Raw genomic sequence first — 72,089 nt, 5'->3', positions numbered from 1 at the left:
TGCACGCGAGGGCGGGGTGGCGTGGTTCGGGGCCAAGCAGGAAGGGCGGCGCGGCTGAGCAGTGCTCGGGAGCAGGGGAGAGGAGGAGGGAAAACAGAAAAGAAGGAGAAAAGGAAAGGGAGGGAAGGAAGAAAAAGGGAAAAGAAAGAAAAAGGGAAGGGAAGGAAAAAGAAAAGGAAAAAGGGAAAGGAAGAGAAATAGGGAGAAAGAGAGAAAAGAAAAAGAGGGAGGGAGAAGTGCCGGCGCCGGTCGCGGCGGTGACCGCGGCCGGTCGGCCACGCGCGGGGGAGCGCGCAGTGCGAGGAGGAAAAAGGGGTTGCGTCGGCGTAGATTGTGGAAAGTGGTCGCGCGCGGTCGTCGGACCGCCGAGCGGCGCGGGATGGGACAGCGGTCACGCTCAGCGTCGGTCGGAAAGGGTTAGGGTCAGGGTTTCGACGGCGAACAGCTTTTAAACGAAACATTCTAGCGCGTGATTTAATTTGGTGAATTTTCAGGGCGTCACAGCAAAACCCCCCTAATGTGGTGACTTACATGGGCCAACGGCCCAACAAACGGTGACACAGCACCTTGATAGATTCTGGACGCCCACTTGTTTCGACGATTCCTAACGACTCAGAAGGAATTTTGAGGTGGAACTGGTGCCATTGGAAGCTCTATAAAATTCTGGTTCAAACCATATATAGAACGTCCAAATCCGACTCTGTATGTGGCTAGGGCATCAATTTTGGTGAAGTCCAGTTCTGGAATCCGAGGTGGAGTCGAAGTCGAGTTGGACCTGGACTCCTTCTTGGTGTGGACGTTCTAGCTCCTCCTCCTTGACTCCTTAGCTTTCTCCAAGTCCTTGCTGGTCCTCTCTATTGTTCCTAATCAATAAAACATGCATGGAACCAAGTGTAAGTTCTAAAAAATAATTGATAAGGTTAGAACGTACTTGGAGATCCAACTGTCACGCACGTGCTCTAGTGATCGGTCCTTGCATTGTATGCAAAGGAGAGATGTCCTCATCATCCTCCCCCTCTTGAATTGGAGTCATCCTCGACTCAAGCTCATCTTCCTCACCCAAGTATGGCTTCAAATCTGAAATGTTAAATGTGGGACTAACCCCAAACTCAGGAGGCAACTCAAGTTTATATGCATTGTCATTTATCTTCTCAAGAACCTTAAAAGGTCCAGCGGCACGTGGCATGAGCTTGGACTTTCTCAAATCCAGAAACCTATCTTTTCTCAAATGAATCCACACCAAATCACCGGGTTCCAATTTTACCTCCTTCCTACCTTTACTAGAAGCAATTCGATAGCTTTCATTCATTTTATCAATTTGCAACTTAGTAGTTTCATGCAACTTAAGAATAAATTCAGAACGTTGTGTAACATCTAAGTTCACAATTTCAGAAGGTGGTAAAGGTAGCAAATCAATTGGAGCAGAAGGATTGAAACAATATACTACCATAAACGGACTTAACTTGGTTGTGGAGTGAATAGATCTGTTATAAGCAAACTCAATATGTGGCAAATACTCCTCCCACAACCTCAAATTATCTTTCAAAACAGCCCGCAACATAGTAGACAAGGTACGATTAACTAGCTCCGCTTGCCCATCAGTTTGTGGATGACAAGTAGTAGAAAACAGTAACTTTGTTCCCAATTTATACCATAAAGTTCTCCAAAAATAGCTCAAAAACTTAGCATCCCAATCAGAAACAATAGTATTTGGTCCACCATGCAAACGCACAATCTCATTAAAGAACAAATTAACAACATGTGAAGCATTGTCGGTCTTGTGGCAGGGTATAAAATGTGCCATTTTAGAGAAATGATCAATAACCACAAAGACACTATCCCTCCCCCTCTTTGTTCTAGGCAATCCTAAAATAAAGTCCATAGAAATATCGTCCCAAGGTGCACGAGGAATACGAAGAGGCATATAAAAACCATGTGGATTAAGTTGAGACTTATTAGCTTTGTTGCACGTGGTGCAACGCGAGACTTACCGCTCCACATCACGCCGCATCCATGGCCAAATGAAGTGAGCGGCCAGCATGTCCTCCATCTTTTCAACACAAAAATATCCCATCAAACCACCGCCATGCGCTTCCTGCAACAGCAAAAGACAAATGGAGCTAGCTGGAACACACAGCTTGTTAACACGGTAGAGAAGGCCTTCACGCAGCAGAAATCAGTAGCATATAATCCCTTTATGGTCTCTAAACCAAAGATTTTATGAGAAAGTTGGGACAGCATGGTATAACATCTAGATAAAGCATCGACAATCACATTGTCTTTCCCTTTCTTATATTTAATGATGTAAGAAAATGACTCTATGAACTCAATCCATTTAGCATGACTTTTGTTCAGAGTAGATTGCCCTTTAAGGTACTTCAAAGATTCATGATCCGAATGTATGACAAATTATTTAGACCATAGGTAATGTTGCCAAGTTTGTAAGACTCACGCTAAAGCATAAAGTTTTTTATCATATGTAGAATAATTCAGCGAAGGACCATGCAATTTTTCACTAAAGAAAGCAACAGGTTTACCTCCTTGTATGAGCCCTCCTCCAGTGCCAATCCCGCTTGCATCACACTCAAGCTTGAAGGTCTTCTCAAAATCAGAAAGTTGCAGCAATGGTGCGTGTGTGAGTTTCAACTTGAGAGCATCAAAAGCTTGTTGTGCTGGTCCCCATTGAAACGGCACTCCGTTCTTTGTCAACCCGTGGAGAGGTGCTGCAATGGTGCTGAAATCCCGCACGAAACGCCGGTAAAAACCTGCAAGACCATGAAAACTTCGAACCTGTGTGACCGTAGTTGGAAGTGGCCAGCTTGTGATGGCAACAATCTTTGCCTCATCCACCTCAATGCCTTGCGATGTACAACATAACCAAGAAAAGACATACAATCCGTGCAAAAGGTGCACTTCTTGTCACACCCGATTTATAAGAACATAAATCGAGCAATCATATATGCGCCAGGATCAAGTCACGCATATATACAACAGATTATCAAGATATCACAACACATGTCAGGAATAACTTTAATATAAAACATAAATGAATCATAAATGAATTATTTTATTACAACCGAAACAAGAATCGGTTCAAGAGTGCGGAAGCGTAAAAGAGATACATAAAGAGCTGGGCGCCACAGGGACATCGACTGGGAGACAAACACCTAGAAGTCGTCGAAGCTGCTGACGTAGTCCTCCACGTTGCCGGGCACTGAGCAGCAGTCGAAGATATCCGAAATAGAACAGAAGAGTAGAGAGGCAAGTGTGAGTACAAACTCGTACTCAACAAGTATAACACAAACTATGAGGCTCTAGACTAGCTGACTCAACTGCATTAGCTTTTAATCTTGGCAAATTTTATTTAAGGCTAATTACTACAAGTGGATGGATTACCATAAACCCAAATTGCATAATAATTAATCAATATTAATTAAGAACTACTGAGAACCATCCAGACCAAAACCACCCGGGGAATCTCCCTCGTCAAAGGTTGATAACCCCACTAATCAGACGGAGGATCTGGGCCGCTCATGACTGTGAGCACAGCTGATATATAAGTTTTACACTCTCGAGAGATTGCACAACTTTACCCACAAGTCATGAGCTACGCAAGTTGTTCATCACACCTCCTTAGGTGAGATGGCTAGCAAGCACACTACGAGACCGTTACAAAGGATCACGTTGGTAAGGCGTAACCGCTAAGGATTCTGGATCAGCAACGATGGGGCCCACCTCCGGGGGTACAAGACACACAGCACAGACCAAGCCGGAGGAGCAGGGACCATTGAAGCTTACCACCCCTCTTGCCCACGCAGGTAAGTTACTCCCGAACCAACACGACCTAATTAGTAAGTCAAGACCGTCCCATTCCAGTCTTGTGGTTGCGCGGTTGTCCCAGGTTGTCGCTCTATGAACCGGTCCTTATGGAGAGTGGCCAACCAAGCACTAAGCACCGTGCTGGCCCCCTAAACCATGTTTCTAACAAAAACATCTTTTAAGGACGCACAAACCACTCAAGCACACAGCACAGAGGGCCGGCTCCAGAATTAAGTTGCATAAGACCATTAATCAAATTTAATTAAAAGGACCAAGATTTGTTATAGCGCAGCAACCTAGCACAACTAACCAAAAATGCAACCCAAAGGGTATATATATAGGATATAAAGGTGGCTAGGAAGTCCTTATAGGTATACAGTATTAAAATGCAGTATAAAATTGTATTTAAAAGTGATAGGAGGTTCATGTTATACTTGCCTTCCTTGTACTCTCCCGGCTACTGCTCGAACTGCTCGGAAAATGGCTGCTCCTGGTACTCGTCCAAAGGCTCCGCGTCTATTCACGATCGTAACAGCAATACATGGGCCACACATGCACACACATGCAAACAATAGCAAAATATAAGAAACAGTACACCAATATAATAGAACAGCACATAAAACCGGCCTAGAACTATTCTACACGTTACAACGATCGCGTGGATATAAAGAACACCTAAAACGGAGCTAAAACGCGAAAACTACGCTTAAACAAGGTCCAGGGACCTCTTTGTAAGAAAACTGAAGCTTCCAGGGGGTTCTGGACAAAAACCAGGGACCTAAATGTAATTAAACCCTAGACACAGGGGCTAGCACGTGAAAACGCAAGGCATGGACTGCGGCCACAAAATCCAGGAAGTTCAGGGGGTCAAACGGAAGGAAAAGGACTTGTCTGCAATTACTTTTGAGCTAGGGTTGGACGGCGGGTTTATTTCCAAGAAGGCCAGGGTCTCTTTAGCAAAAACACCACTGCTGACCGGTACGCTGCTTGTTTGACTCGCGCACGGGATGGATCTGGGCCACCGGATCTGCATCGAACGGCTCAGAAAGGAAGGGAGGGATCCGGGCGGCGGCGTTGACTCGCCGGAGCTCGTCTCCGCGGTGGCGCACGGCTCGGGCTCGCCGGAGCTCGGCGTTCCCGCTGCTCCGGGGGCCAAACTGACCTGGGCTCGGGTACGGCGTGACCTGCGCGACACGTGTGATTCACCTAGGGCCCAAGCGAAGCACGGGGAGGACTCTAGCGACGAGCCCGACGGTGGGGGCGGCTCGGGGCGACGGCGCATCGACGGCGCTCGCGTTCTGGGCGTTACGGGCGGCTAAAGGCTACTGCAGCTGGTGCAAAAGGACCAGAGCGCGGAGGGAAAACTCACCGAGGGGCTACGGTGCCCGGAGCGTGGCGGAGGAGGTACGACGACGACGACCGGCGGCGGAAGGACGACGGCGCTCGCGGGCAAGCTGCAACAGAGGGGCTCGAGGTCCCTTGGACGCGCGGACCGGTCGTGGACGTCCCTGCGGAGGTAACCAGGGGTTAAGAGTAGCCCAAGACCGGCCGGCACCGAGGGAATTGGGGTAGCGGCACAGCTCACCGGCGGCGCCTTCGTTGTGAATTCCCGGCGATGCAGTGGTCCCGGGCTCTAGCGCTGGGTTCGGGAAGTCTCCCGGTGGTGAGGCGGTGCTGATGAGCAGGCTCTCGCGGGCTGTGGCACGGTGGGACGGCGTGCCCACGGTGGCGCAGAAGGGATGGGGCGGCGGAGGAAAAGGGGGGCGGCGGCGCTGGAGATCCTCGGGCGGCGCAGGAGCTAGGGTTAGGGTTCTGAAGGGCGTGGGGCCTCTACTTGTAGGGCGGCGGAGCCACACTGGCGTGCGGGCCCGGGAGGAGAGGGTCGCCGGCGATCTCGCGGGGGCCGTTGCGCACGGGGAAGACGAAGGAGGGGGAGAAGAAGGCGCTGACGCGCGGGCCCGAGCTGGCAGAGAGAAGGGGAGAGAGAGGGGCGCTCGGGCTGAGAGGAAAGGGAATGGGCCGGCTTGGCCCATGCGGGGGAAGTAGAGGGGGCCCGAGAGGGAAAGGAGAGAGGGGGAGGGGAGCTGGGCTGGGCCAAGAAGAGGGTTTGGCTGCCTTTCTTTTATTCTTTCTCCTCTCCTTTTCTTTTTCTATACTCCACTAATTCAAACAAATCTAATTGAATTCAAAATACAATTTGAATTCAAATCTATAAATTCAACACAATTAAAACAATGCTGCGGCATGAATGCACAAACACTTTAATCCTATGATAAATTTTATTTTCTTGCGTTATAAATTACTTTAAATGCCAAAAAAATTAAAGAAAAGCCTGGGAAATTTATTTAAGCCCAAATAAATTTATTAAAATTAGGAAAAAAATTACCTTAGGGTGTTACAAACCTACCCCCCTTACAGGAATCTCGTCCCGAGATTCGGATAGGCTAGCTAGCAAAGAGGTCAGGATATGTCTTCCTTAGCTCATCTTCTCGCTCCCAGGTAGCCTCATCCTCCGTGTGATGACTCCACTGAACTCGGCACATCTTGATCTTCTTATTTCTAGTAACTCTCTCAGACATCTCTAGAATCTTCACCGGATGTTCGATATAGGTCAGGTCTTCCTGCACATCCAACCCCTCTATCGGTGCTTGCTCTTCTGGCACTCTCAAGCACTTCTTCAGCTGAGACACGTGAAACACATCGTGCACCCCCGAAAGATTGAGTGGCAACTCCAACCGATATGCCACCTCACCTTTCCGTTCCAACACCTTGAACGGACCAATGTATCGAGGAGCTAGCTTCCCTCGTACATTAAACCTGCGGATTCCTCTCATCGGCGAGACCTTCAAGTACACATGGTCACCCACTGCGAAGGTCAAATCCCGATGACGAACATCCGCATAGCTCTTCTGACGAGTCTGAGCGACCCTCAGGTTCTCTCGCACCTGCTGTACCAGCTGTTCGGCCTCCTCAACAATATCCGGACCAAATACCTGCCTCTCGCCAATCTGATCCCAATACAGCGGAGTCCTGCATTTCCGACCATACAGAGCCTCAAAAGGAGACTTCTTCAGACTGGCCTGATAACTGTTGTTATACGAAAACTCTGCATACGGCAGGCATTTATCCCAGCTGGTACCATACTGAATAGCACAGGCTCGAAGCATATCCTCCAACACTTGGTTGGTTCTCTCTGTCTGCCCATCTGTCTGAGGATGATAAGCAGTACTGAAGCGCAGCTTCGTATCCAACGAATCATGCAACTGCTCCCAGAACCGCGAAGTGAACTGAGATCCTCGGTCAGATATAATCTTCTTTGGAATCCCATGCAGACAGACAATCCGGGAGATGTACAACTCTGCGAGTCTAGCACCGGAGTAAGTAGTGTTCACCGGAATGAAGTGAGCAACCTTCGTCATCCGATCCACTACTACCCATATGGAGTTGTGCCCTTTCTGAGTACGAGGCAAGCCAACAATGAAGTCCATAGTGATTTCCTCCCATTTCCACTCTGGAATCTTCAACGGCTGCAATAACCCTGCGGGCCTCTGATGCTCTGCCTTGACACACTGACAAGTGTCACAGATAGCCACATACTCCGCAACGGAACGCTTCATTCCATACCACCAGAACCGTTCCTTCAGGTCGTAATACATCTTCGTGCTGCCTGGATGGATAGAATATGCTGTATCATGAGCCTCACTCAGAATCAATTTTCTGAGGTCATTCACATCCGGCACACATATACGACCCTTGTACCACAAGGTACCCTGATCATCCTCTCTGAAATGAGGGGCTTTGCTAATCTTGAGCAACTCACGAATCTCCTGCAGCTTCTGATCTTCCTTCTGATGCTGCCTGATCTCTGCCTCTAGAGTGGGTTCTGCCTCGAATGACGTACCCGAGGTGTGATGCAAGAAACCCAGACTCAACTGCTCAAACTCCTCACATAACTCCTGAGGCATCTGAAAAGCCACGGACATGTTAACATAGCTCTTCCTGCTCAGAGCATCTGCTACAACATTAGCCTTGCCCGGATGATAGTGAATCTCCAGGTCATAATCCTTGACCAATTCTAGCCATCTTCTCTGTCGCATGTTCAGCTCACTCTGAGTGAAAATATACTTAGGCTCTTGTGATCGGTGTAAATATCACACCTCTGCCCAAACAAGTAATGCCTCCATATCTTCAGAGCATGCACAACTGCGGCTAACTCCAGATCATGAGTGGGATAATTCAACTCGTGCCGGCGCAACTGCCGCGAAGCATAAGCTATCACTCTGCCTTCCTGCATCAGGACGCAACCAAGACCATCCCTCGAAGCATCACAATACACTGTGAACCTCTTGCTCTGGTCTGGCAGAGTAAGGACTGGCGCCGTAGTCAACCTCTTCTTCAGCTCCTCGAAGGCCTTCTGACGCTCATCAGTCCAAGAGAAATCCACATCCTTCTCTAGCAAGGAAGTCAAAGGCTTCGCAACCTTGGAGAAATTCTCAATGAACCTCCGATAATAACCTGCTAAGCCCAGAAAAGAGCGGACCTCCTTCACTGTCTGCGGTACAACCCAGTCAAGCACATCCTTTACCTTTCCGGGGTCCACAGCAATACCTCCCTTGGAGATCACATGACCGAGGAACGGAACCTCGTCAATCCAGAACTCGCACTTGCTGAGCTTGGCATACAGCTTGTGCTCTCTGAGCCTCTGCAACACAAGCCTCAGATGTTTCTCATGCTCCGCTTCTGACTTGGAATATATCAGGATATCGTCAATGAATATCACCACAAAGGTGTCTAGATAATCCATGAAAACCTTGTTCATCAGATGCATGAAGAAAGCCGGAGCATTGGTCAAGCCAAAGGACATGACCGTATACTCGTATAGCCCATACTTGCAAGTGAATGCCGTCTTCGGAATATCCTCAGAACGAATCCTCAGCTGATGATAACCCGAACGCAGATCAATCTTCGAGAATACACAAGCACCCTGAAGCTGATCAAAAAGATCCTCAATACGGGGCAATGGATGCTTGTTCTTGATAGTGACTGCATTCAGATCCCGATAATCGACGCACATCCTCTTCGCGCCATCCTTCTTCTCTACGAGCAATACAGGAAAAGCCCAAGGAGAGAAACTGCGACGGATATAACCCTTAGCTAGCAACTCGTCGACAGTCTTCTTAACCTCCTCATGCTCGACAGGAGCCATACGATAGGGCCTCTTAGCAATAGGAGCTGTGCCAGGCAAGAGATCAATAGAAAACTCAATGTCGCGATCAGGCGGCATACCTGGCAAATCATCCGGAAAGACATCCGGGAATTCAGACACCATGCGAATACCATCCGTGGGTCTGGCCTCCATCTGATGAAGAAATCCAGAAGGCTCTGTGGCACCAACAGTAACCTCCTGACCATCCGGTGCTGACAGAAGAACCGTCCTCTGAGCACAATCTATCCGGACTCCCCACTTAGCAAGAGTCTCCATCCTGAGGATCACATCGATGCCCTTGGAGTCTAGCACCATCAGATTTGCACTGAAATCTACCCCCCTTATGGCCACACTGACTCTGGGACAGAAGACATGGGACCTCAACTGCCCTCCCGGTGAAGATACTAACATGCACCTCTTTAATGTGCTAGTAGGAATACCATGATGCTCAACAAAAGACTGGGTGATGAAAGAATGTGTAGCACCAGTATCAAAAGGCACTGTAGCAGGATGGGCATTAACCATGAACGTACCAATGACCACGTTAGGAGCCTCGGCCGCTGACTCGGCCGTCACGTGGTTCACCCTGCCCTGAGCTGGGGCCTTGGGCTGAGCTGCACGCCCTTGCTATCCTACCTGCGCCTTCCGAGGGCAGACGTTGGCGTAGTGCCCCGGCTCACCGCAGTGGAAGCACACTCGCGGAAATGCAGCGGCCTGCTGCCCAGGAGGAGGAGTGGGCGCTCCCTGCCTCTGAGCTGGTGGAGCCGGAGGCGCTGGAAGCCTCTGACCCTGTCCCGCCTGCTGCTGCTGCTGAGGATGAGGCGGAAGCTGCTGCCGCTGCTGGTACTGCTGGGGCGGCCTCTGCTGCTGTTGTGGTGGATGCTGATAGCGGGGACGAGTGTTGCTGCCTGAAGAGGATGGAGCCATCTTACTCTTCTTATCGTCAATCTCCCGGCGCTTGCGCTCGGTGTTGAGAGCTGCATCAACCAGCTGGTTGAAGTTGTCGAAGCGGTGGTTCAGCAGCGCATACTGGATGTGATCATCCAGTCCCTCCTTGAAGTACTCCTGCTTATCACTGTCGCGAGCGACGTCAGTAGGGGCGTAGCGGGCAAGCTGAAGGAAACGGTCACGGTACTCCGTCACCGTCATCGGCCCCTGAAATAACGGACACAGATAACAAGGGCAGAAAACGCTCAATTGGTCAGGTTTACGAAAGAACTCAAGGATAGATCAAGCTCAAAAGAAATGGTCGGGAATTCCATTTATTTTTTTTTACCTGCTTAAGGGCACGGAACTCCTTCTGCTTCATCTTCATAATGCCCTCAGGAATGTGATGGTTCCTGAAGCGCTCACGAAACTGGACCTAGGTGAGAGAGTCGCGGTCCTGAGCTGGGTAGGACTCCCACCAGTCAAGAGCGGAGCCTCGCAGCTGCCCTGCTGCGTACAAAACCCGCTCTCGGTCGTCGCATTGCGCAACAACCAACTGGCGCTCCACCGAACGAAGCCAGTCGTCCGCCTGGAGTGGGTCCGTGGCGTGAGAGAAGGTCGGAGGATGACCTCTCAGGAAATCCGCACGCCGATCACGAGGCTGAGGCGGCGGAGGAGGCGGTGGCTGAGCGTGGATATGCTGCAGAGCCTGAACAGTGTTGTTCAGGGTCGCCATCATCTGCATCTGGAGCTGGAAGAACTGCTCCGGGGTCAGTGGTGGCGGCATCGGTAACGGCTGACCAGTACTCTGGTTGTTCTGCTCCTGCGGGTCAGAACCGGAACCGGTGCGCCTGGTGTTCACCATCTGATTGCAACAAACGAAATTTATGAGAATAAGATATGGTGCCGCTGAGGAGATGAAACTTCGATAGGATATAACAGAGAGAAAGGATTATAGGTTTTACCCCCAACGATCTAAATCAAATTTTATTATTTAGTTCAAGTGGGGTTAGGATCAATTTGCATGAACAAGTTTAACTACTAGACTATGCAATCAACCAAAAATCCAAATCAAACATTTGCACAATAACAAACATTCAATATTCACAACTTAGTCGAGTTTTCCACACTACTCGACTAACACCCTCGTTCTAGCGTATTTTCATCGGAACAGCTTAGACTTATAGCTTATAGGGTTAGACACTCAGGCCAACGTCTACGGAAAACTCAAACTATATCTCAAAAAGATAGGTGAGATAGCAAACCAAGGGCTTAAGACTCAAGGAATAGAAGGAGAAACAATGATGGTTGAAGATTTGCGGAGGCAGGGCAAGAGGAACGAAGTCATAAACTCGACCATTTCTACCTAGGCTTCGTCCTACAGTCGACACGGCTCTGATACCAATCTGTCACACCCGATTTATAAGAACATAAATCGAGCAATCATATATGCGCCAGGATCAAGTCACGCATATATACAACAGATTATCAAGATATCACAACACATGTCAGGAATAACTTTAATATAAAACGTAAATGAATCATAAATGAATTATTTTATTACAACCGAAACAAGAATCGGTTCAAGAGTGCGGAAGCGTAAAAGAGATACATAAAGAGCTGGGTGCCACAGGGACGTCGACTAGGAGACAAACACCTAGAAGTCGTCGAAGCTGCTGACGTAGTCCTCCACGTTGCCGGGCACTGAGCAGCAGTCGAAGATATCTGAAATAGAACAAAAGAGTAGAGAGGCAAGTGTGAGTACAAACTCGTACTCAACAAGTATAACACAAACTATGAGGCTCTAGACTAGCTGACTCAACTGCATTAGCTTTTAATCTTGGCAAATTTTATTTAAGGCTAATTACTACAAGTGGATGGATTACCATAAACCCAAATTGCATAATAATTAATCAATATTAATTAAGAACTACTGAGAACCATCCAGACCAAAACCACCCGGAGAATCTCCCTCGTCAAAGGTTGATAACCCCACTAATCAGACGGAGGATCTGGGCCGCTCATGACTGTGAGCACAGCTGATATATCAGTTTTACACTCTCGAGAGGTTGCACAACTTTACCCACAAGTTGTGAGCTACGCAAGTTGTTCATCACACTTCCTTAGGTGAGATGGCTAGCAAGCACACTACGAGACCGTTACAAAGGATCACGTTGGTAAGGCGTAACCGCTAAGGATTCTGGATCAGCAACGATGGGGCCCACCTCCGGGGGTACAAGACACACAGCACAGACCAAGCTGGAGGAGCAGGGACCATTGAAGCTTACCACCCCTCTTGCCCACGCAGGTAAGTTACTCCCGAACCAACACGATCTAATTAGTAAGTCAAGACCGTCCCATTCCAGTCTTGTGGTTGCGCGGTTGTCCCAGGTTGTCGCTCTATGAACCGATCCTTATGGAGAGTGGCCAACCAAGCACCAAGCACCGTGCTGGCCCCCTAAACCATGTTTCTAACAAAAACATCTTTTAAGGACGCACAAACCACTCAAGCACACAGCACAGAGGGCCGGCTCCAGAATTAAGTTGCATAAGACCATTAATCAATTTAATTAAAAGGACCAAGATTTGTTATGGCGCAGCAACCTAGCACAACTAACCAAAAATGCAACCCAAAGGGTATATATATAGGATATAAAGGTGGCTAGGAAGTCCTTATAGGTATACAGTATTAAAATGCAGTATAAAATTGTATTTAAAAGTGATAGGAGGTTCATGTTATACTTGCCTTCCTTGTACTCTCCCGGCTACTGCTCGAACTGCTCGGAAAATGGCTGCTCCTGGTACTCGTCCAAAGGCTCCGCGTCTATTCACGATCGTAACAGCAATACATGGGCCACACATGCACACACATGCAAACAATAGCAAAATATAAGAAACAGTACACCAATACAATAGAACAGCACATAAAACCGGCCTAGAACTATTCTACACGTTACAACGATCGCGTGGATATAAAGAACACCTAAAACGGAGCTAAAACGCGAAAACTACGCTTAAACAAGGTCCAGGGACCTCTTTGTAAGAAAACTGAAGCTTCCAGGGGGTTCTGGACAAAAACCAGGGACCTAAATGTAATTAAACCCTAGACACAGGGGCTAGCACGTGAAAACGCAAGGCATGGACTGCGGCCACAAAATCCAGGAAGTTCAGGGGGTCAAACGGAAGGAAAAGGACTTGTCTGCAATTACTTTTGAGCTAGGGTTGGACGGCGGGTTTATTTCCAAGAAGGCCAGGGTCTCTTTAGCAAAAACACCACCGCTGACCGGTACGCTGCTTGTTTGACTTGCGCACGGGATGGATCTGGGCCACCGGATTTGCATCGAACGGCTCAGAAAGGAAGGGAGGGATCCGGGCAGCGGCGTTGACTCGCCGGAGCTCGTCTCCGCGGTGGCGCACGGCTCGGGCTCGCCGGAGCTCGGCGTTCCCGCTGCTCCGGGGGCCAAACTGACCTGGGCTTGGGTCCGGCGTGACCTGCGCGACACGTGTGATTCACCTAGGGCCCAAGCGAAGCACGGGGAGGACTCTAGCGACGAGCCCGACGGTGGGGGCGGCTCGGGGCGACGGCGCATCGACGGCGCTCGCGTTCTAGGCGTTACGGGCGGCTAAAGGCTACTGCAGCTGGTGCAAAAGGACCAGAGCGCGAAGGGAAAACTCACCGTGGGGCTACGGTGCCCGGAGCGTGGCGGAGGAGGTACGACGATGACGACCGGCGGCGGAAGGACGACGGCGCTCGCGGGCAAGCTGCAACAGAGGGGCTCGAGGTCCCTTGGACGCGCGGACCGGTCGTGGACGTCCCTGCGGAGGTAACCAGGGGTTAAGAGTAGCCCAAGACCAGCCGGCACCGAGGGAATTGGGGTAGTGGCACTGCTCACCGGCGGCGCCTTCGTCGCGAATTCCCGGCGATGCAGTGGTCCCGGGCTCTAGCGCTGGGTTCGGGAAGTCTCCCGATGGTGAGGCGGTGCTGATGAGCAGGCTCTCGCGGGCTGTGGCACGGTGGGACGGCGTGCCCACGGTGGCGCAGAATGGATGGGGCGGCGGAGGAAAAGGGGGGCGGCGGCGCTGGAGATCCTCGGGCGACGCAGGAGCTAGGGTTAGGGTTCTGAAGGGCGTGAGGCCTCTACTTGTAGGGCGGCGGAGCCACACTGGCGTGCGGGCCCGGGAGGAGAGGGTCGCCGGCGGTCTCGCGGGGGCCGTTGCGCACGGGGAAGAAGAAGGAGGGGGAGAAGAAGGCGCTGACGCGCGGGCCCGAGCTAGCAGAGAGAAGGGGAGAGAGAGGGGCGCTCGGGCTGAGAGGAAAGGGAATGGGCCGGCTTGGCCCATGCGGGGGAAGTAGAGGGGGCCCGAGAGGGAAAGGAGAGAGGGGGAGGGGAGCTGGGCTGGGCCAAGAAGAGGGTTTGGCTGCCTTTCTTTTATTCTTTCTCCTCTCCTTTTCTTTTTCTATACTCCACTAATTCAAACAAATCTAATTGAATTCAAAATACAATTTGAATTCAAATCTATAAATTCAACACAATTAAAACAATGCTGCGGCATGAATGCACAAACACTTTAATCCTATGATAAATTTTATTTTCTTGCATTATAAATTACTTTAAATGCCACAAAAATTAAAGAAAAGCCTGGGAAATTTATTTAAGCCCAAATAAATTTATTAAAATTAGGAAAAAAATTACCTTAGGGTGTTACACTTCTCAAGGTTACCAAATAAACGTGCATCGCGCAAGATATTAAAAATAGCACGCAAATATTCAAGATGTGCATCATATGACTTGCTGTAAATAATGATATCATCAAAATAAACCACCACAAATTTACCAATGAAAGCACGTAGAACCTCGTTCATCAATCTCATGAAAGTGCTGGGCGCATTATTTAAACCAAAAGGCATGACTAACCATTCATAAAGACCGAACTTAGTTTTAAAGCCAGTTTTCCATTCATCCCCTAAAGCCATACGAATCTGATGATATCCACTATGTAAATCAATCTTGGAGAGAATAACAGAATCACTCAACTCATCAAGCATGTCATCCAAACGAGGAATAGGATAGCGATATCGAATGGTAATGTTATTGATGGCTCTACAATCAACACACAGGCGCCAAGTGCCATCTTTCTTAGGAACCAAAAGAACAGGAACAGAACAAGAACTAAGGCTCTCACGAATGTACCCGCGGTCTAGAAGGTCTTGGACTTGTCGCTGAATTTCCTTAGTCTCATCGGGGTTGGTCCTGTACGCGACACGGTTTCGCAAGCTCGCCCCTGGAATCAAATCAATCTTGTGCTCAATTCCTCGCACAGGTGGTAATCAGGGGGGTACCTTCGACGGAAAGACATCCATATACTCCTGCAAAAGGTTAGCAATAGCAGGTGGCAAAGCAATGGACATGACCTTAATGGAATATAAAGCATGTTTGCACACTAAAGCATAGTAAGGTCCAGTAGAGACAGATAACTCATCAAGATCAGATTTAGTTGCAAACAAAATAGAATTTTTTAACTTAATAGGTTTCTGATTTTCAGAATTGAAAATACCCTTTTGCTTAGCATTAATCTTTTTTTCATTTTCAAATTGCACAAGTTCAGTGGGAGTCATTGGCAGCAACACAATTTTCTTGCCCTTATGCATGAGAGTATACTTATTAGATCTACCATGGTGAATAGCATCAGTATCAAACTCCCAAGGACGTCCCAACAAAAGAGAGCAAGCATCCATAGGCACCACATCAAAATCAGCAAAGTCATGGTAAGACCAAATTGAAAAATGTATCCTTACTATTTTTGTTACCTTTACCTTACCGTTGTTGTTAAACCATTGAATGTGATAAGGATGTGGATGCTCCCGCGTGGTCAAGCCAAGCTTCTTGAACACCTCAACATTCACCAAATTGTTGCAGCTACCTTCATCAATGATTGTATGCACACGATAGTCCTTGACGACAAGAAACATGTTGAAAAGGTTGTGACATTGGCATTTGTCGTCCTCTCCAATTGTGGCACTCAAAGCTTGGTGCACAATTAAGGTCCTGTAGTTGTTGGTCACAGATGTACCAAGAACCTCCTCAGCACTGTCATCGGAACCTGAAATGTTAGCTGCAATAATATTTTCATCTTCAATATCAGAAGCACTAACATACCCACCGTCAGCAGTAGCAATGATCGCCCGTTTGCTTGGGCAATCTCACTGCATATGGCCAAATCCCTAGCAGCGGTGGCACTTGATGTTGGAGGTGCGACCAGTGGAAGTGTTGGGCACCATAGCCTTTGCTGCAACACCAGGAGGCGTCTGGGACTTGCTGCTGTCTTGTCCCTTTGATGTTGAAGGTGCGGTGTTGCGTACAACACCGGTGGAGGGAGGTGTGGCCGCACGTATGCTCGAGGAGGGCGTCGCTTTGACTGGCGCCGGAAGCTACCGTGGCGTGAAGGTGTTGTTTCGCCGCTGCTGTTGGTGACCCTGCAGTTCTTTTTCTGCCAACATAGCAAGTTGAAAACAAACATTGTATAGAATGATATTCCTTATAATATACAATATCCTGGATCTCATGCTGTAAGCCCCCAGAAAACCTAACAATCTGGTCTTCCTGATCCTCAACTACCCCACAACGAAGCATACCTTTCTACAACTGTTGGTAGTACTCTTGGATAGACATGTCACCTTGATAAAAGCGTTGTAATTTCTTATGAAGATCACATCTATATGATGGAGGAACAAACCTAGCGCGCATCTCTTCTTTTAACGCAGTCCATGTCTGTGGGGCATAACGTGCATTGACAAGTTCATTCCACCAAATGATAGCAAAATCTTTAAACTCACTAGTGGCTTGTCTAACTCTATGACGCTCAGGAACAAGATGGGAGCTAAATTTTTATTCTACCGTTATCTCCCAATCCAAGTAAGTCTCAACATCATAAGATCCATAAAATGGTGGAATAGAAAACTTAATCTTAGCATAAGGTTCATTATCTTGCTCAGGAGCATGAGGACGACGTCTACCATTACCTCCCATACCTTGATGATGGCGTAGAAGGTGACGGCGCTACTATGCATCAACCTCATCGTCGTTGAACTCGTCCTCTATGTCATTCTGAGCAAGGCCACCGGCAGCAGGGATGATGGGGGGTGGAGCATGGTGGGAAAAACGAGCCTCCCCCATGTCCAGCCGTGCGGCAAGACCATCAACACTTGTATGAATCCTCTGAAAGGTGTCTGTTGTAGTGGTCTGGTACTTGTTGAAAGCGCCAGTCATCGCCCTCATGATGTCTTTTAGTTCCATATGGGACACGCAGTCATTATCGTCCGGAGGTGTAGAAGGAGAGATCTTGTCCATCGGCTCCTTTCCTGTCATGGTTAGAAGAAAACAGAAACGAAGGAAAAAGGTTGTGAACCCTATGACTACACTCTCTGAAGTGGAAATATAAAACAAGCAGTAAGATGCATTTTATCCCACTTTTACAAGTGTCTTACCAGCACTGCAGGTGGCAAACGGTGACCGGTATGATAACACGAAGAGAGTAGGTGTGATTGCAAAGGTTACCTATTCTGCTCGGGACAAGGTGGAGCTTGGGAAGGCTCAATGCAGTATATGTATATGGCACACAAGTTAGTAACAGATAGCAATGCTGAATAAGTGTCCAAAGAACTTGACCTAGTTCCTGGCCTAAAAGAGTATTAGAATAGTTGTGGCAGCAAGCAAGGAACAAGGATGAAAGATGATAAACAACAAAGGCAGTATCAGCAAGTATCCAGCAGCTCACACAGAAAATAGCAAATTTGCCCCCTGTTTTGTCTTTTAGCACTAGGGATATTTTTTTTGATAATTTTTTCTCAACCAGGAGCACAAGGGAATGAACACCACCAAATATCAGCTCAAACCGATGAAAGATGTGATCGGTACAAATTCAGGAGCGTTTGGAAAAACTGGTGCTGGAACTTCGGAGCTCGAATCGAGTGCCTTCCTGATTTTTTTTAAATTTTTGAGAATGCCCTGCCCAGAGAAGCTAGGTTATTGTATGTGCAATTTTTCGAGAGCTTTCTAGGAAAAAAATTCACCTCAATCGAAGTTCCGAGCGAAAAGTTATGCCCATTTTAAGGAGGACCCTCCGAATTAGGTTTTTGTGGCGGTGGAAACTGAATCGGATGCGAATTGGTGGATCAGTGGATGAAATTTTTTTTGTAGATTGATTTTTTTTTGTAGATGACAGCGGATGGAAGAAACAAACATGAACTAAAACCAATCTAAACCAGCAACCAAACAAGAACTCAAAACTACGAACTCCGAAACTAAATTGTGCAAAAGGCTGAGCGTGGGTTGTAGGTCGGAAAGAGTAAAAAAATTTTGTGGCTTTTTTTGGTGGACTATAGGACGAAAACGAAATGAATCTAAAGGCACACGAGTATACCTCATTGGCAACCTGATAACTGATACCACTTGATAGAAGGATGAGTCCCGATCTTTCGAGAGGTATGGTAAACTTGATTGGTGGAGAACTCGACATTGATGAACCAAGGCCCCGAACGATCAGAACCTCGCAACCACTACACCACTGCTCCATTGGTTATCACCCATGTCACATGGATGATCTCGCCATGAAGGCTTATCCCTGCAAGCACAATCAAGAATACAAGCAAGAACAGGAGATGCAATCAAACAAACTTGGTTACGAGATAGGGTCTCACAAACTAATGAACGGCGACACTGTTCGATGACAGATTGAATCTAAGCAAAACCCCCCTAATATGGTGATGGCTACTGAATAAAAAGGAGTTAGGGGTGTGCAAGTTCCTTGGATGCAACCCTAATGGGTTCCAACACGGTACACAGGCCAACGACCCAACAGACGGTGACACAACACCCTGACAGATTCTAGACGCCCACTTGTTTTGATGATTCCCCTCGACTCAGAAGGAACTTTTTGAGGTGGAACCAGTGTCATTGGAAGCTCTATGAAATTCTGGTTCCAACCATATATAGAACATCCAAATCCGAATCCGTATGTGGCCAGTGGCCACAGCGTCAATTTTGGTGATGTGAGGTTCTGAAATCCGTGGTGGAGTCGAAGTCGAGTTGGACCTGGACTCCTCCTTGGTGTGGATGTCCTAGCTCCTCCTCCTTGACTCCTTGGCCTTCTCCAAGTCCTTGCTAGTTCTCTCCATTGTTCCTAATCAATAAAACATGCATGAAACCAAGTATAAGTTTTGAAAAACAATTGATAAGTTTAGAACGTACCTGGAGATCCAACTATCGCGCACGTGCTCTAGTGATCGGTCCTTGCATTGTATGCAAAGGAGAGATGTCCTCATTAGTCATACTTGCAGATTCCGACTGGTTTGAAGTCCTTTGGGTAGGACTTATTCGTGATGCTGGTGGTGAAGACGGGGAAGCGGTTGCTGTTGTCCTCATCATGGTGCCTGCCGGTAGGGTCCCTTCTCCTCGCTTCAATAACAAGCTGTGCGTCATGGCCTTCGTTGATCTTCTGCCTGAGATCGATCATTGGAGCATCATGGAGGTTGGCCTCGACTGAATCTTGGCCATGATGCTTTGCCCCGCGCTAGTTGTGAGTGGGTTGTTGTACTTCTTGTTTGTTGTTGCCACACACGGACAGGTGGCCCTTGTTGCGCTGGCAGTTGTCGTTCCTCCGGCTCCCAAGCCCTCCTCTAGGGGTGCGACGGACCAGCGTGGTATCACCATGATGCTCAGACCTCGAGGGCTGATTCCGAGTGGAGGGCACTGGATGTTGTCCATCGAGTTGCACGAGCACGCGTTGGATCAAGTATTGCAGCCTTTGTATCTGAGGATTGGGTGAGAGTTGTTGAGCTAGGAGTGCTGCTTCTGTGATGGCACCAATCAGCATACGGTACTCGCGGTGAACGACTGCTGCAAAAGCATGTCCGAACTGCTGCAAAAGCGTTGTTGAGGTCCCTTGGTTCGCGGGCGTGATTCTGCACGCTGCGCCTGCGTTGAGTGCGCTTGGCGTTCTTTGCTCGCCGGATCCTTCGGTGCTCCTCGTATTCATCTTGGGGACCGTCAGCTGTGGGCTCGTCGGCTGAGACATCCGCGAGTTGTTCATTGTCGTACTAGGGGTCTAGCTCGTCATCCTCCGTGTTGTGAAGGGAGGCCATGCAGACTTGTCGATCCGGCGAGTGGTTAACCCTAAGGCTGTACTCGAGTTGCTATGTGCTACTTTCTCCTTCTTCCGCAATAGGAGAGAGGGGTCTACCCTCTTGGAAGGGTAGTCCCTGCATGAAGGCCACAAGGCAGGATTCGTAATCGAGTAGTTTAGAGGGCTCAAAGCCCTTCCAGTACATGAAACGTCCTTGCGGCGTTGATGTGATGGTTAAACCCAGAAGGCTACCCAAAAAAGATTCGGTGTGGCCATCGGGTTGCGAGTGATTTTCAAGGGCAGGGCCCGCCTGACAAGTGGTGAAGCCCATGTCTCCGAGTCCTCCTCAGAGCCGGCTTGAAGATGTAGTACTGCGGGATTACTCTTTGTTAGAGTCCGAGTAGGTGTCGAAAATGGGGGTGGCCCAGCAAGCGGTGGCGTCCACGTCCTTGATCTTGAGCAAAAGATCCACGCCTGACAAGTTAGAGAGGGATTTAGATTGTGAGGTCTTTTCAGATCAGTTTGAATCTGACCCAAATAGATCTGGTGCATCACGAGTGGAAGTCGCGTTGAAAATGGACATCTTTTCGATCTGCTGGGCCAGATCAGGAAGAAGCATATCATCGAGGTTGTCGATGAAGTCATCGAGATTGCTGCTTGGAGTTGATGACGTCGCCTCCAGCTCCTTGGAGTTGGGTAGGTGGTTGTTGGAGCCACCCAAACCATTGGCGACGCAGATCCAGGAGCCGAAGATGAAAGTTATGGCCTCATCGAGCATGGTGCTGGTGAGGTTGAAGGATGCCATCGAATTCTCCGGTGGATGCTCGATGAACATCCCTACCTGGCGCGCCAGCTGTCCGTGTTTTACCACCACGCCCACCGAGGGATACCCCCGAGGTGGTGTGTTTGTAGGTAGGGTGTCGCCGAGATCAGAAACTCGAAGGTGCAAAGGAACGCAAGGTTTCAGACAGGTTCGGGCCACTGAGAGCGTAATACCCTACGTCCTGTGTGGTTAGTATTGCCTTTGATGATTATTGTCCCTGAGGGGGTCCCTGTCCACCCATATATAGTCTTGGGGGATAGGTTTACATGGAAGCCCTAGTCGGGTACAAGCCCAGGAGTCCTACCCGAGTACTTCTCGTGTAGTTTCCTATCATGTCCGACTAGTCTAACTACTATACGACTAATTCTACTGCATTACAAGTAGTTACAATAGAAGTAGAGCGTGGGCCATGTCCCAAACTATATCTTAGGAGAAGTGTGCCACGTGGACAGTCCCGTGTACCCGGGTCGGACAAGACCTTTCATCATCCACAAGGATACAGGCCCTGGATCGTATCGCTCACAGTACCCTGATGGCCAGGAGGTTCCTAATTCCTAGAATATCGAGCATCTACGCTGTTTTCATCCTTGATCAACCGGGATATCTTCTATTGATGCCTGGAGATTAATACTTCCAGTGCAACTCCATTTTACCAGTTTACGACTAGTCTTACGCACAAGTTTGCTGAAGGGGCCTTGCTCCCAGACTTTCAGTAACAGATTACTAGTTTCCGACTAGTATCCTATGTTACTGAAGGGGCCTCGCATCCATACTTCCAGTATAACTCCATTTTACCGGTTTACGACTAGTCTTACACGCAAATTTTCTGAAGGAGCCTCACTCCCATATGTCCAGTAATAGATTACTAATTTTCGACTAGTACACTATGTTACTGATGGTGCCTCGCTCCCATGGCAAGGGGTTTACTAGTTTACGACTAGTTTTACACCTATTCGAGAACTTCGACTACTCGTCTCGCCTACAACTCTAGTCGGGATTGACTCCGACTAGACGGCTCCATCAACTGTTCAAGATCCAGCAGCTACTTGGCCGATGTCTGGGCTTGGGGGCTAGTGCCACGGACTACTGGGTATATTCTATGCTACTCATCTAGCTCCTAGGCTCGGGGGACTGGATGTGACAAGGCACTTAGCCTTCTCCCATGAACAGCTCTGATGTTTTTAATGCTGGAAGATGTAAAACTACTCGAACGTACCCAATTCAAGAGGCTTTCAAAGATTTATCTTGGGTAGATGATTGTTAATCATTATTTCATGGATTTTATTCTGAAATAAGCAGTTTTTGTAGATAATTACCCAGAGGTCTTATTTAGTCATTGATCTAATTTGAGAGGTAATTTCGGGCGTTTGTTGGAGAAGTTATTTGTTTAACCATTTTTTCAAAGATTTCATCCTGAAACAACACATTTTCAAATTTACTGAGTCGATTTCCCATCTTAATCATCAAATCTTTATTGACATTTATTGCATACCACGATTCTTTGGATCCTTTATTCCAAACCTTAGGGATTTGGATTCAAGGCTCAGGGGCTGTGGGACACGTGTGATCAGCGACTTATTTTTCAAATATGTTGGAAGATAAGGATAGAAGATTCAAGATTAAATTGACCCTCAGCCTGATTCTACGACTCAACCTAAGGCTCGAGGGATACTCCATATGGAGTGTGAGTTTAATCGCACCCCATATAAAAGAAGATTTGACAACTACTCGGGGCATGAGCACCTCACAGCCTCTATGCAACCAAGGAAATACTCGGAGGACACTGTTGGTGTTTTACCGCCACGCCCACCGAGGGATACCCCCGAGGTACTGAGTTTGTAGGTAGGGTGTCGCCAAGATCAGAAACTCGAAGGTGCAAAGGAACACAAGGTTTTAGATAGGTTCGGGCCGCTGAGAGCGTAATATCCTACGTCCTGTGTGGTTAGTATTGCCTTTGATGATTATTGTCCCTGAGGGGGTCCCTGTCTACCCTTATATAGTCTGGGGGGACATGTTTACATGGAAGTTCTAGTCGGGTACAAGCCGACGACTCCTACCCGAGTACTTCTCGGGTAGTTTCCTACCGTGTTAGTCTAACTACTGTACAAGTAATCCAACTGCATTACGAGTAGTTACAACAGATGTAGGGCGGGGGCCAAGTCCCATCCCGTATCCTAGGAGAAGTGTGCGACGTGGACAGTCTCATGTGCCCAGGTCTGACAAGCCCTTGAGCACTTCGTAGCCGAGTAGTGCAGGCGTCCGAGTACTTCTGAAGGCATCTTCGAGTTCTCTCGAACTCCATCTTGGAGGTGCCCTTCAAGTCATTCCTTGGCTGGATCAAGCCTGTGAGGTGTTGATGCCCTGAGTAGTTGTCTAGTCTTCTTTATATAGGGTGCGATTAAACCCGCACTCCATATAGAGTAGCCCCCGAGCCTTAGGTTGACTCGAAGAATCAGTCTAAGGGTCTATTTAATCTTGAGTCTTCTATCCTTATCCTCCAGCTGTTTTGAAAACTAAGTCACTAATGACACATGTCCCGCAACCCCCGAGCCTTTGAATCCAAATCCCCAAGGTTTTGGAATAAAGAATCCAAAGAATCGTGGCATGCAAAATGATAGTAAAGATTTGATGGTAAACGTGGGAAAATTGGTGTATTAAATTTGTAAACCTCTCTTTTCGGGATGAGTTCCCTGTAAAGATGGTAAAACAAACAACATCCCCAACAAACACCCAAAATTACCTCTCAAACCGATCTTTGTGCTCTGATCCAATTACTAAATAAGTCCTTTGGGTAATAATCTTAAAAAGCCTCTTGATGTCGGGTATTTGTCGAGTAATTGTACAGCGTCGATGTAAGCATGAGAGCTATCCCATGAAACACATTTAGTGCCTTTGTCGCATCAAGCCCCCGAGTCACGAGCATAAAGTAGTCGTAGCAGAAAAGTAGCGCTAGCCCTTGAGCTCAAGCGTATAGCAAGTAGCCACTAGTGCTTGAGCAGTCGTCGGAGCCATCTAGTCGGAATCGATCCCGACTAGGATTGTAGTCAAGACAGGTAGTCAAAGTAGTCGACTAGGTATAGAACCAGTCGTGAACAAGTAAAATTCTTATCATAGGAGCAAGGCCCCTTCAATAACATAGTGTACAAGTCAAAAACAAGTAATATGTTACTGGAAAATAAGGAAGCGAAGCCCCTTCAGCAAACTTGCACATGATACCGATTGTAAACCAGTATAACAAAGTTGTAGTGGAAGTATTGGCACGGAGGCCCTTTAGGAACCCAAAAGACTAGCTGTACACTAGTAATTAGGTACTAGAAGCATGGGAGCAAGGCCCTTCAGTAAACTTGCACGTAGTACCAGTTGTAAACCAGTAAAACAGAGTTGTACTGGTAAAATTAACCTCTAGGCACCAATATATGATGGCCCTAGTTGAGTTAAGGATGAAACCGACATAGGTGTTCAATATTCCATGAGTTTGGTACCTCTTGGCCACCTGGGTACTATAATTGATAAGATCCAGGGCCTGTGACCTTGCGCACAATGAAAGTTCCTTCCCATCGCGAGTTAAGCTTGCGAAGCCTTGTATCATCCTGGATTCGTCGAAGAACCATATCTCCAATATTGAAAGAGTGTCGTTGAACATTCCTATCATGGTAATGACGAACTCCGTTGTGGCAGAACCAATCTGAATTACACCGGCTCAAGTGTGCTGATCCTTTCTCGGAAGGCAGTAAGTACTCAACCGCACTTCAAACGGTGTAACCCCATGGTCTGTCGGGTAAAGTCCCGATAAGACCACCTAACTCAGGATCAAAACAAGGTACCTTGCATGAAGGAGAGTCCAGAGATACAATCACCGACAATTTTACATCACAGGCATAATATTACATTAGCCTTTAAACATATATGGTAGCACGACCTAACTAGTACGAATTTATACAAAACTGTTCAAACTTAGAGTAGCTGCAGCGGAATTAAAACTCGACACTACGGGTCATCGCGGAATGGATATTGAGCTAAGCCCAAGCTCAACATTACTCGGAGGAACCTGTGTTGGCCGGGGACAGATCCCATTCCACGGACCAACCATCAGGAAGAGCATAGGGCCAGGGCACAGGCAGAGTAGAGTCCTCAGGGGGAATACCTGGAACAAAAGTCACATTGCAAGCCTGAGTATTCTAATACTCAGCAAGGCTTACCCGTTTCATGGTATACTTAGCCATGTAGCTAGACTATGAAGGCTTGTAATGGTTCAGGGTATAGTTTTAGCTGAAAAGCAACAAAGAGTAGGTCCTTAATTTCAACTTTTAGCTTTCAGGTTCTAGTTGGTTATCCATTCTAGGTAAGCAACTATAGTTACCCAAGCATGGTAGAACTTTTTAAACAAACATCATCTTTGATCATCATCAGTTGCTCTTATTACTCTATGTGGCAAAGGGATCAAGCAGTCTCAATCTCCACGAGAAACGGACGATTCTGAATCGAATTTCAAGCCTTGCAAGGGTAAACCTAACTCACACGCTTCGAACATCCAACGATTGTTCCGAAGCAACCGTTTACCTTTCATTCTGACTCGTGGATCAGTGCCACCACAAGCAACTATAGGACCATACGCACATCCAATATGCAGGACGTATGTCTATAGCGCGACTACATGACCGTACTCCTGTCCGTGGTGCGAAACATACTCCTACAGTGTGCGTGACTGTTGGACATACTCTCATCCGCTGCAGAACATACTCCCGCACGTTGGTGCGTGTGCGAAAAACCAAATTATGAGTGGTGGGGGGTATGTCCACTCCTTGGGCTGATCAGTTATTAGGCTTACCGCTTACCATATTTCACGGCATGTGGCTAGTACTTTCAAACGCTTAACCACCGCTACCACACACTATGACCTTATCAAATTTTCATCAACACAGATGGGGTTTCTACCAAAGTCATGAATCATATTCACAACCCCGTCCGTCATCCTTATAGTGGTTGCAGGAATGTAAACATTGCAACTCCTATAAGCTCACGGGTGACAGGAAATCACTCGACTTCTACCGGTCCTATTAGCTTAGCAGCTAGTCGGACTCAGGTTCTAGTATTCAATACATAGGTTCCTAGAAATATGCAATTAAGGTTTCAATACAATTCCTGGAAACTTAAATGCACAAATAGATATCTATGAATATATAATTTGCAGTGTAGTAAAAATAGCGGTTTATGTCCGGGGCTTGCCTTCTTGAGCGGGGCTGGGGTCAGGGATGTCAAAGACTTCCGAACTTTGGTTCAGGACTTCAGTTAATTCCTCGGCAACGTTCACTTGGTCTTCCGAAATGCCCTGCTCGGGTTCCGGAATCAACTCGTAGGTTCCGTCGGCGAGTGTAGTCGAATCTACATGATATGCAGTTATTTGAAGCAATGGTTGTTGATTTAAGAATTTTACTTCACGATAAAGTCGCAATCCAACAAGTTAATTAACCTTTTCTATGGGTAGTCATTTATCGAGTATTAACTTACATTACTTAATTTCATTAAACGACGTGTGGAGTTACTCTAAACAATTAAGCTAATTACATCACGTAGTATTGGAAAAAAATCTTAATTTATTTATATCAGAAGTTTTATACTAAATCTTATGTTGAAATTTTCTGAACATATTACACTACTCAAAAGTAACACTCTAATTTAATTTCATAAATTTTCATAAATTAGAACTATTATTCATGAATTATCTTTGCATCTAAGCCTAAATTCATAACTTAAGTTACTCTGTGCTACTGAGGTTCAAAATTTTATCACGGATTACACATGTTGAAAGAAGGTTAGGGTAAAATCTTTAACTACAATCACTAACAGATTCACCCTTAAATAAATCCTAAAGCTTTCCTCAATATAAAACAAAGACACTTGAACATCATAGCTAGGAAATAGTTCTGAGTCTACAAATTTTATATAGAGCTGTACATGAGACACATGTCCTATGTTTCAAATTTTAGCATCAGCATAGCTATGGATCAAGAGATCTAATTAACACACTCATTTCCTAGTATTTATTCTAATTCAAAATATCCACTTATCCAGCTCATGGTTATTACATAAAATTGTAGAGTTTACTTCAAGGATTCAAGCAAAACTAGGTTGACATTTTTCTGAATTTCCTACGGATTCTTACAAATTTCTAAATATTACTGATTTTGAATTGAGGGGAGGGACTGAAATCTTGCAGCCAAGCCCTCAGACAGATTTGAATCAATGCAATCAAGTCCCTGGCTCGTCAGGGAAGAGAGTCAAGACTTGCCGGCCAAATTCCGGCGACGGTGGTCGCCGGTGGCGAGCGGGAACCGGCCAGGGAGGATCAGGGGGCTAGGGTAGTCCTCGCTGGGGGTGATGTGATGGTCAGGGTCAACTGGAGGGGTGGAACGACGGTGACCCGAGAAGGCGGTAGTAGAGCTCAACTACGGCGGTGGTCTAGAGGTTGGGGAAAAGCTCCAGCGGGTCAAGGCGGTTCGATTGATCACCTTGGCGAGGGTTGAGGTGGTCGGAAAGATGGGTCCCCACGGCAGACCGAGGCGGCGGCGGAGAGGTCAACGGCGACGGTGATGCTCCGGTGATCAACATCGGTGAAGATCCTGCGCACGAGCATCGGTGAGCCACGGGTGAGGTACTGCTGCATTCAATTGAGGCTAACAGCTACAGGAAAGAAGTGACCGACAGTGACCGTGACTACCGCGGAGGAGAAGAACATCGGCGAGCGTCGGGAAGGCGAAATTGGAGCTCAAAAGTAGTCGAGTGAAGGGCGGTGAGCTTCACGGGATCATGGTGAAGCTAGAGGAGGGGCTATCATGGATCGCGAGGAGCTGTGGTGGTCTACCCATGGTGAGCAGAGAGGTTGGCGGATTTGAAGCTCGGTGTGAAATGTGAGTGCAAGAGAGAGCGAAATGGAGGGAGGGGAAGCTACTGAGCGTCTTAGACCAGCAAAGAAGGGTGGAGAGGCACACACGAGCGCTAGCCACGACGGCGGCGAGGTGGCGGCCGGGCAGAGCTCGGGCAGAGGCGGGGCGATGTGGAGCGCGTGGGAGAAGACCAGAGGAGAAGAACTAGGGCAGCGACCGTTTTGGGGACGGCGCGTGGGAGCTGTCAGAGCATGAGGTGCCGCCGGCAGAGCAGCAGCGGCGATGAGCGGTGGCGGCCTGCGACGGCAAGCAGCTGGTGGCGGCCCGGCAGCGGTGTGGTGCGCTTGGGGGAAGCCAGCGGGGAAGCGCTGAGGCGGTGGGCGAGCTCGGGGGCGACGCGTGGAGGCCAGGAGAAGCAGGCGGGGGCCTCGCGCAGTGCAGCATGGCGGCCAGCGGTGGCGCTGCTGTGCGGCAGAGGAGGAGCAGAGGAAGAAGAAAGGGGAGGGGCACCACGGGCTAAGATGTAAACTCCAAAAACTCCAGGGACCTCAGCATAAATTCAAGTTTTTTCACTGTTTTATACCTCAAATGAGAAAATGGTCAAAATAAAAGTTGTATAACTTTTCAAACCCTACAACTTTTATTTAGGGTTCAGAACCAAAAACTCAAAGGATAGGACTTTATTTTAAAACCTTGGACTAATTTCAAACTTTTTAAAGTTTTTGTCCTTATTAGGGTAAATTTCATGTAACCTTGGACTTAATTGCAAGTTTTCATGCAATGTAATGATGACTACTACTTTTACAAATTTAACCCCTTGTAAAAATTGAAAGTTACATTTGTAATTCAAATATTTTGCATAAAAGGACTCATACTTTTGAAAAATTACACATAAGTCCTTATTTCCACACATTCACACAATTTCACTCAATTCAATACATACATTACACATTCTTTCCTATGATTTTACTATTTTGACACCTAGGGTGTCACAACCTTCCCCCCTAAAAGGAATCTCGTCCCGAGATTACAAGAATGTAGATTTGAAAAATAGATACCTAAGGATTTTTAAGGAACTCGGGAAAGTTTTTCTGAAGATAATCTTCAGTTTCCCAGGTGGCTTCTTCTTCAGTATGATGATCCCACAAGATTTTGTACATCCTAATCTTTCTTCTTCTAGTGGTTCTTTCCTTGGTATCTAAAATTTGAATGGGCCATTCGGCATAAGATAGATCAGGCTCGATCTCGATGGCTTGTTGTTCAATGATCTCAGTAGGCACTTTGATGCATTTCTTGAGTTGAGATATACAAAAGACATCATGAATGGCAGCCAACTGAGAAGGAAGACAAAGTCTGTAAGCTACTGTGCCACAGGCTTCGATGATTTCAAAATGTCCGATGTATCGAGGTGCTAATTTTCCCTTTAGGCCGAAATGTTGAACACCTTTAGTAGGAGATACCTGAAGATAGAAATAATCTCCTACTTGGCGTTGTAATGGTTTTCTCCTTTGGTCTGCATAACTTTTTTGTCTAGACTGGGCGGCCTTAAGATTGGCTTGGATAACCTTGACCTTATCTTCGGCTTCGGTAACTAAGTCTGGTCCGAAGATTTGGCGTTCACCGGTCTCAGACCAAGTCAAAGGAGTTCGACAGCTTCGACCGTACAACGCCTCAAAAGGAGCCATTTGAAGACTGGATTGATAGCTGTTGTTATAAGAAAATTTGGCCAAGTCTAGATATTTGTCCCAGTTCGTACCATAGTGAATGATACAAGCTCGAAGCATGTCTTCAAGGATTTGATTAACTCGCTCAGTCTATCCATCAGTTTGGGGATGGTATGCAGAGCTTCGAATCAGCTTGGTTCTGAGAGAAGACTGCAATTGTTCCCAGAAGCGTGTAATGAATCGTGCCCCTCGATCAGAAATGATTGTCTTAGGGACACCATGCAGTCGAATAATTTGCTCCAGATAGATTTCGGCATACTTCTTAGCAGTATGAGTTGTATGCACGGGAAGAAAGTGTGCTATTTTGGTGAGTCTATCAATGATTATCCAGATGGAATCATGCTTCTGAGATGTTTGGGGAAGACCAACAATGAAATCCATGCTGATGTCCTCCCACTTCCAAGATGGGATGGGCAGTGGTTGAGGTGTACCTGATACCTTTAGATGACTGGCTTTGACTCTCTGACAGGTATCACATTCAGACACGTATTTGGCAGTTTCCCTTTTCATTCTAGTCCACCAAAAGTTTCACCTAAGGTCTTGATACATTTTAGTGCTACCAAGATGAATAGAAAACTTAGATAGATGTGCTTCATCAAGGATTTGTTTACGAAGCTGATGATTCCTAGGTACAACAATACAATTGTTGAACCATAGAATTCCTTAATGATCCGTGCGGAAACACCTATACTTTGCTTCTCCCTGAGATAGTTTCTATTTGATAATTTTGATACCTTCATCATGCAATTGTGACATGATGATTCTATCTTGAAGAGTAGATTCGATAGATATGAGATTCAGGCTACCTTGAGGAATAATCTCCAGATTGAGTTCTCTCATTTGATAGCAGAGAGTTTCACTGAAGGTTTCACTGGATAGGCAATGATAATGTGCCTTGCGGCTAAGTGCATCCACAACCACATTAGCCTTGCCGGGATGGTAGTGTACTTCAAGATCGTAGTCCTTGATCAGTTCTAACCAACGCCTTTGCCTCATATTTAGGTCAGCTTGAGTAAAGATATATTTGATGCTCTTATGGTCAGTGTAAATGTTACACTTGGCGCCCATAAGATGATGTCTCCAAATCTTGAGAGCGTGAATAACAGCTGCTAACTCAAGATTATGGGTTGGATAATTTTGTTCATAATTCCAGAGTGCTCTGGAAGCATAAGCAATAACCCGGTTGTTTTGCATAAGCACACAACCAAGTCCGGTTACGGAAGCATCGCAATAGACATCAAAAGGCGTGGTACTATCTGGCTGAGCTAATACTGGAGCAGTGGTTAGAAGTTTTCTTAGTATATGAAATGCTCCTTCACACTTATCATTCCAATGGAATTTAACCTCCTTCTTGAGTAGCTCAGTCATAGGTTTGGCTATCTTGGAGAAGTCTGGAATAAATTGATGATAATATCCTGCCAATCCAAGGAAACTACGGATTTGATGAATTGAAGTTGGAGGTTTCCAATCCATAACTTCCTGAACTTTGGTTGGATCAACCGATATGCCTTCACTGGAGATAGTATGTCCCAAAAATTTCACACTATTAAGCCAAAACTCGCATTTAGAGAATTTGGCGTAAAGGCGGTGATCACGTAGTCATTGAAGAATGACACGTAAATGATTAGCATGATCTTCTTGAGTCTTAGAGTATATCAGAATATCATCGATGAAAACCACGACGAATTTATCAATCTCCGGCATAAAGACTAAATTCATAAGATACATGAAGTATGCCAGTGCATTAGTGAGTCCAAAAGACATAACCAGATATTCATAAAGTCCATATCTGGTCGAGAAAGCCGTTTTTGGAATATCACTAGGCTTGATTTTGATCTGGTGATAACCAGAGCGTAGATCAATCTTAGAGAAGACTTTGGCTCCAGCTAATTGGTCAAACAAGATGTCAATGCGGGGAAGAGGGTACTTATTTTTTATAGTGACCGCATTGAGGGGACGATAATCGACACATAGCCTTAAGCTATTATCTTTCTTCTTTAGAAAGAGAGCGGGACATCCCCAAGGTGAAGCACTTGTGCGTATAAAACCTTTATCAAGAAGATCTTGAAGTTGTACTTTTAGCTCAGCCAATTCATTAGGCGGCATTCGATATGACCTCTTGGAAATAGGAGTTGTGCTAGGTTGGAGCTCAATAATGATCTCGATGTCCCGATCTGGTGGCATCCCAGGCAAATCATCTGGAAAGACATCGGGATACTCACAGACTATAGGAATGTCTTCTAATTTGATGTCTGTGATTACATAAATGCAAGAGTGGAAATACTCTTGTTGGGGTAGATAGAGGATAGTGGCTCCTTCATATGGTGAGTCAATCTTAATAACTCGGGAAGAGATATCTAACAACACCTTATGTTTTGTCATCCAATCCATCCCAAGTATGATATCCATACCCTCTAAAGGGAGCAAAACCAAATCAGTTTCTATTAGCTTACTACCCAACTGTATTGGCACACATCTAATCAGTTGATTGGAACCAATCTTTCCCCCAGGGGTAGAGATTATATATGACCCCTTGGCTTGACAAGAATCAAGTCCCACTCGGGCAACACATTTCTCATTAATGAAGCTATGAGTTGCACCGAAATCAAATAAGATAATAATAGGTTTATAGTCGATAGAAAATGTACCCATCATTATGGGGCCTCCTTCTGGAAGTTCTGCAAGGGTGGTGAAGTTGACTCGCCCTTGGCACACTTGCATTATTCTCTTCTTGCCCTTACACTTATTGTTCTGATTAGAACTCTGCCCTTGAAAAGGCTTCCTGGGCCGAGGACAATCCTTGATAAAGTGATCCGCACTCCCGCATTTAAAACAGCGATAAGTGCTACTTCTCTATTGAAATTGTTGATTGTTTGGCCTTGGGCCAAACTGCTGTGGCTGTTGCGGAGGTACGGGAGGTCTATACCCTCCTTGCTGTTGAGGCGAGTGAAAAACCAATCTGCCAGGTGGAGTATTCCGCTGCGGTGCTCTGAATTGCGCATTCGGAACAACTCGATACCTCGGTAACTGAACATTCGAGGGTCCAGTGGGGGTCTTCCGTTTCTTCTCGGCATGATGTGCCGTGATGCAATCCTCCTGAGTCAAAGCCATATTCACAAGTTCACTGAAAGTATTAGCTTTAACCAGGTTCAAGCGTTCCTTGAGCTTGGTACTGAGGCCACGATGGAAACGATCCTATTTTTTGGCATCACTGTCAGCCTGATAGCCTGCATACTGGCACAGATGATTGAAAGTTTGTGCATACTGTAGTACCGTACGGGTGCCTTGGGTGAGTGCCAGGAATTCATTCAACTTCCACTCCATCAGTCCTTCAGGAATATGGTGTGCCCTGAAGGCAGTCCGAAATTCCTCCCAGGAGATAACATGGCCATCGGGCTGCATGGCACAATGGTTATCCCACCAAATGCTGGCAGCACCACGAAGTTGCTAGGCAGCGAAGTGAGCTTTACTCGAACTTCGATTCAATAGTATGGAGCCAGGTGTCGGCATCAAGTGGTTCTTCAGCTTTACTAAAAAATGGGGGCTGAGTACTGAGGAAATCCTGATAGCTAGCTACTTGGGGGTTGAGGTCATCACGACCTCCTCGTAATTGCTGTCGATGCTGGTTCTGTTGTGCCTGCACTAGCAGATTGAGAAGCTCAGTCTGTCGTGCCATAACCTCTGCTAGATTTGGGGGTGGTGGTGGCGGTTGTTGGGAACCGCTAGCCTGGTCTGGCCTGAACCCTTCAGGAGTTCCACGCATAGCGCCAACCATCTGAAAAACATGAAAGATGTCCATTACATCAGATTATCCTTGCTTCCATTTTCAGAATATACCGCACACAAAAGGAACAGATAAAGATAGTACAACAGATTGACAGCTCAATAGATAACTGAACAGGAACGCGAGTTATAGATCATATCTGGTGGTCTGTATATTACATCTTGGTAATCTATCAACTACCATTCAACCATACGTACTCCTGCCACATATAATACAACAAGTGGTCCTTAAGTCAACAAAATTACACCTTCCCTATGTCACACTATACTACACTAAACACATCTAGGATATCGACGACAAGGATGAATTAGAAGTTGTCGAGGTTGCCCACAGAAGACTGGCTGCCAGATGAAGAATGGCTGCCGGAAGAAGAATGATTGGGCTGAGGATTTGGTTCTGGATCTCCATGTTCTGAATCTATCTCAGACACGCCTTCAATTTCCTCAGGTTCTTCTTCTGAATCTTCCTCTTCGTCTTCTAGTTCATTCGGCACAAGAGGAGGTATTTGCTGTTCTTGGAGCATCTCAATATGTCCAAGGGCATCACCTAATTCCTGGTTCAAGTCATGGACTTGTTCCTGCAAAAAGTCAATTACGGTGTTGCGCTGGAGAATTTGAGCATCACCCTCCAAGATTTGCACCTCCAAATGTCCAATAGTAGTATCCCTTCCGGCAATGCCTTGACCAAGTGAATGAATCTGGTCATCTTTCAGGGTAAGATCCCTATGAAAATGCTAGGCCAGATTCACCATATCGTCCATACACCTTTGCTTAAGTGACTGGAGGTGATACTAAGTGTTCATATACCTGATTACTATCCTGAGGGTCTCTTCAGCAAGATTTCCAACTAAATGTCCAAAATGGTTTGTTTTGTAGATCCACTCAGCATCATGTGCAAAAACTGCCGGAAACAGTCCAATGGGATAAGCCGCTACCTCCATCGAATGCTGTTCACAAAAAGTGGTGATAGCCTTGAGGGCTGCTGCTTCAAAAGTATCCACGAGACGATATCTGACAACCTCTATCTCAATAGATTGCCACTCGAGGATAGGATGTTGGGGAACAGTGATAGTAGCACGGCATCGAGGGACTCCAACCTCAATAAACTCACGACCCTTATACTGGGGTGGGTACCGGTAGTGAAATATACGAAGTGTATCCCACAAGATTTTTGGAAACCCTTCCTAATGTAAATAAGCGGTGTGAGCATATCCCTCAGCATCCCAATAGATCCTCTGAACATCTGCCATCTGAATCAAAATGATTCAAATGTTAAATTGGATATAAATTCCTTAGGGTTTTAAGAAGGCTGTGGAAAAATATGAGTTAAGCTCAGGAAATGCTGGAATGCACCAAGATATACATCCAACTAAGAACTCACAAGGTAAATGGAACAAGATATTTGATTCTGGTCACAGCAAGGACTAGAGATCAGATAATTATGATAGATTTGGTGGATGAATCAAAGATACCGAGATACTAAACCCTATAGCTGTTTGGGTGACCATTTCTAGGCTGCACTTGTGGATAACCATACTCTAGGTATCCCCATAACAGCATAAGCACAAGTTCCAATCAACTCAAAGATGCGTGCACGCACTAACGTCCTCACAGACCAAAATAACTGCCAAATATCTTTGGACTTACGTGGTTAGTTACGGTGGCATAACATAGATACGTCCCTCCCTATAATATCTAGTCGACAAATCCTAACCGTTCAGAACCTATCGATTCGTGGTTAGCGTACCTGCAAAAAACCACAATATATACCTCCAATGAACCTTTCATGCCAGCATGTCATGAATGCGTTCCCAATCATTACTGTTCACTATAGAAACAACATCTGTACAATTACCACCGTACAGACAGCGTTAACATACGTTATCAAAACAACGTATTCACGGGGGTACCGCAAAATGCGGGGGTATGAACAGCGATCGCCATACCCTGCGCCTAACCATATACTCCCAATATAATCAACCTCAGTTGATATATTGGCAGCATCTCAAGTAGGCCACTGCTTGAGAAACAGCGTTCGGTTCGCATCACCGACGGGAAGGCTAACTCCCCAGTTAGCTGAGGATCCTTACCTTCTTACCTCATCGTCGAAGGTGTCATTACAGAATGTAAGGTTTGGTTGTGCATGAATTTAAGTTTTAACAAAAAAAGTAATGCTGGAACTTAGAGTTATACATATATATACTATAGCCACCTCTAACTCCCATTATTAAATATTACCCTAGGGCTTTACGTACTAAGCACAATCCTTAGTGAAACCAACATAGTTTTGCAAAATACTTTGTTGGTCCAATTTTATACTAAAAGCATTTTTAAGGCAATCCATATCTCCGGTGTACACTTGTTAGCTCTGATACCAGCTGTGGCAGAACCAACCTGAATTTCACCGGCTCAAATACGCTGATCCTTTCTCGGAAGGCAGTAAGTACTCAACCGCACTTCAAAAGGTGTAACCCCATGGTCTGTCGGGTAAAGTCCCGATAAAACCACCTAACTCAGGATCAAAACAAGATAATTCGCACGAAGACGAGTCCAGAGATAGAATCACCAAAAATTTTACATCACAGGCATAATATTACATTAGCCTTTAAACATATATGGTAGCACGACCTAACTAGTATCAATGTATACAAAACTATTCAAACTTAGAGTAGCTGCAGTGGAATTAAAACTCGACACTACGGGGCGTCGCAGAACGGATATTGAGCTAAGCCCAAGCTCAACATTACTCGGAGGAACCTGTGTTGGCCGGGGACGTATCCCATTCCACGGACCAACCATCGGGAAGAGCATAGGGCCAGCGCACAGGCAGAGTAGAGTCCTCAGGGGGAATACCTGGAACAAAAGTCACATTGCAAGCCTGAGTATTCTAATACTCAGCAAGGCTTACCCGTTTCATGGTATACTTAGCCATGTAGCTAGACTATGAAGGCTTGTAATGGTTCAGGGTATAGTTTTAGCTGAAAAGCAACAAAGAGTAGGTCCTTAATTTCAACTTTTAGCTTTCAGGTTCTAGTTGGTTATCCATTCTAGGTAAGCAACTATAGTTACCCAAGCATGGTAGAACTTTTTAAACAAACATCATCTTTGACCATCATCAGGTTGCTCTTATTACTCTATGTGGCAAAGGGATCAAGCAGTCTCAATCTCCACGAGACACGGACGATTCTGAATCGAATTTCAAGCCTTGCAAGGGTAAACCTAACTCACACGCTTGGAACATCCAACGATTGTTTCGAAGCAACCGTTTGCCTTTCATTCCGACTCGTGGATCAATGCCACCACAAGCAAATGTAGGACCATACGCACATCCAATGTGCAGGATGACGTCTGTAGCGCGACTACATGACCGTACTCCTATCCGCGGTGCGAAACGTACTCCTACAGTGTGCGTGACTGTAGGACGTACTCTCATCCGCTGTGGAACGTACTCCCGCACGTCGGTGCGTGTGTGAAAAACCAAATTACGAGTGGTGGGGGGTATGTCCACTCCTCGAGCCGAACGGTTACTAGGCTTACCGCTTACCATATTTCACGGCATGTGGCTAGTACTTTCAAACGCTTAACCACCGCTACCACACACTGCGACCTTATCAAATTTTCATCAACACAGACAGGGTTTCTGCCAAAGTCATGAATCATATTCACAACCCCATCCGTCATCCTTATTGTGGTTGCAGGAATGTAAAAATTGCAACTCCTATAAGCTCGCGGGTGACAGGAAATCACTCAACTTCTACCGGTCCTATTAGCTTAGCAGCTAGTCGGGCTTAGGTTCTAGTATTCAATACATAGGTTCCTAGGAATATGCAACTAAGGTTTCAATACAATTCCTAGAAACTTAAATACACAAGTAGATATATATGAATATATAATTTGCAGTGTAGTAAAAATAGCGGTTTATGTCCGGGGCTTGCCTTCTTGAGCGGGGCTGGGGTCAGGGATGTCAAAGACTTCCGAACTTTGGTTTGGAGCTTCAGTTAATTCCTCGGCGACGTTCACTTGGTCTTCCAAAATGCCCTGCTCGGGTTCTGAAATCAACTCGTAGGTTCCGTCGGTGAGTGTAGTCGAATCTACATGATATGCAGTGATTTGAAGCAATGGTTGTTGATTTAAGAATTTTACTTCATGATAAAGTTGCAATCCAACAAGTTAATTAACCTTTTCTATGGGTAGTCATTTATCGAGTATTTGTGATATCCAGGTAGTTAGACAACTAGATGCTAAGTTTGGGGTGAATTATATGTATGTATGTTATAGTGTATATAAGTTGTACAAAACATCAGGGGTATAATTGTAATTTAGGAATTGTGTAATTACTTGAGTATAAGTGTGTAAAAGTACTTTTAAGTGGTAAACCTACATCATTGTACAGAAGAACAGTGCAAAAGTTAAATAAAACATAAGAAAAATGGACTTTATTGGAAACTAAGGATCTATGTGTAATTAACACAAATATAAGGGGTTTACATGTGAAATGGTTAAAAGGTAAAAGTAAAACTCAGTTTTACTTAAGGACTAAAATGTAAAAAGAACTAGTAATGATGATTGCAGGAAAACTTGCAAAAAGACCCTAAACATTAAAGCATTTTGTGTGAATTACAAGGCAAAGTTTATAATTTGAATTGTGCTCTAAAGTTTAAATTAAAATTTTATTCTTTGGGATTTTGAATTTGAACCCTAAAGCATTCTTGTAGGGTTTGAAATTCTCTACAACTTTGCTTTAGACACTTTTCTCACTAGGCTTTTGTATCAATGGGAATTTTTCCTTTACAGAGGAGTCCCTGGAAGTTTCTAGATTTGCAAATCAGTCCTTCTGACCCTGTCTGCCTTCTTCCTCCTCTGTCACACATGCTTCCTCTCTGTTCTGTCTCTGCTTCCGCCGCTCAACGCCGGCACAACAGCCCGAGCACCACCTCCTGCTAAATTTTCTTCCACGCGTCGCTTTACAGCTCTACCACCGCTCCTAATCCCCGGCGCTGGCACTTCTACCGTGTGCCACGGCGTGCTGGTACTGCCAGCACCACCTGAGCGCCGGCATTTCCCTGCTCGCCGCCCCGCCGCATGGAGGGAGCAATAGAGACCCCCGGAGCTCTATCTTGCGGGCGCATCAGTACCGCAAGAATCTCCTCAACCCATTCCTCCCCTTAGCTAGTCTTTTCCTTGCCCCTGGACACCGGAACGCCGTCGCCATTCACCCGCAACTCCGGCAAGCTCGGCGCTACCGCGGGTCCCCTCTTGCAGCCCCTCTCCGCCCCATCCAACGCCACTGGGAGTTTCCCCTTGGTACCCTGAAGCTTTTAGAGCAGAGCCTCGTCGCCCAGCTTGCCGGTGTGCCGCCGTCCAGGTCCTCCCCGTCGCCGGCCGCCTGCTCCACGCGGGTAGGCCCATACGCCACCGTAGGGGTCCAACCGAGCACCTTCCCGGGTAGCCCTCGACCTCCTCTCGCTAATCCCCTCTTCTCCCCCACTATTGCGACCCGAGCATCACGGATTTGGCGGGTCAAATACCGCCACCCCTCTTTGACCACGGCCAGGGACTCCATTGGAGAAGACAGTAAAGTTTCAGGGGGTTTTGTGCTAAAGCTAGGGGCTGTTTTGTAAACCCTATTTGAGTTCCCTGCTGTGAACTTTGAAAATGCGTAGAAAACAGTAGAAAAATCAGAAAAATACGAAATTGGTTGGGTTAGAAACCTTATGCTAAGCTCTGCAACTTTTATTTTATAACCATGCCATGAAAGTGCATAGTTTATTCTGGATTTTAAATGCTAATAAAAGGATGCATTAATTAAATCTTGTGAACCATAGCCTTGTTAATGTTAGTTTTTGGAGCATGTGTTGTGGGTAATGTAAATATCTCTGTGTAAATTTTTGAGGCCTAGATCAGCTCTCTAACTAGAGTATTTGGTTACTTTTGTTATAAGTTAATAAAAGCTTGGCAATTAAATTTCAGAAGTATCTATGCATATTTAGGAATGAAATTTTTGCTATAGTTTAGTCTTTATGAGTGTGATATAACATAAAAATTTGAGAAACAGAAACCTAACATAACTTGAGTTATAAATTTCAAACTTAGATTTCAAGATAAATCATAAATAATCATTAGAATGCATGAAAATTTGTGAATTTTTCTGGAATGCTAGACTTAAAAAGTTTAGGATGTCTTTAAGTTTTGAACCCTAATATAAAACTCTAATTATAGTTATACCTTGAAATTTCAAATCTTGATCTTGTTTAAAATTTAGTAAGTTGTTAGTTATTGAATAAAATATCTAGAGTAATGTTATTTCAAATAAACCCCTTTAGGGTAATTTTCATAAGTATTAATTTAATTTTACTAAATTATAATTTGCCTAAGATTAATTCAAGGTTAACCATAATAAAATAATAACCTAAAGTTAATTACAATATTTAACTAATCAATGGGAATTGCTAAGTGTGTGTAGTGTTGCTTAAGGTAATTATATACACTACCTAATATAGTTAAGTTGATGTGTAAGGTAACCCACCCCGGTTGCCTAACGAGACTAGTTAGTTTAATTAGTACTCGATAAATGACTGCCCAGTGCAGGGTAGTTAAGTTGATTGTTAATATGCAATGCTTTTTATTTAGATTGCAACTTTATCGTGAACTGAACTACAAATGTGTGCATCCATTGAACTCCATCTTGCATATCATGTAGACTCGACCACTCTCGCCGACGGGGATTATCAGCTGATCCCGGAACAAGAAGGAGGTTATTCCGAAGACCCCGGAACTCTCGTCGCGGATTTCTCTGAAGCCCTGAACCAAGGTTCGGAAGAAAATATTTTGACTAACCCCAATCCTACCAGCGAAGGCAAGCCCCGGACATAACCCCTACTTTATTACACTGCAACCTATATTATTTATATATCTTTATGCATTAGGTTCTTAGGAGTTGTTTGGAAACTTTAGTTGCATTGTTCCAGGAACCAATGTATTGATCACTAGAATTTTGAGTCCGACTAGCTGCTATGCTAATAGGACCAGTAGAAGTCGAGTGATTTCCTGTCACTCGCGCGATATAGGAATTGTGATGGTTACATTCCTGTTATCACTATAAGGATGACGGACGGGAATTTTATGAGGTATCATGGTCAAGATGATACCCCGTCTGTTTTGATGAATTTGATAAGGTCGCAGTGTGTGGTAGCGGTGGTTAAGCGTTTGAAAGTACTAGCCACATACCGTGAAATATGGTAAGCGGTAAGCCTAGTAACCGATCGGCCCGAGGAGTGGACATACCCCCCACCACATGTATTTGCTTCTTTTGGTTACTTTGTTCGACGTGTAGGCATACGTGTTGCTGGGCAACCAGGAGTACGGGTTTTGTAGTCGTGCTACAGACGTACGTCCTGCACTTTGGATGTGCGTATGACCTGCAGTCGCTTGTGGTGGATCTGATCCACGAGTCAGAATGAAAGGTAAACGGTTGCTTCGGAACGACCCTATGGTGTTCCAAGCGTGTGTGTTAGGTTTACCTTGCAAGGGTTGAATCTCGATTCAGAATCGTCCGCCTCTCACGATGTATGAGACTGCTTATTCCCTTTACCACATAGAGTAACAAGAGCAACTTTATGATTATCAAAAATGGTGCTTGGTTAAAGATTTTACCATGCTTGATTAGCTATAGGTGCTTACCTAGAATGGTTAATCCACTAGAACCTGAAAGCTAAAAGTTGGAAATAAGGATCTACTCTTTGTTGCTTTTCAGCTGAAAACTCTACCTAAAGCTAAAAGCCTTCATGAGTCTAGTTATGGGCTAAGGTATACCCAATTCCGGGTAAGTCTTGCTGAGTATTAGTATACTCAGCCTTGCTTTCGTTGATTTACTTCAGGTAATCCTTCTGATGAGCCAGCGTTCATTACACCGTAGCCTTACCCTTTGCCTGATGGTTGGTCCGTGGAATGGGATCCGTCCCCGGCCAACACAGACTCCGCCGAGTGATATTATGCCAGGGCTAGCATAATATCTGTAATGACGCCGTGTATATTGACTCCGCTTTTCAAACTCCGCTGTCTTAACTAGAAACTTGAACTTGTGTTGTAATAACTCTCTCTGTGAGAACAAATGTTATTGTGTACATTTTTGTAATATAACTGCCTGTGGTGTAAATTATTTTGGCATTATATCTCTGGACTCACCTTCGTGTGAGGTACCTTGTTGGATCCTGAGTTCGGTGGTTTATCGGGACGTTACCCGACAGACCAATAGTTTTATACCGTTTGAAGTACGAGATAGCCCTTCAGTGAGGACTAGCGTACTTGAGTCGGTATAATTCAGGTTGGTTCTGCTACAGCTGGTATCAGAGCTATAAGGTTACCCTGGAGGTATATTTTACCTTAAAAATGTTTTCAGTATAAAAGTTTGACCAACCAAATGTTTGGCAAACTACGTTGGATTCGTTAAGGATCGTGCTTAGTACGTAAGCCCTAGGGTGATGTTTAAGGGAAAATAGAGGTGGCTGTATTATATATATAACCCTAACTACCAGCATTACTTTTCTGTCAAAACTTAAATTTATGCATAACCCAACCTTATTTTCTGTAACGACATCTTCGATCGTGAGGTAAGGAGGTAAGGATCCTCAACCAACTGAGGGAGCTTGGCCTTCCCGTCGGTGATGCGAACCGAACGCTGTTTCTCAAGCAGTGGCCTACTTGAGATGCTGCCAATGTACCAACTTTGGTTGACTACATTGGGAGTATATAGTTAGGTAAGGGGGTATGAACAGCAACATCCCCGCATTTTGCGGTACCCCCGTGAATACGTTATCTCGATAACGTATGTTAACGTTGTCTGTACGGCGGTAATTGTACAGATGCTGTTTCTATAGTGAACAGTAATGATTGGGGATGCTTTCATGACATGCTGGCATGAAAGGTTCATTGGTTATATATTGTGGTTTTCTGCAGGTACAGTAACCACGAATACGAAACTAGGACGGATAGGGTTTATCGACTAGTTAATAGTGAGAGACGTATGTATTATGCCACCGAAACTAACCACGTAAGTCCAAGATATTCGGCAGTTTTTTGGTTTGTGAGGACGAGTAGAACGTGCATGCATAATCCATTAATCAACTAAATTGAACGTTTAAATTGATGCTTCTTAAGAAATAGGCAACATGTTGGTATTTCTTAATTTGGGTAAGTAGAATCTTTAGTTGGGTATCTTAGGTATCCATCTGATTTCCAGCTTTTGCTGTTATCAGAATTATCTATCTTAATCCATTTACCTTGTAAATTTCTCACAGGGTAAAAATATCTTACCATTTGCATTGTTGTCGCAGATGGCTGCTCCTGCTAATATCTTTTGGGATCAGGAGGGGCACTTTCACACCAATGGTTTACATTGGGAAGGGTTTCCCGTCTTTTGTGGGAATCTTGAGTATGTTTCATTATACAGAGCCTCCTTGTATGATGGGGTAGAGTATCGGAAGAAGGAGTTCCCGCTGCAGGGTTAAATGATAATTCCTCAACACCCTTTCCGCTCCTTATGGCCCCCATAGAAGTGGAAGTGGTTGGATATCGTCTAGTGGATACTCTTGAAACTGCTGCTTTAGAAGGTATCAAACTCTTCTGCAATCAACATCCGATTGAAGTTGCTGATATCCTATTGGGTTATTTCCTACCATAGACCCGGGTAATTCGGACTGGGATTTTCGGACAGATCATCATGGTCATCTGCTAGGAGATCTGCCTGAAGAAACCGTCCGTAGCGTTACCAGGTTTATGGATGTGCAATATCATTACCAGATGCTACTGCGTCATGGGGTGAGTCAGATAACTGGTGTGGCTCAAAGCCACTATCGGAACGCTGACCATCAAGTAACCCAAATAGAAGAATTACAAGCTTTGGTGACTCAGAAGGATGAAATTATTGCAGCAAGAGATGAGACAATCCTCCATGTGAAGATCAGATCAATGAGAGTGATCATATTATCACTCAGCGTGACACTGTTATTGAGTTTCTACAGGCACAAATTCATGATCTGATACTTGTGGCTGATGATGCCCAAGCTCACATTGAGGAATTGCAGCAGCAACCGATACTTCCCGCTATACCCATAGTACCTGAAGAAGAAGAAGAAGACCCCGAGGAGATTGAGGGTATCTCTGAGATTGATTCTGAGCATGGGGATCCTGTTCTTAGTCCCCATCACTCTCTATCTGGTAGTCAGTCTTCTGTAGGAAATTTCGACGATTTTTAGTAAATCGTCGACTTTCGACATGTAATCTAAAGGAATGTAATAGTTTAAGTAGTCAAATCTCGCGCCATTTGATGTAACATAGATGGCTATGTAGTGAACTTTCGACATGCGAAGTGGGAACTATCTGAGTCAGCAATGTAATATAATTTCCGGTTTTATCATCTTGTTCGTTATCTTTAATTCTGAGATGAGATGATTGTGCGGAATATATGCATTGTTTATGTCTTCTGAAATTGGGAGTAAGGATATATGGTTAATAATGGACATCTCCTTTATTTCAGATGGTCGGTGCTACACGAGGAACCCCGGAGGGTTTCCGGGCTGATCAGGCCAGCGGTTCTCAGCAACCGCCACCACCTCCTCCCAACCTTGCCGAAGTCATGGCTCGGCAAACGGAATTGCTTAATTTGCTAGTTCAAGCACAGCAGAATCAGCAACAACAATTCCGAGGAGGCCGGGATGATCGTAATCCTCCTGTGGCTAGTTACCAAGATTTCCTCAGTACCCAACCGCCTTTCTTTAGTAAGGCCGAGGAACCATTGGATGCCGATGCCTGGCTCCACATCATTGAATCGAAGTTCGCTCTCCTGACCATACCTTGTGCGGATTCTAGCAAGGCTTCTTTTGCTGCTCAACAACTTCGTGGTGCTGCTAGAATCTGGTGGGACAATTTCTATGCCATGCAACCTGCAGGGCATATTATCACATGGGATGAATTCCGGGTCGCCTTCCGAGCGCACTATATTCCCGCAGGGTCATTGGAGCGAAAGCTTAACGAGTTCCTGGCTCTTACACAAGGTGCCAACACAGTTCTGCATACGCACAGAATTTCAATCATTTGTGCCAGTATGCCGGGTATCATGCATATAATGATACCAAGAAACAAGACCGTTCCGTCGGGGCCTGAACACCAAACTCAAGAGCGCCTGAACCTTGTGAGGCAAATACTTTCAGTGAGTTGGTTAACATGGCCCTAACTCAAGAAGACTGTATTGTGGCACATTATGCCGAGAAGAAGCGAAAGAACCCTGCTGGACCCTCGATTGTTCAACCACCGAGGTATCGGGTTGTTTCCAATACGCCACCCAGGCACCACAACGCAATGCTCCTACGGGAAGATTGGTTTTTAGGCCGCCTCAGCAGCAAGGAAGGTTCAGACCTCCTATGCCCCCGCAACAAGCACAACAATCTGGCCACGGCCAAATATTCAGCAAGTGCCACAGAAAGGCAGCAACTATCGTTGCTATAATTGCGGAAGTGCGGACCATTTCATCCGAGATTGCCCGCGGCCTAAGAACCTAATCAGGGAAAAGCTCTACTCAGGGGAACCAGAACAAGGGCAAGAAGCCGGTGATGCAAGTCCGTCAAGGACGGATTAACTTCACCACTCTGGCAGAACTTCCAGATGGAGCTCCTGTCATGTCGGGTACATTTTCTATTCATCATAAACCAGTTGTTACTTTATTTGACTCTGGAGCAACACATAGTTTTATTAGTAGCAACTGTGGAACCCGACTAGGACTTGAATCCTGTTCTATCCAGGGGTCATATATGATCTCTACCCTGGAGGAAAAATCACCTCCAACCAAATGATTAAAAGTGTACCACTTCAGTTAGGAAGCATTGAAGTTAAAACTGATTTGGTTTTATTACAATTGGAGGGTATTGATATTATACTTGGGACCGATTGGATGACTAAACATCGAGTACAGTTAGACATATCTTCCCGAGTTGTTGAAATTGAATCACCATACTATGGGATCACCACCCTTTATTTGCCTCAGCCAGAATGTCTACACCCCTGCACTTATGCTATCACAGATATTAAAGTCAAGGATATTCCTATAGTATGTGAATACCCCGATGTCTTTCCAGACGATTTGCCTGGAATGCCACCAGATAGAGACATCGAGTTCATTATTGAACTTCAACCTGGCACTGCTCCAATTTCAAAAAGGCCGTATCGCATGCCTCCAAATGAATTGGCAGAACTGAAAATTCAGCTACAAGATCTTCTTGATAAGGGTTATATACGCCCCAGTGCTTCACCTTGGGGTTGTTCTGCTCTTTTTGTCAAGAAGAAAGACGATAGTCTGAGACTATGTGTCGACTACCGTCCACTCAATGCGGTTACTATCAAAAATAAGTATCCCCTTCCCCGCATTGATATCTTGTTCGATCAACTAGCTGGAGCAAAGGTCTTTTCTAAAATTGATTTACGCTCCGGTTATCATCAGATCAAGATCAGGCCTAGTGACATTCCAAAAACGGCCTTCTCAACCAAATACGGACTTTATGAATATCTGGTCATGTCATTTGGACTTACAAATGCACCGGCATATTTCATGTATCTCATGAATTCCGTATTTATGCCGGAACTCGATAAATTCGTCGTGGTCTTCATTGATGATATTCTGATATACTCCAGAACCAAAGAAGACCATACTAATCATTTACGTGTCGTTCTTCAACGACTACGTGATCATCGCCTCTATGCTAAATTCTCAAAATGTGAATTCTGGCTGGATAGTGTGAAATTTTTGGGACATACTATCTCTAGTCAAGGCATATCGGTTGATCCAACCAAAGTTCAAGAAGTTATGGACTGGAATCCTCCCACTTCAGTCTATCAAATACGAAGTTTCCTTGGATTGGCAGGATATTATCGCCGATTCATTCCAGACTTCTCCAAGATAGCTAAACCCATGACTGAGCTACTTAAGAAAGAAGTTAAGTTCCGTTGGGATGATAAGTGTGAGGAAGCATTTCACACTTTGAGAAAACTTCTGACGACTGCTCCAGTACTAGCTCAGCCAGATAGTACCCAGCCTTTTAATGTCTACTGTGACGCTTCTGGAATTGGCCTTGGTTGTGTCCTTATGCAAAACAACCGGGTTATTGCTTATGCTTCCCGAGCACTTCGAACTCATGAGCAAAATTATCCAACACATGATCTTGAATTGGCAGCAGTTATTCATGCTCTCAAGATCTGGAGACATCATCTTATGGGTGCTAAGTGTAACATTTACACTGACCATAAGAGCCTCAAGTATATTTTCACTCAAGCTGATCTAAATATGAGGCAAAGGCGTTGGTTAGAGTTGATCAAAGATTATGACCTTGAGGTACACTATCATCCGGGCAAAGCCAATGTGGTTGCGGATGCACTTAGCCGCAAAGCACACTGTCATTGTTTATCCATAGCAACTTTCAGTGACACTCTTTGCCATCAAATGAGGAGACTCAATCTTGAGATTATTCCCCAAGGTAGTTTAAACTTGATCTCCGTTGAGTCTACTCTGCGGGATAAAATCGTCATGTCGCAGCTACATGATAAGGGTGTCAAAATTATCAAATCCAAGCTATCCCAGGGAGAAGCTAAATATCGGTGTTTTCACACTGATCATCAAGGAGTCCTATGGTTCAACGATCGAATTATTGTGCCTATTGATCATCAACTTCGTAAGCAGATTCTCGACGAAGCACATTTGTCCAAATTCTCTATTCATCCTGGTAGCACCAAGATGTATCAAGATCTTCGGCAACATTTTTGGTGGACCAGAATGAAGAGAGAAATTGCCAAATATGTATCCGAGTGTGATACATGCCAGAGAGTTAAAGCTAGCCATTCAAAAGCCTCTGGTACGCTTCAGCCATTACCCATACCGTCATGGAAATGGGAAGATATTAGCATGGATTTCATTGTCGGTCTTCCCAACACATCTCAAAAGCATGACTCCATATGGGTAATCATTGATAGACTCACAAAAACAGCTCATTTCCTTCCTGTGCATACTACTTACTCTGCTAAAAAGTATGCCGAAATCTATCTGGAACAAATCGTTCGATTGCATGGGGTTCCAAAAACCATCATATCTGATCGAGGGCCCCAATTTATTGCACGGTTCTGGGAGCAATTACAATCAGCTCTAGGGACCAAATTGATTCGAAGCTCTGCATATCATCCCCAGACTGATGGGCAGGCTGAGCGAATTAACCAAATTCTTGAAGACATGCTCCGAGCTTGTATTATTCACTATGGTACAAGTTGGGACAAGTGCCTTGCTCTAGCTGAATTTGCCTACAATAACAGTTATCAAGCTAGTCTTCAAATGGCTCCTTTCGAAGCGTTATATGGTCGCAGATGTCGAACTCCTTTGAGTTGGTCAGAGACCGGTGAACGCAAAATTTTCGGACCAGACCTAGTCGTTGAAGCCGAAGATAAGGTTAAAGTTATTCAATCTAACCTTAAAACCGCTCAGTCCAGACAAAAGAGCTATGCAGATAAGAGGAGGAAACCTCTACAATTCCAGATAGGAGATTTTGTATATCTCCGAGTATCACCTACCAAAGGCGTCCAACGCTTTGGCATAAAGGGGAAGTTAGCACCTCGATATGTCGGACCCTTTGAAATTCTCAATGTTTGTGGCCCAGTGGCATACAAACTTTGCCTTCCATCTCAATTGGCTGCCATTCACGATGTCTTTCATGTCTCTCAACTTAAGAAGTGTGTCAAAGTACCCACAGAAATCGTTGAGACATGTGCCATTGAGATTGAACCGGATTTGTCGTACATCGAACAACCTCTTCGAATCCTGGATACTAAGGAGAGATTCACCAGAAGGAGAGCAATTAAGATGTACAAGATCTTATGGGATCATCACACCGAAGAAGAAGCGACTTGGGAGACTGAGTCTTATCTTCAACGGAATTTTCCAGAATTCCTGCAAGCCAATCCCCAAATCTAATTATCCATTTCTGTTCAGCTTCGGAATCTCGGGACGAGATTCTTTTTAAGGGGGGAAGGCTGTGATATCCAGGTAGTTAGACAACTAGATGCTAAGTTTGGGGTGAATTATATGTATGTATGTTATAGTGTATATAAGTTGTACAAAACATCAGGGGTATAATTGTAATTTAGGAATTGTGTAATTACTTGAGTATAAGTGTGTAAAATTACTTTTAAGTGGTAAACCTACATCATTGTACAGAAGAACAGTGCAAAAGTTAAATAAAACATAAGAAAAATGGACTTTATTGGAAACTAAGGATCTATGTGTAATTAACACAAATATAAGGGGTTTACATGTGAAATGGTTAAAAGGTAAAAGTAAAACTCAGTTTTACTTAAGGACTAAAATGTAAAAAGAACTAGTAATGATGACTGCAGGAAAACTTGCAAAAAGACCCTAAACATTAAAGCATTTTGTGTGAATTACAAGGCAAAGTTTATAATTTGAATTGTGCTCTAAAGTTTAAATTAAAATTTTATTCTTTGGGATTTTGAATTTGAACCCTAAAGCATTCTTGTAGGGTTTGAAATTCTCTACAACTTTGCTTTAGACACTTTTCTCACTAGGCTTTTGTATCAATGGGAATTTTTCCTTTACAGAGGAGTCCCTGGAAGTTTCTAGATTTGCAAATCAGTCCTTCTGACCCTGTCTGCCTTCTTCCTCCTCTGTCACACATGCTTCCTCTCTGTTCCTCTCTGTTCTGTCTCTGCTTCCGCCGCTCATCGCCGGCACAACAGCCCGAGCACCACCTCCTGCTAAATTTTCTTCCACGCGTCGCTTTACAGCTCTACCACCGCTCCTAATCCCCGGCGCTGGCACTTCTACCGTGTGCCACGGCGTGCTGGTACTGCCAGCACCACCTGAGCGCCGGCATTTCCCTGCTCGCCGCCCCGCCGCGTGGAGGGAGCAATAGAGACCCCCGGAGCTCTATCTTGCGGGCGCATCAGTACCGCAAGAATCTCCTCAACCCATTCCTCCCCTTAGCTAGTCTTTTCCTTGCCCCTGGACACCGGAATGCCGTCGCCATTCACCCGCAACTCCGGCAAGCTCGGCGCTACCGCGGGTCCCCTCTTGCAGCCCCTCTCCGCCCCATCCAACGCCACTGGGAGTTTCCCCTTGGTACCCTGAAGCTTTTAGAGCAGAGCCTCGTCGCCCAGCTTGCCGGTGTGCCGCCGTCCAGGTCCTCCCCGTCGCCGGCCGCCTGCTCCACGCGGGTAGGCCCATACGCCACCGTAGGGGTCCAACCGAGCACCTTCCCGGGTAGCCCTCGACCTCCTCTCGCTAATCCCCCTCTTCTCCCCCACTATTGCGACCCGAGCATCACGGATTTGGCCGGTCAAATACCGCCACCCCTCTTTGACCACGGCCAGGGACTCCATTGGAGAAGACAGTAAAGTTTCAGGGGGTTTTGTGCTAAAGCTAGGGGCTGTTTTGTAAACCCTATTTGAGTTCCCTGCTGTGAACTTTGAAAATGCGTAGAAAACAGTAGAAAAATCAGACAAATACGAAATTGGTTGGGTTAGAAACCTTATGCTAAGCTCTACAACTTTTATTTTATAACCATGCCATGAAAGTGCATAGTTTATTCTGGATTTTAAATGCTAATAAAAGGATGCATTAATTAAATCTTGTGAACCATAGCCTTGTTAATGTTAGTTTTTGGAGCATGTGTTGTGGGTAATGTAAATAGCTCTGTGTAAATTTTTGAGGCCTAGATCAGCTCTCTAACTAGAGTATTTGGTTACTTTTGTTATAAGTTAATAAAAGCTTGGCAATTAAATTTCAGAAGTATCTATGCATATTTAGGAATGAAATTTTTGCTATAGTTTAGTCTTTATGAGTGTGATATAACATAAAAATTTGAGAAACAGAAACCTAACATAACTTGAGTTATAAATTTCAAACTTAGATTTCAAGATAAATCATAAATAATCATTAGAATGCATGAAAATTTGTGAATTTTTCTGGAATGCTAGACTTAAAAAGTTTAGGATGTCTTTAAGTTTTGAACCCTAATATAAAACTCTAATTATAGTTATACCTTGAAATTTCAAATCTTGATCTTGTTTAAAATTTAGTAAGTTGTTAGTTATTGAATAAAATATCTAGAGTAATGTTATTTCAAATAAACCCCTTTAGGGTAATTTTCATAAGTATTAATTTAATTTTACTAAATTATAATTTGCCTAAGATTAATTCAAGGTTAACCATAATAAAATAATAACCTAAAGTTAATTACAATATTTAACTAATCAATGGAAATTGCTAAGTGTGTGTAGTGTTGCTTAAGGTAATTATATACACTACCTAATATAGTTAAGTTGATGTGTAAGGTAACCCACCCCGGTTGCCTAACGAGACTAGTTAGTTTAATTAGTACCCGATAAATGACTGCCCAGTGCAGGGTAGTTAAGTTGATTGTTAATATGCAATGCTTTTTATTTAGATTGCAACTTTATCGTGAACTGAACTACAAATGTGTGCATCCATTGAACTCCATCTTGCATATCATGTAGACTCAACCACTCTCGCCGACGGGGATTATCAGCTGATCCCGGAACAAGAAGGAGGTTATTCCGAAGACCCCGGAACTCTCGTCGCGGATTTCTCTGAAGCCCCGAACCAAGGTTCGGAAGAAAATATTTTGACTAACCCCAATCCTACCAGCGAAGGCAAGCCCCGGACATAACCCCTACTTTATTACACTGCAACCTATATTATTTATATATCTTTATGCATTAGGTTCTTAGGGGTTGTTTGGAAACTTTAGTTGCATTGTTCCAGGAACCAATGTATTGATCACTAGAATTTTGAGTCCGACTAGCTGCTATGCTAATAGGACCGGTAGAAGTCGAGTGATTTCCTGTCACTCGCGCGATATAGGAATTGTGATGGTTACATTCCTGTTATCACTATAAGGATGACGGACGGGAATTTTATGAGGTATCATGGTCAAGATGATACCCCGTCTGTTTTGATGAATTTGATAAGGTCGCAGTGTGTGGTAGCGGTGGTTAAGCGTTTGAAAGTACTAGCCACATACCGTGAAATATGGTAAGCGGTAAGCCTAGTAACCGATCGGCCCGAGGAGTGGACATACCCCCCACCACATGTATTTGCTTCTTTTGGTTACTTTGTTCGACGTGTAGGCATACGTGTTGCTGGGCAACCAGGAGTACGGGTTTTGTAGTCGCGCTACAGACGTACGTCCTGCACTTTGGATGTGCGTATGACCTGCAGTCGCTTGTGGTGGATCTGATCCACGAGTCGGAATGAAAGGTAAACGGTTGCTTCGGAACGACCCTGTGGTGTTCCAAGCGTGTGTGTTAGGTTTACCTTGCAAGGGTTGAATCTCGATTCAGAATCGTCCGCCTCTCACGATGTATGAGACTGCTTATTCCCTTTACCACATAGAGTAACAAGAGCAACTTTATGATTATCAAAAATGGTGCTTGGTTAAAGATTTTACCATGCTTGATTAGCTATAGGTGCTTACCTAGAATGGTTAATCCACTAGAACCTGAAAGCTAAAAGTTGGAAATAAGGATCTACTCTTTGTTGCTTTTCAGCTGAAAACTCTACCTAAAGCTAAAAGCCTTCATGAGTCTAGTTATGGGCTAAGGTATACCCAATTCCGGGTAAGTCTTGCTGAGTATTAGTATACTCAGCCTTGCTTTCGTTGATTTACTTCAGGTAATCCTTCTGATGAGCCAGCGTTCATTACACCATGGCCTTACCCTTTGCCTGATGGTTGGTCCGTGGAATGGGATCCGTCCCCGGCCAACACAGACTCCGCCGAGTGATATTATGCCAGGGCTAGCATAATATCTGTAATGACGCCGTGTATATTGACTCCGCTTTTCAAACTCCGCTGTCTTAACTAGAAACTTGAACTTACGTTGTAATAACTCTCCTCTGTGAGAACAAATGTTATTGTGTACATTTTTGTAATATAACTGCCTGTGGTGTAAATTATTTTGGCATTATATCTCTGGGCTCACCTTCGTGTGAGGTACCTTGTTGGATCCTGAGTTCGGTGGTTTATCGGGACGTTACCCGACAGACCAATAGTTTTATACCGTTTGAAGTACGAGATAGCCCTTCAGTGAGGACTAGCGTACTTGAGTCGGTATAATTCAGGTTGGTTCTGCCACAGGGCGCTCCCTGCCTCTGAGCTGGTGGAGCCGGAGGCGCTGGAAGCCTCTGACCCTGTCCCGCCTGCTGCTGCTAAGAACGAGGCGGAAACTGCTGCCGCTGCTGGTACTGCTGGGGTGGCCTCTGCTGCTGCTGCTGCGGTGGATGCTGATAGCGGGGACGAGTGTTCTGCCCGAAGAGGATGGACCATCTTCCTCTTCTTATCCTTGATTTCCCGGCGCTTACGCTCGGTGTTGAGGGCAGCATCAACCAGATGGTTGAAGTTGTCGAAGCGGTGGTTCAGCAGCGCATACTGGATGTGATCATCCAGCCCTTCCTTGAAATAATCCTGCTTGTCGCTATCACGGGCGACGTCAGCAGGGGCATAGCGGGCAAGCTGAAGGAAACGGTCACGGTACTCCGTCACCGTCATCGATCCCTGAAATAACGAACACAGATAACAAGGATAGAAATCGCTCAATGTGAGACTTATGAAAGAGATCAAGGACAGATCGAAGCTCAAAAGAATTTGTAGAGAATTCCCTTCAATTTTTTTACCTGCTTAAGGGCACGGAACTCCTTCTGCTTCATCTTCATGATACCCTCGGGAATGTGGTGGTTCCTGAAGTGCTCACGGAACTGGTCCCACGTGAGAGCATCATGGTCCCGAGCCGGGTAGGACTCGCACCAGTCAAGAGCGGAACCTCGCAGCTGCCCTGCTGCGTACAGAACTCGCTCCCGGTCATCGCACTGTGCAACAACCAACTGGTGCTCCACCGAACGAAGCCAGTCGTCCGCCTCGAGTGGGTCCATGGCGTGAGAGAAGGTCGGAGGGTGACCTCTCAGAAAGTCCGCACGCCGATCATGGGGCTGAGGCGGCGGTGGAGGCGGTGGCTGGGCATGGATCTGCTGCAGAGCCTGAACGGTGTTGTTCAGGGTCGCCATCATCTGCATCTGGAGCTGGAAGAACTGCTCCGGGGTCAGGGGTGGCGGCATCGGTAATGGCTGACCAGTACCCTGGTTGTTCTGCTCCTGCTGGTCAGAACTGGAACCAGTGCGCCTGGTGTTCACCATCTGATCGCAACAACCGAAATTTATGAGAACGAGATATTGTGCAGCTGCAGAAATGAAACTTCGGAAGGATATGACAGAGAGAAAGGAATATAGGTTTTACCCCCAACGATCTAACTCAAATTTTATTATTTAGTTCAAGTTGGGTTAGGGTCGATTTGCATGAACAAGTTTAACTACTAAACTATGCAATCAACCAAAGATCCAAATCATACATTTGCACAATAACAATCATTCAATGTTCACAACTTAGTCGAGTTTATCACCCCACTCGACTAACACACTCGTTCTAGCATATATATTTTTTATCGGGACAACCTAAACTTTTAACTTATAAGATTAGGCGACTCAGGCCAACGTCTACGGAAAACTCAAGCTATTTCTCAGAAAAGACAGGAGAGATAGCAAATCAAGGACTTGAGACTCAAGGAATAGAAGCAAAAATGAATGTTTGGGTTTTGCGGAAGCAGAGCAAGCGAAAAGAAGTCCTAAACTCGACCAGTTCTATCTAGGCTCCGTCCTACAGTCGACACGGCTCTGATACCAATCTGTCACACCCGATTTATAAAGAACATAAATCGAGCAATCATATATGCGCCAGGATCAAGTCACGCATATATACAACAGATTATCAAGATATCACAACACATGTCACGAATAAAAGCGTATAAATTATAAAATGAATATATCTTTATTACAACTGAATCAAGAATCAGTTCAAGGAATGAGGAAGCGTAAAATAAATACATGAAGAGCGGGGCGCCACAGGGACGTCGACTGGGAGACAATCGCCTAGAAATCATCGAAGCCGCTGACGTAGTCCTCCACGTCACCTGGTACTGAGCAGCAGTCGAAGATGTCCGGAATAGAGCAGAAGAGAGGAAGAGGCAAGTGTGAGTACGCAACTTGTACTCAACAAGTATAACATGAGTATGAGGCTCTAGGGTTAGCTGACTCAACTGCAGTAGCTTTTAATCTTGGCAAATTTTATTGAAACTATTTACTATAAGTGGATGAATTACCATGAACTCATATTGCATAAGAAATTAATCAACATTAATTAAGAACTACTGAGAACCATCCAAACCAAAACCACCCGGGGAATCTCCCTAATCAAAGGTTGATAACCCCACTAATCAAAAGGAGGATCTGGGCCGCTCATGACTGTGAGCACAGCTGATATATCAGTTTTACACTCTCGAGAGGTTGCACAACTTTACCCACAAGTCGTGAGCTACGCTAGTGTTTCATCACACTTCCTTAGGTGAGATGGCTAGCAAGCACACTACGAGACCGTTACAAAGGACCACGTTGGTAAGGTGTAACCGCTAAGGATTCTGGATCAGCGACGATGGGGCCCACCTCTGGGGGTACAAGACACACAGCACAGACCAAGCCGGAGGAGCAGGGACCATTGAAGCTTACCACCCCTCTTTCCCACGCAGGTAAGTTACTCCCGAACCAAAATGACCTAATTAGTAAGTCAAGACCGTCTCATTCCAGTCTTATGGTTGCGCGGTTGTCCCAGGTTGTCGCTCTATGAACCGGTCCTTATGGAGAGTGGCCAACCAAGCACTAAGCACCGTGCTGGCCCCCTAAACCAAGTTTCTAACAAAACATCTTTTACGGAGACGTAAGCCACTCAAGCACACAGCACAGAGGGCCACGCTCAGGATTAAGTTGCATAAGACCATTAATCAAATTTAATTAAAAAGGACCAAGTTTGTTATAGCGCAGCAACCTAGCACAACTAACCATAATGCAACCCCAAGGATATATATATATAGGATGTAAAGTGGCTAGGAAAGTCCTTATAGGCATACAGAATTAAAATGCAATATGACATTTGTATTTAGAAGTGATAGGAGGTTCATGTTATACTTGCCTTCCTCAAAGTTCTCCTGCTGCTGCTCAAAAGCTTCAGAAGATGGTGGCTCCTGGTACTGGTCCAAAGGCTCCGCGTCTACTCACGATCATCAAGCATAGTCCACACATACACACATGCACAACCATAACTAACTATAAGAAAACAGTACACCAATACAATAGAACAGCACATGAAACTAGCCTAGAACTATTCTACACGTTACAACGATCGCGTGGATATAAAGAACACCTAAAACGGAGCTAAGACGCGAAATCTAGGGCTAAAACAAGATTCAGGGACCTATCTGCGAGAAAAAATAGAACTTCCGGGGGTTCTGCGCAAAAACCGAGGATCTAAACGCAAATAAAGGGTAGGCACAGGAGCTAGCACGTGAAAATCCAAGGCTTGGACGGCGGGTTTGTAACACCCTAAGATAATTTCCCTAAATTTTAATGAATTTATTTGGGCTCAAATAAAATTTCCAGAGTTTTCCCAGATTTACCTCGCGTTTAAAGTAATTTTATAAGGTAAGTAATTAAATTTTTTTTATAAGCCAACTTGCTTGTGCATTCATGCTGGTGCATGGTTTTATTTGTGTGGGTTTGAATTCAAATTTATTTGAATTCAAATGGAATGGTTTGAATGTTTGAGTGTAGAAAAGAAATAGGAAAGAAGGAGGGGAAAAGAAAGAGCAGCCCATGTCCTTCTCCCAGCCCGGCCCAGTTCCCACTCCCCTCTCTTCCCTCGGGCCCCTTTTTCTCTCCTCTCTTCCCCTGGCCCAAGTTTTCCCCGAGGCCCAGCCCTCTCCCCTCTTTCCTTTCTCCCCGCGTGGGCCGCGCCCGGCCCACTTCCTCCCTCAGCCGGTCACCCCGTGCGCTCCCCTCCTCCCCTTCTCTCGCTGTCACCCCGGGCCCGCGTGTCAGCGCTTTCTTCTCTCCCTCCTCATTCCTTCCCGGCGCGCAACCTCCTCCCCGATAACTCCGGTGAGCTGCTCTCTTCCGGGCCCGCACGACGAGACTTCCGGCCGGGCTTTATCTAGCGATCCCGACCCCTCCTGCGGCTTACTCCCAGTCTTGGCGGCGCCCCCCAAACCCTAGAATCCCCCCGCCTTGCTCCGCCGCTCGGCGCCCCGGCTCCACCGTGAACCCGCTCCTCCGCCACCCCACAGACTCTCTCGAGCCATGACGCAGCTTCGTCACACGCCCAGGGATCCCTCCGAAGCTTCAATTCCAACCCCATCCTCTACGGCCGCTTGAATCGTGCGCGAACAGCTCCGGTGAGCCCTCTGTCCGTCATGCAATTCCTAGATGCCAGCGGTCCCGGGACCCTCCTCACCCCCTCTACACCTCCACAGGTCTCGCACGGGCTTCCTCCACGGATCAGCAGGCTCGGGGCACCCCTGCAACGACCCGTCCGCGAGCGCCGCTGTCTCCGTCCGTGCGCCGCCGCCGTCATCGTCGCAAGCACCCAGGCACAGCCCTCCAGCCGACCTGAACCCCTCGGTGAGCTTCCCCTTCGTGCCCTGGTCCTTCTGCGCCGATTATCGTAGTGTTTGGCGGCCTGTAGCGCTTAGAACGCGTGCTCACCGGAGAGTCCGCCGCCCCTCACCGCCGTGCGGTCGCCACTGCCGGCTTGGCCGCTTCTGTTCACCTTAGAGGGGTTCCCTGTGCCGCGGTGGTGCTCCCAGACCCGAAGTAGTGGAGTTTGAACCCCCGGAGCGGCGGGAACGCCGAGCTCCGGCGAACCCGAGCCGTGCGCCGCCACGGATTTGGTCACCGGCGACCAGCGCCGCCGCTCTCACGCGTGGAGTAGTGCTGGGCCGTCCGATCTGAGATCGACGCGCCTGATTAGAAGCCGCGTACCCCTTCGTTCCGAACCGCAGGATCCAGATCCAACCGTCCTGATTAGATCTTACCGCTTCAGCCTGACCATTTTGCTAAAGAGTCCTTGCGTTTGTCTGAAATCAACCCGCGCTCCCGTGTAGTTCAAAAGTATTTGCAATTAAGTCCAGTTTTATTCGTTTAGACCCCTGCGCTTCCACGTTTTAGTACCCGCAGTCCAGCCTAGGGTTTTTAGCTAGCTAGCCCCTGTGTCTAGGGTTTAGTTACGTTTAGGTCCTCAGTTTGCGCACAGAACCCCCTGGAAGTTCTGTTTTCCTCGCAAATAGGTCCCTGGATCTTGTTTTAAGCGTAGTTTTCGCGTCTTAGCTCCGTTTTAGGTGTTCTTTATATCCACGCGATCGTTGTAATGCGTAGAATAGTTCTAGCATAGTTTTGCGTGCTATTTCTATGTAATGTTGTACTGTTTCTTATATTTTGTCCTTGTTTGCATGTGTGCGTATGTGCTGGACTGTGTTTTGGCGTTGCGATCGTGAGTAGACGCGGAGCCTTTGGATCAGTACCAGGAGCAGCCATCTTCCGAGCAGTTCGAGCAGCAGCCGGGAGAGTACGAGGAAGGAAAGTATAACATGAACCTCCTATCACTTTTTAATACAATTTCATACTGCTTATAATACTGTATGCCTATAAGGACCTTCCTAGCCACTTTATATCCTATATATATCCTTTGGGTTGCGTTTTGGTTAGTTGTGGTAGGTTGCTGCGCTATAACATATCTTGGTCCTTTTTAATTAATTTGTTAATGATCTTATGCAACTTAATTCTGGAGCCGACCCTTTGTGCTGTGTGCTTGAGTGGTTTGTGCGTCCTTAAAAGATGTTTTTGTAGAAACTTGGTTTAGGGGGCCAGCACGGTGCTTAGTGCCTGGTTGGCCACTCTCCATAAGGACCGGTTCATAGAGCGACAACCTGGGACAACCGCGCAACCACAAGACTGGAATGGGACGATCTTGACTTACTAATTAGGTCATTTTGGTTCGGGAGTAACTTACCTGCGTGGGCAAGAGGGGTGGTAAGCTTCAATGGTCCCTGCTCCTCCGGCTTGGTCTGTGCTGTGTGTCTTGTACCCCCGGAGGTGGGCCCCATCGTTGCTGATCCAGAAACCTTAGCGGTTACACCATACCAACGTGATCCTTTGTAACGGTCTCGCAGTGCGCTTGCTAGCCATCTCGCCTAAGGAAGTGTGATGAGCAACTAGCGTAGCTCACGACTTGTGGGTAAAGTTGTGCAACCTCTCGAGAGTGTAAAACTGATATATCAGCTGTGCTCACAGTCATGAGCGGCCCAGATCCTCTGTCTGATTAGTGGGGTTATCAACCTTTGATTAGGGAGATTCCCCCGGGTGGTTTTGGTTGGATGGTTCTTAGTAGTTCTAAAATTAATATTGATTAATTTTTTATGCAATTTGGGTTCATGGTAATTCATCCACTTGTAGTAATAAGCTTTAATAAAACTTTTGCTAAGACTAAAAGCTAATGCAGTTGAGTCAGCCAGCCTAGAGCCTCATAGTTTGTGTTATACTTGTTGAGTACTAGTTTGTACTCACACTTGCCTCTCTACTTTCCTGTTCTATTTCGGATATCTTCGACTGCTGCTCAGTGCCCGGCAACGTGGAGGACTACGTCAGCGGCTTCGACGACTTCTAGGCGTTTTGTCTCCCAGTCGACGTCCCTGTGGCGCCCAGCTCTTCATGTATTCATTTTACGCTTCCGCATTCCTTGAACTGATTCTTGATTCAGTTGTAATAAAGATATTCATTTTATAATTTATACGCTTTTATTCGTGACATGTGTTGTGATATCTTGATAATCTGTTGTATATATGCGTGACTTGATCCTGGCGCATATATGATTGCTCGATTTATGTTCTTATAAATCGGGTGTGACAGGGTTCAAAAACCGGAAAGCTCAGGGGTCTAAACGAGAAGAAAAGGACCTGTCTGCGAATACTTTTGAACTAGAGATGGACGGCGGGTTAATTCCTCAAAAGGGCAGGGGCTCTTTCACAAAATCGCCATGGCTGAAAGGGGGGGGGGTACGCGGCTTCTAATCTGGGCGGTTGGATCTAAATCGAACGGTTCGCACGCATTCCGGTTCGGACGGTCCGATCTGAACAGCGGGGTCCGGACGGTCCGATCCGGATCGGACCGGTCCGATCTAATTGGGCTCGCGGGGACGGCGGTTATGCACGGCGGCTCGGGCAAAGGGCAACGCCGGCGAGCGGCGTTCTGGGCGCTACGGTTAGCTAATGCCTACGACTTCTGGTGCAAAAGGACCAGGGGTAGGAGGCGAGGCTCACCGAGGGCTGTGGAGGTCGGAGACACGACGGAGTGAGGAAGACGACGACGTCCGGCGGCGGAGAGGATTGGGCTCCCGCGGGGATGGGTGATGCTGAGGTGGCTAGGGTCCTTGGCTGGCGTAGATCGGCTCCGGGGACTCCTGTGGAGGTGCTCAAGGGGTTAAGGGGGACCCACGAACGCTGGCGGCGACGAATTGGAATGGCGGAGCGGCTCACCGGCGGCGGCTTCGTGACGAAATCCCGTCGATACGAAGGCGTCGGATCCAATTGCTAGGCTCGGGGAGCTTCGGGATGGCGAGGGGAACCGGGCGCGGAGGTCGTGGCGGTCTGAGGCACGGCGGAGCGCCCGGACCACGGTGAGGCCGAGGGCGTAGCGCGGCAGAGGAAAAAGAAGGCCGCGACGCTGCGGGTCTTCAGAGGTGCTTCTGCGGCTAGGTTTAGGGTTCTAGGGCGCGGAACCTTCTTGTAGGGCAGTGGCCCACATTGGCGTGCGGGCCCAGGTTGGATCACGGCGGCCGGGGACTTCGGAAGTCGTTGCACGCCGGGGAAGAAGGAGGAAGAAGGGGCCGACAGGTGGGGTCGAGCTGGGGGAATGACCGAGAAAGAAGGAATAAGTGAGGAAAGAATGAGAATGACTGAGAAAAGAAGGAATGACTGAGAATATAAGGAATGACTGAGAACAGAAGGAATGACTGAGAGAAAGGAAGGAATGACTGAGAACAGAAGGAATGACTGAGAGAAAGGAAGGAATGACTGAGAACAGAAGGAATGACTGAGAGAAAGGAAGGAATGACTGACCTACTTTTCTGTTTCCTCCCTTTTCTTTTTCAAACCAACTCGATTCTATTTGAATTCAACCCCTATGCACTCAACCAAATAAAACTTATGCACCAGCATGAATGAACAAACATGTTGAACCTAAAATAAATTTTAATTCTTTGCGTTTTAAAATTACTTTAAATGCAACGTAAATTAGAGAAAACTCTGGAAAATTTTATTTAAGCCCAAACAAATTCATTAAAATTAGGGAAAATTACATCAGGGTGTTACAGTATTTGAGCACAAAGAAGATGTTAGCGGATCCGCTCACAAAAGGCTTACCACCCAATGTGTTCAGAGAACACTTAGCCGGCATGGGTTTACGGGAAAGCCTATGATTCCTGGACAGTAAGGGCCCAAAAGTATGGTTCTGTTTCAAACGGAAAAGTATGTTGTGGCTGTTAATCCAATAGTAATAACTGTTGAGACGAGGCATGCTCAATGTACTGATCTGAATGAAATCGGACGTAAGAAGTGAGTACGTTAGTAGAGATCAAAGGGGAGAATGTTAACTTGATCTCAATCCCGGATCAGTCCAATGACCGATCCGAAGTCCGTTACGCGCCCCGATCGGGGGCGCACAGCCAAGTCAATGGCATGTGGGCCCCCGTCGCGCAGCGCCACAATAAATAGAAGGTGGGGGCCGGGGCACGTAGTACGAGGTTCGCCGCCGTACTTGTAGCCCACCTAAAAACCCTACCCGATCCGATCTAAGGGGCGCTGAAGCGACAGGAAGTCCGCCGCCTCTGCACCGAACGTCGCCACCTCTGCGTCACGCGCTGCCGCCTCTGCACAGCATCACCGCCGCAAGTGCTTCCTCGTCCTCGACTCCGGCTCGGCTTCTTCCTCAATGCCATGGCTAACAACGGCGAAGCCGGGACTTCAACCGGTGGTACGGCTCCTCTAATCCACCTCCCTTTTCTCTCTATTAATCTCTCGATTACCCCTAAACCAATGTCGTGTTTAGCTAATCACCGAGCCGGCTTACACTTAGTCGATTTCTAATCCTAAAAATACTTCGTAGATTTTATTTTTCTAGTTCCAATGCATATGCATTCATTGAGGATCTAGAAAACCAAATAAATAATACGGTTTTCATTTACAATTGCTAGAAGTAATTTGGGTTAACAAGGTCATTTCTTAGGATGAGTAATGTATCTGAAATTTTCTAAAACAACGCTTATTTTAGGACGGAGGGAGTTTGCTTAACCCTATCAACGTAATTTCTGGTTTCGGCCCCTGCAAAAATCAGTACATCATTCATACATACTAAGCTATCATATCATGATGTTACTTTTATTAATACATCACTGGAAAAGTTTAACATGAAGGATTACGGATTTTCCTTTCCGCACATGTGGGCTCGCACTCGCAAATATGGTTGAAAATGGATAGGATAAATCCCGCACCGTCCTGTCCCGTATACCATTTTTATCCCGACCAATTTTGTCCTGTATACCATTTTTATTCCGACCGTTTTTGTATTTCCTCGACAATCCGTAATAGGACGGGATTGGCCGGGACCGGGACCCAAAAAAGGAGAGGGGGTATCCCACCCGTATTTTTGGTATCCCGTTTTCCGTCAAGATATACCATTTTTGTGACACTCAGGTATTTAGCATTATCACACCCTAGATTTTAACACGAAATTGTGTGCAAAATGTGGTAAAAGTATGTTTAAAAGTTTAAATGCTAAGAGAAAAGGGTTGTTTATATAATTATATTTTAATAGAGGTCCTTTAGTGTTAAATAGGTAAGCATGGAGGGTAGAATTTAAATGTATGAGGGTTGTTTTGCAAAAGTCAAAAACTTGTGTTTAAATCGCAAATATAGGTGAAACTACACATAGGATGTATTTGTAGTGTAGTTTTTAAATAGGATTTGTATAAAGTTTAGAAACTTTGCTAAGTTTTATATTAATCCCAAATCCTTAGCTCTTCTGTGGATGAACCTTAAAGCAAAGTTGTACATTTTGAAAAATCATACACTTTTGTTTTTGGGCCCATCTTCATTTGAGCTTTGGTTTAAAAGTTATTCATGCATTACAGTGGGATCCCTGTCTTTTCTGGAAATTGCAATCCAGCCCCTCTTCGTCTACCTCTCTCCCCTCCTCCTCTGTTTCCCTGCGCGCGCCGCTGCCGCCGCACTAGCCGGCCATGTGCGCCCCCTGCCGTCCCTACGCTGCTCTGGGCCAAGCCACGTGCCACCCCAGCCCAGCGCCACCCCCCCCCCCGAGCCGCGCTGTCTCTCCCTACCTCGCCACGTCGCCCGCCGTCTGCCCGAGCCGCGCTTCACCGCCGCTCGCCATCGCAGCGACTCCAGCGCCACCTCCTGCTTCAGGCGATCCCACGCATCACTTCCCTGCCTCGCCGCCGCCCTCCCAACCTTGTGTTGTCTCGCCCCGTGTCCTCCACGTCGCACTGCCGCTCCCGAGCTTCGCCGTGCCGCCACGCACGTCGCCGGCGCGCCAGCTCCTGCTTGCGCGCAACCACATTCTCTTCTGGACCCCGAGCACCTCCTATAGCTTCTCTAGCACACGCCCTGTCATTTGCACACCTCTTTTTCACTCAATTTTCCCTGCTCCGGCCACCACCTCTCACCGGACCTCCTCCGCGATTCCGGCTCACCGTCGTCAGCCTGCACCACTACTCCCCATCCTCGACCCGAAGCACGAACAGCTCCCCTACAATCCACCGAAGCTCACTAAGCAAGCCAATTCCAAGTTCGTCCACTGGAATAGCCGGACCACAACGCCGACAAGCTCCTTGCTCCACCGCCGCTTGGCCTCCCGCCGACCCGCTGGTACAGAGCCTCTCTACCCCGACCCAAGGCATCAACAGCACCACATCATCCCCCTGAAGCGATCCCGCCCCTCCATCACCACCCTCCGTCGCCCTAGCCCGCAGAACGCCGGTCGCCATCGCCGCCGGTAAGAACCCGACGTCCACTCCACCGTCGAGCACCACCCTCCGCCCTGTTTCCGACCAAATTAAGCACGGGAATAGCATCCCCACCCTCTCCCGGTGCTCATGCGCGCCTTGTCCCTTCGTGTTCGCCGGCCCCTCGCCGGGACCGCGAGCACCCCGACATGGCCGGCCGCCATCGAGGGCTGGCAGGGGCACATATGCGAAGGTTTTTAATGTTCTAGGGACCCAGGTGCAAAAGACTGAGGCCCCCCCCAATGGTTTTGTTATTTTATGTGGGCAATCTGCTGACTTGTAAAATTCGTAGCAAATTGTAGAAAATTTCAAAAATTGCCAAACTAGTTTTATTGGAAACTAGATTTCAAACTCTACAACTTTTATTAATAAAGTTTGGTTTGAAACTAAATACTTTTGAATCTATTTTAAACTTAGGTTCTTTAGGTTTCTTGTGATTTTTGGTATGTAGCTTCTTTAGGTCATGTGTGAGCTAGTGTAAAAATTTCATGCTCAGTACTATTTTGTAGTTTAAGTTCTTTTGAACTTGTGTAAATCAAAATTCAAAGGGTTTGAATTTAGTTAAACATTTCTTAAGACTTATTTATTTAGATCTTTTTATCATAATCTAATATGTTGATAATTAGTTTATAATTAAATTTTCAAGACTGTATAATTCTATTTACCTAAGATTTGAATTTAAACTTGAAGTTTGAATTCAAATTCAAATATTTTAGTCTCTGTTTTCAGTAATTCCAGTGCTATAACCATAACTTAAGTGTAAATAGTAACTTGAGATTAACCCTCCGGTTTCATGAGTTCATGTGTGTTAATTTGTTGGATTGCAACTTTATCGTGAGATAAAATCTTTAACTCAAGCACCATCTCACTTAAATTATTGCATATGAAGTAGAATCAACGACACTCGACGACGGAGACTATGAGCTAGTCCTGGAACAAGACCAAGGGTTTTCTGAAGACCCGACCACCGTCACCGAGAATATAACTGAAGCTCCGAACCAAAGTTCGGAAATCTTTGACACTCCTGCCCCCAACCCCAATCAAGAAGGCAAGCCCCGATGCATACCCCAGTATTTCAATTTATTACCATTTCATTATTATACTATATATCTTGCATTACGTCTAGGAGTTGAAATGAAACCCTAGTTGCATAAATCCTAGCAATGCAATGTATTGTACCCGAGTCCTTTTCGCTTAGACGCTCTGCTAAATAGGACCGGTCAAAGTCGAGTGATTTCCTGTCACTCGTGCGATATAGGAGTTGAATATTTACTATTCTGCAATCACTATAAGGATAATGGACAGGGTCATGTGCGGTATCATGACCTGGAGGTTTACCCTGTCTGTTTTGATAAAAGTTGTTAAGGTCGCAGTGTGTGGTAGTGGTGGCTAAGCGTTTGAAAGTACTAGCCACATGCTGCGAAATATGGTAAAGCGGCAAGCCTAGTAACCGATCGGCCCGGCAAGTGGACATACCTCCCACCACTCATAATTTGGTTTTTCTCACGCACCGACGTGCGGGAGTACGTTCCGCACAGTGGACAAGAATACGGTCATGTAGTCGCGCTACAGCGTATGTCCTGCACAATTGGTGTGCGTACGGTCCTATAGTCGCTTGTGGTGGCCCTGTTCCATAACCCGGAATGAAAGGTAAATGGTTGCTTCGGAACGATCTTTGGATGTTCCAAGCGTGTGAGTTAGGTTTACCTTGCAAGGGTGTAACTCGATTCAGAATCGTCCGTCTCTCGCGGAAATTGAGACTGCTTATTCCTTCTGCCACATAGAGTAGGAACTGTAACTGTTGATGGAATAATCCTAATGAATGCTAATCCCTACATTGCTTGCCTAGTGTAGGTGCTTACCTAGAATGGATGATCAAATTAGAATTTGAAAGCTAAAATTTGAAAGTAGATCATACTCTTTGTTGCTTTTCAGCTGAAATTAAACCCAGAGCCTTCTCAAAGCCTTCATGAGTCTAGTTACCTGGCTAAGTATACCACGAAGCGGGTAAGTCTTGCTGAGTATTAGTATACTCAGTCTTGCTAGTCTATCTTTCAAGTATGACCTTCGAGAACCCCACGGATAATCCTGCATGGCCAACTTCTGTTCCTTTTGGCTGGTCCGTGGAGTGGGATCCATCCCCAGCTAGCAGTGACCCTCCTGAGTAACACCAAGCTTTGGGCTGAGTATGGTGTCAACCTTCACGACGTGCGTAGTCGCGTATTTATTTTCCTTCCACTGTAAACTTGGGCAAGCTGTGTAGCTTGTCACTTTAAACACTGTTTGTATAAGTTTACATTAAGTTTGAGAAAGGCTTGTAATAATATTTGCGTTTCTGTAACTTGAAAGTTGATGAGCGGTGCTGTGATTGTAAACTCGCCTTCGTGCGAGGTAAACCTACCTGTTGAACCGTGGTTGTATCGGGCGGAGACCCGACAGACCAATGGATTGTTCCGTTTGAAGTACGTTGAGTTAGCATCGGCTGGACAGTGATGACTAGCGCACTTGAGCCGGAATAATTCAGGCGGTTCTGCCACAGCTGGTATCAGAGCTATAGGTTTACTTTTACAACTGCAGTAGCTCTTAAAAAGTGTTTTCCAGATAAAAATGGGCCCAACAAATGAATTTACAACTGCGTTGGATCCGTTAAGGCTGTGCTTAGATCGTAAAGCCCTAGGGACTTATATGGGAATGATCAGATGGCTATTAGTATATATATATATATATATACAGATCTGTTCTAACTTGCATCACTACTTTCTGTCAAAACTTAAATTTATGTACAACCTAATTTTATTATCTGTAACGACACCTTCGGTGGTAAGGTAAGAAGGTGAGGATCCTCAGCTAACTGGGGAGTTAGCCTTCCCGTCGGTGATGCGAACCGAACGCTATTTCTCAAGCAGTGGCCTACTTGAGATGCTGCCAATATATCAACTTAGGTTGATTATATTGGGAGTATATGGTTCGGCGCAGGGTATGGCGATCGTGTTCATACCCTCGCATTTTGCGGTACCCCCGTGAATACGTTGTTTTGATAACGTATGTTAACGTCGTCTGTACGGCGGTAATTGTACAGATGCTGTTTCTATAATAAATAGTACTGTTTGGGGACGCTTTCATGTCGTGCTGCCATGGAAGGTTCATATATATATGTGGTCTTCTGCAGGTATACTAACCACGATTAATAGGTTAAGATGGATAGGACTTATCGATTAGTTATTAGTGAGAGACGTATGGGGTATGCCACCGAAATTAACCACGTAAGTCCGAAGATATTCGGCATTTGTTTTTGGTTGTGAGGTCGAATAGTACGTGCATGCATAATCCATCACCAAATAAATGGATGCAATGTATGTTTTGTTAAGGACTAATAGCGTGTTGTTTATCTCTAGAATGGGTTAATAGGATTTTCGTGGTCGCTCTAAGTTGAGTATCTTAAGCATCCATCTGATTTCCAGTCTTTGCTGTTATCAGAATTGATTATCTCGTTCTGTTTACCTTGTGAGTTTTCAGCAGGGTAAATAAGTCTCACCATTTGCATTCTTGTTGCAGATGGCAGCCCCTTCCAACGTCTTTTGGGATCCTGCAGGGCATCTCCACACTAATGCCTTGCACTGGGAGGGTTTTCCCCATCTTCTCTGGGAGTCACTAAGCTCGTTCCTTTATACCGAGCCCCCACAGTATGACGCAGTGGAATATCAGGAAGAAGGTGTTTGTCGATGTCAAGTTAGAATGACTATTCCTCAACATCCCTTCCGCTCCCAATGGCAACCTATCGAAGTTGATGTGGTGGGTTATCGTATAGTTGACACTATTGAGGAAGCCGCTCTTGAAGCCATCTACCTCTTCTGCAAACAGCATCCAATGAATGTTATAGGACAACCTATCGGTCTATTCTCTACAATTGATCCCAACGATCCTGAGTGGAATCTCAGGGAAGTCCTGGAAGGTCACAGGTTGGAAGGCTCAGCAGAAGAAGCGCTTCAAGGTGTTACCAGATTCATGAATGTTCAACATCACTACCAACTTCTACTACATCGCGGTATGGGTCAGTTGACCAGTATCGCTCAGGGTCACTTTAGGAATGCTGACAGGCAAGTTACCCAGATTGCGCAGCTACAAGCCTTGGTGACCGAGAAGGATGAAATCATCGCTGCACGAGAGGAGACTATTCTTCACCAAGAAGACCAGATCAATGAGAGTGATGCGACGATCACCCAACACAACACGATCATTGAGTTTCTTCAGGAACAGATCCACGACCTCATTCTTGAGGTGGATGATGCCCATGCTCAAATCAATGAACTCCAATAGCAGCTAGCACCTCCTGCTGTACCAGCCCTTGAAGAGGAAGAAGAAGATCCTGAAGAAATCGAAGGAGTCTCCGGGATCGATTCTGAGCACGGAGATCCTGTTATCAGTCCCCATCATTCTTCTTCAGGCAGTCGGTCATCAGTGGGCAACTTTGATGACTTTTAGTTTGGTTTGAGTTGGTGATGTCTTAGCTGTAATTACTGTAGAAAGATGTGACATAGGTAGTGAGTAGTCCATCTAGATCTAGAGCCACTTGTTTTATTAGATGTGGCATGTGTGCGTATGAAATGACTTGTAGTAGTTAAAACGCCTTGATGTAAGATGTAAGGACCACCAGTATTTGCGTAGTAATCCAAACCCTGCGTTTTACCATCTTACTTAATCTCTTTGCATCTGAAATGAGTTGATTGAATGGAGCTTATGGATTACATTTTGGCAACTGTATATCATCTTACTTATGGATTACATTTTGGCAACTCGCGGAACCCCGGAAGGTTTCCGGGCAGATCAGGCCAGCGGTTCTCAGCAACCACCACCGCCACCTCCAAATCTGGCCGAGGTCATGGCCCGACAAACAGAACTCCTCAACCAGCTTGTACAGGCTCAGATGGGCCACTTCCATCATCAGTCCCGAGGCCGAGATGAACCCCTATCAGCCAGCTATCAAGACTTCATCAGTACCCAGCCTCCACTGTTCCATAAGGCGGACGAGCCTCTTGATGCTGACGCTTGGCTCCGCACCATCGAGTCCAAGTTCGCCCTATTGTCTGCCCCATGTTCAGATGAGAACAAAGCGCTCTTTGCAGCCCAACAACTTCGTGGCACTGCCCGCATCTGGTGGGATCACTATAATGCTATGCAGCCTGCCGATCATGTCGTCACTTGGGATGAGTTTCGGACTGCGTTTTGAGCGCACCACATACCCGAAGGACTCATTGAGCGAAAACTCAATGAATTTCTGAACCTGACTCAGGAAACCCGCACCGTTATGCAATACGCACAAGTTTTCAACCACTTGTGCCAATATGCGGGATACCATGCGGACAATGATGCCCGCAAGCGAGATCGTTTTCGCCGAGGCCTGAACACCAAACTTAAAGAATGACTGAATTTGGTAAGGGCCGATAATTTCAATGAGCTGGTAAATATGGCCATCACTTAGGAAGACTGCATCTCAGCCCACAGAGCAGAAAAGAAAAGGAAGACACCCACAGGGCCTTTAGCTACACAACCGTCAAGGTATCGGTTGGTCCCGAGCACCGCCTTGAAGTAACTTGCCTTGCAGATGGGTAGCCAGACCACCCCAGCAAGCACGATTCAACCGACCACCGATGTCTCAACCTTAGCAGCAACAACAACAGGGTCCGCGGCCGAGTTTTCCGCCAGTCAACCAAGGAAACAACAATTATCATTGTTTCGTCGATGAAGACCCTCTTGAGTCATTCCCAGGAGTCGATGGAGTTGCTGCTAAGGCTCTTCAGCCACCTTAGCGGTGCAGGGTCTAGAGCCATCGGGAAGTAGACGACCTTGGTGATGTTGAAGCCCCCTGCGACCTCGATGGCCGTGGAGTAGCAACGTAGCCACTGCTGAGGAGCCTGCTTGCCGTCGTACTTGGTGATGCCGATCGGCTTGAAGCCCTCAGGATATTTATAGCTGCTGAATCGTGCAGAGAAAGCTGGGAAGTGATCACTGCAATCAGTTCCTTCAGTCTCGACTTCTTCACGTACCTTACGCCTGGAGTCGATCACGGACTGTGCATCGTGGCCTTCGTTGATGTGGTGGCGCAGGTCTTCTGGAGGAGGCCGATGATTGGCCTGTCGCGGGTTGCCCCCTAGAGGTGGCTGCTGCCTCCCGCCAGGGGCCTGGCTCCCGCGAGCATTATCAAAGGAGCCCGCCAGTCGTTCGGTTGTGAGCTTGGCTCCGACTCTCGCCCACGCACTCCTCCCTAATGGTGGACGCTGGGTTTTGCTGATCCAACTGGATCCAAGCCCTCTACGCGTAAAGAAGTGCTTGACGCACGTTCGGATCATTGCTGCGCTCGAGAATGACCGTAACCCTAGCAACGTTGGCCACCGGGGTCCTGAAACCCCGTTCACTTACGGAGAGGAATTCAGGGTCAAGCTCGCGATGCATAGATCGCCTGCGTTCGTTGACTCTCCTCCGCCGGATTGTGCGGGCTCTATTACTGGCCCTCCGTGCCTCACGATCGGCGTCGTTCTGGTCACCGGCGTTGGCTGTGGCCTCATCTTCAGAGACCGCTTCGAAGTCGATGATGGGGAAGCCACCATCGTCCTCGCCTTCTTCCGCCACTAACACCTGGCGGGAGGTGAGCTCATCAGAGCTCGCATCGACTAGTTCAGTCTACCCCTCCGCCACGGTGGCTAGCGGCCTGTCCTCCTGAAAGGGCAAAGGCTCGAGGTGAGCCACAAGTCGACCCCCAGCCTCGAGTAGATTGGAGAGCTCCATGCCCCTCCAATGTACAATGCGCCCCTCCGGCATGGAGGTGATCATCAGATCGCTGGCGCCAAAACAACCCGAAGCCCCCCGGCATGCGGTGGCTTCAGGCCCTCCAACCTGGAGCAGAGAGTCCAGGTCCTTTTCTAGCGCGGAAAGGGACCCAGAGACACTGGTCTCCTGAAGATCAGTGGCCAGGCCTCATAAACCGAGTTGAGATCGGTTACGCGAATCCTTAGATTGGAATGATTCCAATGCAAGGGAAGTTGTCGCAGCGCTTGACGAAGTCTAGCTAAGAGCTGACTCCATCTTGATCTTTGCAGCAGATGCATGGATTGATAGGTTGTCGAGATCATCAACGAACTTGTCGAGGTCACTGCGAGGATCCGCCGTAAGAGTTTTTGGCTTCATGTCGATGAGAAATCGCCGAAAATCGCCCACACCATCTGCAATGCAGACCCACGAGCCAAAAACAAATGTCATGCCCTGAGAGGGAACTGACCTGGGGAATCGGAAAGATGCCATCGAGCTCGCCGGTGGATCTTGGACGCGCGCCCCTACCTGGTGCACCAGCTGTCGGTGTTTAACCGGCTGCCCACCGAGGGATATGCCCAAGGTGGTAAGTTTTTATGAGGAGACGCCGAGATCAGGAACTCTATCACACCCGGTTTAGAAAAAATAACCGAATGCATCCCATATGTGCGCCAGGATCAAGTTCCGTACATACAATAGACGTCACAAGCGAATATCCGAAACAATGCATTAACGAAAAGGAGTATAATGGTACTTTATTACATGACCGACAGTCTTAATCTTAAATGAATAAATAAACGTCGATAAATAGCAGCGGACTTCAACTTCACAAGCAGTTGACTGGGAGACATACGCCTAGAATTCTCCAATATCTTCAGGAAACTCCGAACAAATATCTTGTTCTGAGCAGCATTGGTTTTGATAAAGCAAGCATGAGTACACTTATGGTTGGTACTCAGCAAGGGGAGTAAATTATATGACATGCAAGGCCAAATCAAGGATAAGCTGACATGGTTTGACTGCGATAAGCATTTTAGTTGGTCAAGTTTTATTTAGCAAGCATTAACTAGATTTAAGTTTAGACCAACCCTTATATATAAGACTGAAATAAATAAACAACAATTTAAACAAATAAAGAACATCAGCTTAAATCATCTTTAAGTTCAATTATCATGTGAGGGTCCAAGCTGCTCTTAACCGTGAGCACGGCTGATATATCAGTTTTCACTCTACAGAGGTTGTACAGTTTACCCACAGCTCGTGTTTCCCTTGATGCCCGGGTTTGCAAAGCCCTTAAACACTTCCAAGGTGAGTGGCGGGGATTCACTACGAGGCCTTTACAAAGATTCCCTAACTTGCATTGGTCCGCTAAGGTTTCAGGCCGCAGTGGTCATAACCCTCCCTAATGAGGAAGACGCCTTACCTAGGATCATATCTACACCTCAAGAGGACCGGGCTATACCCCATCAACGCACTCCCCTCTTGCCCTTTCGGCAAGACCTTTACAAGCCAAGGTTTCTAATTAATTAGCCAAGACCAGAGCCATGTAGTACTGTGGTTGTACTGTTTTCCTGGGTGGTTCTCCATGTTCCAATTGATTCAATATTCTTATTTATCACCAAACAGCATTCCAGAATAGGTAAAACATCATCATTGATATCCGAGTTATCCAACCTAAATCTATGTAGAAGCACTATGCGTAGCTACAACATAAATGTAAACACCTAGGTCTAATCAAGGAAGATAAATTGAAACTAGGCATGTCTTTAACTTGGGTTCCATCATATTCTAGACACATGCATGCATATAAAGTAAAGGTGTAATTGTGACATTAAATAGGACTGAAACATGATCAAGGACCACTTGCCTTCGTTAGCAAACTGCTGCTGCTCAGGAAATTCTTCAAAGTCTTGACCCTGCGGATCC

The sequence above is a fragment of the Panicum hallii genome, chromosome 8 (genome assembly GCF_002211085.1).
Source record: "Panicum hallii strain FIL2 chromosome 8, PHallii_v3.1, whole genome shotgun sequence".
NCBI classification, from domain to species: domain Eukaryota; kingdom Viridiplantae; phylum Streptophyta; class Magnoliopsida; order Poales; family Poaceae; genus Panicum; species Panicum hallii.
Note: the sequence above shows the minus strand (reverse complement) of the source record.